This window comes from Sturnus vulgaris, unplaced genomic scaffold (genome assembly GCF_052056855.1).
Source record: "Sturnus vulgaris isolate bStuVul1 unplaced genomic scaffold, bStuVul1.hap1 Scaffold_194, whole genome shotgun sequence".
Lineage (NCBI taxonomy): Eukaryota > Metazoa > Chordata > Aves > Passeriformes > Sturnidae > Sturnus > Sturnus vulgaris.
In genome coordinates, this window is record NW_028276164.1 from 5,442,737 (window position 1) to 5,512,122 (window position 69,386).

The window sequence follows — 69,386 nt, forward strand, 5'->3', positions numbered from 1 at the left end:
GGGTGCTTGGGAAAAGACCAGAGCTCCGTGGGTCAGTCCTGGGAGAGCTTTGCCCTCCCGGCTCAGGGGCAATGATGCCTTTTCCCCCCCACCAGGGAGATGCGCTGTGTCTCCATGATCTGGTGTTGCAGCTTCATCTCCTGCCTCTTGGAGCTCCTCAGCCAAGACATTTCAGACTGGCAGCTGCCTGCCATGGCGTTCCTTGTGGAGGTGAGCCCCATGGGCAGCACAGCTGAGCTGCCTCCCACCTCTCTGCCCTCTCACAGCCGCAGCTGCCTGGGACAGTGCCCGTGACCTGTGCTGCTGCCTTGGCTCAGGCCTGTGCAGTTCTGAGCTCCTGCCAGCTGGGCACCCCGGTCACTGCTTTGTGCCTTTCAGGTCCTGGACTTCCTGGACATCAATGAATGGGGTGACAGCCTCCTGGAGATCATGGCAAGGCGCCTGCAGAGCACGTCCAGGGAGATGCGTCGCCTGGTGCTCAGAGGCCTCGTGCAGCTCAGCAAGGACCCCTCGATGGTGAGAAGACAGCAGCGGCTGAAGCTGTGCGGGCAGCGTGGGGCTGGGGAAAGCAGCCCCTTGGGCTTGGCTGGGCTTTGGGAGCTGTGGCAGCTGCTCCCAGCTCTCCTGCGTTGCTGTTCAGCTGCCCGAGTGCTTCAGGACAGCCCTTCGGCCCCTGGGCTCCACGGCAGCAGCAGCAGCAGCGTGGGCTTGCCCTGCCTTGTCTTCCGTGCAGAACATTAGAACGTACAGCCTGACAGAAAGCCTTGTGGACCTGTTGCGGGATGCAGATGAAGACATCGTTGAGATGACCGTCGCGGTGCTCAGCTTTCTGCTCTCGCACAGACACCTCGCAATACCCAGCCCCATCGCCCTGCGGCTGGCTGGCGCGCTCTGGCCACTGCTGGACAACGTAAGGCTCTGTGCCCCCAGCCACGGCCACTGGGTGCTGCCCCCAAGTGTGGTGCCCCATGGATTTTTGGGCCTGTGCACAGAGGGGCCTGGAGCAGCTGATGTGGAGGGCTTTTGCTTCCTTTCCAACAGGACAACCGCCATGTGCAGCTGCTCTCCATTCGCCTCTTCCAAGAGGTGATGAGGTTGGTAGCGGACAAGGGTAAAAAGCCCCTCAAGATGCTTGTGAGCAAGAGCCTGCTGCCACTCTTCTTCAACTGCCACGATGAGAACTTGCGTGTGGCAGAGGTGAGGACTCCTGGGCGCTGCTGTCTTCCTGGCAGGGGGCTCAGCTGTCTCCCTGCACCCGGGCACCTCATGGGCTCCAGCCTCCTCCTGGCCTTGGCACAGGGAGGCAGGTCCTGTGCCCTGGGCTGCGGTGCCATCTCTGGGTCTCTGCTGCTCTGCAGGCCTCTTGTGAAACGCTGCTTTCTGCACTAAGCTTCCTGAAGAGGAGAGATCTTGAGCAGCTGCTGATGGCGGATCAGATGTGGAGGTTTGGCGAGTGCTTGGTAAGAACGCTGCTCCCTTCCCTGGGCTGCCCACGCGGGCTCTTCTCCAGGCTCCTCTGGCCCCAGGGCCGGAGCTGATGGAGCCCCGAGCTCCATCAAGCCCGCGCCTTGCCGGGCCCTCTGCCCCGCTCAGGGCTGTGCGGGCAGGGCAGGCCGGGGCCAAGGGACAGAGCCCGCGCCAACCCTTCCCTCCGTGCCCTGCCGCTCTCTCCAGCTGGCACAGGACAGGAGCCGAGCGGCCGAGCTGCTGCGCCAGGCGCTGCCGTACCTGCGGAGCCCACAGGAGCCCCTGCGAGAGGCGGCCGTCAGGTTTCTTGGTGAGCCACAAGCCCGGCTCCCTCCCCGCCCCGCCGCAGCTCGGCCCCAGCCCCGCCTGCTGCCCCGGCAGCGCCATCCGGGCCGGGGCTCTGGAGCCCCGCCTGCCCTCGGCGCCGCTGCCGCCCTCTCGCAGCCGTGTCCTTGGGCGTCAGGATGCGGCGAGGGCCGAGCCTGAGCCCTGCAGGGGAAGGCGCTGCTGTGGCCGCAGGGCTGGCAGCGCCGCTGCGGGGCAGCTGTGCGGCTGGGGCCGTGACAGGCTCTGTGTTGGCAGGGATGGCCGGGCGGTTCCTGAGAGAGCAGCAGCGAGAGTTGCAGCTCATGTGCAGGGGTGAGTGAGGCCAGCGGGCTGTCAGCGGGGGCTGGCGCTGGCAGCTGCGTTCCCTGCCCCGGCTGGGAGGGCTCTGCTCCCTGCGCGCACGAGGGGCGGCGTGGGCAGAGCACAGAGACCTTCCAGGGGCCTGCGGGAGGGACATTCGTGGCCAGCGCCTTCCAGCTGATCCTTGCTGTCTCCTGCTTCCTTCAGGCCATGGCAAGAGCTGCCGTGTGGGAGGGATGGGGCAGGAGGGTCTCCCCAGGTCCCTGCAGATGCAGGCTCTGACTGTGGCTCTGTTCCTCTCTCTTTCAGCCCTTCAGGACATGACAGATGACACCAGCCCTGCCATCTCATGCCTGGCTCTTCAGACTCTGTACATCAACAGAGTTGTACAGAGCATTCCCTCCTCCCAACTCCAGCAGATGCGAGATGGATTCCGCCGCCTCTGGAAGTCACGGCCTTCCCTGTGTCGCAGGGGCTGGTTGTCCTGTGTGAGCACCGTGGAGAACTGATCTGGGAGGCTGCGTCTGCTGGGGCCACCTGAGCCTGCAGGGATCACCTCTGCTCTGCAAGGACTTTCTTTCACCCCACCGTAGGATAAGTAAATTGCTGTTGTCATACACAGAGGTCCAGGAGCTTTCTTCTGGTGCCCAGAGTCTTCAGGCCAATGGGGAAGAGGGCAAAAAGGGTGCTTGTGCTCGCCAAGTTGGCCAAGCGTGCGGAGTGGAAGGGAAAGTGGCCAAAAGGCCCTTGGCCTTTGGTGGTTCTGTGGAAGCCTTAAGGCTTCTGACAGAGCGGGCGGGCAGAGGCCGGAGCTGCGGCGGGGATCCCTGAGAGACCGGTCCCTGGAGATGGCCAGCACCCCTCTGCCAGCCTGGAAGCGCCATCTGTGTCCTGCCCGTGTGTTGCTGGCTGGATTGCTGAGGGCTCTGAGGTGCCTCTTGATGCGGCTCCTCTGGAGCTCCTTCAGCAGCCAGGCAGGCCTGGGGGAGGCGTGGAGGGCACGGGACAGTGGGAGGCCATGAAGGGCTGCGGTGCTGCCAAGGCCTGCCCGGAGAAGGCAGACCCCACTAAAAATTCTGTCCCATCTTTTTTACAAGTCCCCTTAAGGTACTGAAAGGCAGCCATCAGAACTCCCTGGAGCCTTCTCTCTTCCAGGATGAACACCCCCATCTTCCCAGCCTGTTTCCAAAGCAGAGAGGCTCCAGCCCTCAGATCATTTTGTCCCTCCTCTGGACTAGCTCCAACAGCACCATGTCCTTCCTGTGTTGGGACCCAGAGCTGGATGCAGTACTCCAGGTGGGGTCTCATCAGACCAGAGGGGTGAAATCACCTCCTTCAACATTCACTCCTTTGGATGTGTCATTGCTGGCTCATGTCCAGCCTCTCATCTAGCAGTACCCGCAAGCCCTTCCCGGCAGAGCTGCTCTCCATCCCTTCATCCCCCAGGATGTGAGATCAGCTGGGCTGGGACTGTGTCACAGCCCTTGGACAGAGCTGCTGGGCAGGATGAGCTCCCTCCCAAAGAACATAGATCCCACTCCCCACAAAATTCCACCCTGGCCATGAGGTCACAGCAGGCTCTGGGGTCACAGAGGTGCCAGAGCCCCGTGGTTGCACAGCACCACAGGCATCGAGCAGTCAGGCCTTGAGCACAACTGCTGCGGCAGCAGCGGCGGCGGCGGCAGTGGTGCTGACATTGGGACAGCGGTGTCAGGACAGCGGGGGCAGCAAGAGCTGCGGGACTGGCACAGGGCAAGGCACCATGGCCCTTGCTCTGCGCCTCTTCCTCCTGCTCCTCCTGGCACTGGCCCTGCCTGCCAGGGCTGCCCAGGCAGCTCCGTGGAGAGCACAGGGAGCAGGTGAGCTGGGGGCCTGGCTCCCCTTTCCTGGGACAGCGCTCCCTTCTCCCCAGGGAGCGTTGGGGATGGTTTTCCATAGGGCTTTAGGGAGGTTTTCCTCTGTGGGAGGGAGAGAGCCTGCAGGGGCCCTGGGCTGGCCTGGTTTCCCCTCCAGGGATGTTGAACAGGGCATGGAAAGAGTGTGCAGAGTGACCAGAGCCAGCCCAGAGCTCCCCAGGCCCCTCTGCAGCTTTGGCCATGTCCATTCACATCTGGCTCCCACAGCCTTACCCGATCCCCTTGCAGTGCCCAGTTCCCTAAGGCAGAAGGGGATCCCAGAACACCATGGAAATGGTTCTCATCTGTGCTTCCTTCTAGGCTGGGATCCTGAGATGGATTATTTTGAAAAACTGGCGAATGACAGGATGAAGGTTCTAGAGCATGGTGGAGGCAAGTTCTCAGTGTGCCTTTCCTGACAAAATAATCTCTGTCACTGTGGCAAGAGCTCATTCCTGTCATGTTTCCCTTTCCATAATCTCAGGGTGGAGGCATTGTGGAAACCTTGCCCTGCTCCCTTCCGGAGCCCTGACTGATCCCACAGGATCGCTGCCAGTGGGAGGAAGGAGCATTTAGCTGTCAATCCTCTTCCCATGTGCAATGCCAGTGTCTCCTTCCGTGTGCTCTGTGCAGCCACGGAGAAGAGCAGAGAGGGAAGGGAAGGCCCCAGGGCTGTGCCCCGGGGCTGTGCCTTGTGTGGCTCCTTTGCCGGCCCCAGGCAGCCTGAGCTGCTCCCGCTGCCCTGGCCAAGCCCTGGCCCTGGCTGGGGCTGGGTTCAGAGCTGCTGGCAGCTCCAGGGAGTCCTTTCTCCCCTGACTGCCCCACAAGGGGCTCCTTCCATCCCAGTGTGGGGCCACTGCAGGCATGTGATCCCTCTGCCCCTGCTCCTGAGTGGAAGGCACAGCTGGGGGAGTGCCTTGGAGCACTCTCTGCACTCACTGCCACTGCAGCCTGAAGAGAAATGGAACTACTTTCCCTTCAGGTCCTCCTAGATGGAAGAACCAAGGCGTAGGAGAAAAGAAATCCGTAGAAGCATCCAAACTGCTGGACCAGATGCTGAGTGATCTGCAGAGACGCCGTGGTGGGTGCATTTCCCTCAGCCTTCTCCTGACACTCAGCAGCCGGGGGCTTTCTCTGCACATCTGGACACGCCGTGCCCGGCACAGCGGGAAGGGATCCATGGCAGCCTCGCTGTCCCACTGCTGCTGTCACAGCCTGCAGGGCTGTTTCCCAGCCTGGCCTGGCTGCAGCTTCTCCCCAGCCTCTGCAGGAAGGCAAGGGAGCACAAAGTGTCCCACAGGCCATGCACACCCTGAGGATCCCTGAAATTTCCTGGTCTCAGGGTAGATCAGGAGGGGTGGCTGTTTGGAGGAGGGAGGGCCCAGTGGCAACCCCAAGAGCCTGGGCCTTTTCCAGATCCTTATCCATGTCTTGGACAAATATTACTTACTGAAGATGCCCCCTCCCCAATGGGGAATGGTTCCATCTGATCCAGCTGCGCCTCTTCCTTTCTCCAGAGGTGGACCAAAAGGCCTTGGTGAAGGCAGCGCTTCCTGGAGGAAGCAATGGCTCCGTGCCAGCCCCTGGTACACAAAGGGAGGAGATGCCAGGCAGAGCCACAGAAGGTGATTGCTGTGCCAGGCTCAGCCAGGCTGAGCAATCCTGCTGGGATCCCTCCGTGGGAGACACCGCCCAAAACCTGGGAGGGGCTGCAAGGGGTGACCATGGTGGGGAAAGGGCAGAGGGGGAGAGCAGGGCTCCAGTGTGTCCTGACAGGGCCTGGCTCTGTCCCCTTGGGCTGGGGGAGCTGTCACGGGGCAGGGAGGGTCGGGGCTGGCAGTGGCTGCTCAGGGATGGGTTGGGCGCGGCTCCCTGGAAGCAGCGACTGCCCAAGCAGCTGCGCTGGCCCCGGGCTCTCCTCCCGGCCTCCTGGGCTTTGTTGGGTGGCACAGCCTGTGCCAAGGGGTGCCAAGGTGCCTGCAGGCCCCAGCTCTGGGGCAAACAGAGAACGTCCTGGCCCTATGCAGCGAGCTGCCAGCTCAGCAGTGGAGCACAGCACGGGCTCACGCTCCCCATTGCTCCCACAGATGTTATCCCTGAAACAAGAATAGATGCTCAGGATCCAGAGCGCCTTACAAGAATTGTCTGCCCCCAGGATGTGCGCAGGACCTGCATGATCGGCACAGTAGTGACAATGTTCACTGTGCCACTTGTCCTGCTCTGCTGCTATTTTGGCATTCGGAAGCTCTATCAGATAGGACGGTAAGTTGCTGATTTTTCTCTGCAGTTTTATTAAAACTCTGCTCATTGCATTGGTAGCCTGGCTCATGGTCATGCTGCTGTGGAGCTGTGGCAAGTCCCTGTTGTCCAAATAACTCTGATAAGGGTTCTGGTGCTGCCCAGTGCTTTAATTGGCCTCTTAATTGCTGGGCCTTGTCCTGGGGAGCCCGCTGGGGCTGCAGCCAGTGCTGGCTCCCACTGAGGCTGCGTGGCCAAGAGCAGCCCCAGGAGCAGCGGCAGAGGCAGAGCAAGTTCACAACAATATTTGGGAATGCATTTCAGGATGGGAATGTGGTTATTTAGCAGCTCATGTAAAGTTTCATGGTAATAATGATGTTACAGGATGAGCAAATTTTCTACAATTCAGTGTTTAAACAAATCCAACCTGATGGAGGTTTGGCCTTGGCCTTGAGACTTTGCTCTGTGTGTGAGCCCTGTTCTGGACTGATTTTGGATTCACTTTTGGGTGAAGGCTCATCCCAGCCCTGATCCTTGGCAGTTCTGGGCTCAAAGGGACAGCTGAGGCTGCACTGCACATGACTGGGGTGCAGGGCTCCATTATCAAAGGGCTTTGAGAAGTTTAAATTACTGTATTTTTACTACATGGTTTTGTTTATGAAATTAATCCACTTTTGTTAAACCTAGCTTTAAAAAAATTTCTTTTCTATTGCTTTTACCAGTTATTTAATCCAGTGAATTATGGCATAATTATCCCATGGCTGAATTAGAAGATTGTAAGTACTAGAAAATGAACTATTTTTTACACTCTTCTTTCACAGACTTATGCTGGTTTGATGTGACCAACAGAAGAGGTTTTTGCTTGCTTTGAATTCAAACAGGGAGCAAAGCTGGAACCTGTTGAAATGAGTCTCTTGACTTCACAGCTAAAGCAAACTGCCAGGGTTCTTTTTTTTCAGCTTTGGGTGGGGATATAAAAATATACCAGCAGCATATACTATAAATAAATATATACTAAATACATAGCAACAAATAGTCCAGTAAAGTAACTGATCTAAATGAGGGGTTTGGTGTGTTTGCTCACCAAGCGCTGAGTTCCTCAGAGCCGCAGCTCCCTGCTCTCTGTGCAGACAGAGGCTGGCTATGGGTGACAGTGCTGTGTCTGGCCTGGTGCACACCAGCTCCACACAGGAGCTAAGGGATTATCCTTGCACACTCCATCCTGGAAGAACCGAGTTCATTGATAAATCTGACACAATTTATTGGCATGGCAGCAAAAAAAAAAAAAAAAAAAAAAAAAAGGTTAGAATTTATTCCATTCCAAACATTTCACATTTTGCTGTGTGTAATGCAGATAGGAACTACAAGTTTCCTATTCGTGCACAATTTGCTGTCTGAGAGCCCACAGTCCTCAAACTCACAGGGGCTTGCAGAGCTGTGTGAGAGATGACTTTAAAAACAAAAACAACCTTTATGTGCAACACCTGTCTTCAAAACTTGACAATCCAAATCACAAGCTGATTCCTACTGGTAACTGGAAAAACTGCTTTGTTTTCATCTTAGACTTCTTTGTTTTCACAGGGGTGACTGCTGCTGGCTGTGAGTGCCCTTGTGGTACATTTGGAACCTGGACAGATGTAATGTCTGTGGGTTCCACTGCTGCACCATCAGACTCTCCCTCTTTAAGGCAGGGGGAGTTTCTCACCAGCTGGGGAAAGGTACTCCTTCAGCATCTGGCTCATCTCTTTCCCCTACCCACTCTGGGTAGTTCCTTTCTGAAGTGGGCTGTGGGGCAGGGTCAGGCTCTGGGGCAGCAGCTCGATTTCCTGGGGTAGGTATCAGGGTTGTTATCCAAATCAATCTCCCCTGATCTCTGACTGCTAAATAGAACAGGCATATCAGCAACACCAACCACTGTATGATATCATGAGCATTTAGAGTGGATCTGAACTCCTTCAAATCTGGTGGAGAGGACTTAAAAAACTGGGTGATGGGTTGGGAGTAAATTTCCCCTGCTGTCACTTCCTCACAGTAAGTACCATTATTGAAGTAAACCCCAAAACTACACACTTGGAGTGCAAAAGCTCTGAATCCATGTGGCTGTCTTCCAGAGAAAGTTAAAAATCCATGAATTTCTCTGCTGATCAACCCACAGAATGAACTGGATAATAGCCACAATAACCTCAGTGATAAGACCCATGTTCAAAAAAGGGCTTGCAAATGGGAAAGATATAGCAGTGACCACATGGAGCCCAAACCAGGGTAAGCTGGACAGCATGGTGTCACCTACCACAAAACTTAGGTAACTCAAGAGAGCTGTTATTCCTTTTTCACCCTCCTCTCAATGCCCTCAGGCCCAAATCTGTCTTGGCTTGGAAGACAGGTATTTGCCAAAAGAGACAGTAGCCTCTCTTTGAAATGGAGAGTATAAACCAACCTCCCTTCACTTTACTATAATTTTGAAATCAAGGGGCTCTCAGGCAAAGATATGGGGGGTAGGAATAGCAGTTCTTTACTAATATATCTAACAAGACAAACAAAACCAACAGCTATGAAATTAACAGCCAACAGAACAATAACTCAGTTCTAGTCCTTTTTTGGCCGCAGACACCCTCTCCTTGCCCTGCAGTTACCGGGGCTGTGGGCAGGTCCCGTCCCCGCAGCTGCGGGAGGACCGGGGCAATGGCTGCGGCCTCGTCCCGGGTGGGAGAGGGATGGGCAGAGACTTCTCTGCTCACGGTGTCGGTCACGGTGCCCAGCAGGGTGTCCGGAGCTGGGAGACCGAAAGCGGGAAAGGGAGCAGTGCGGTGTCCCACAGCAGAGAACGCGGCTCCCGGCGCTGGGATGGCGAGGGGGTGGCGGCAGCAGCACCGGCGTCTTTCCTCCGACTCCACGAGCGAGAGAGAGAGCGACTCCCAAACCTCTCCTTTACCTGCTGCCTGCACATCGCGGTGTTTCCCCCTCTTCCCTCCCCCTCCCCTCGAGGGAAAACCAGCCGTCTGAGCCAGGGGGTAGCCACAGCTTCTTAGCATAACAATGGGGAAAATTCCACAGAGAGAAAAAGGGGAACACCCAACCTCCAACAAACAGTCATATTCACTTCATAATATTTGTATGTGTTATAGGGAAACAAAAGTATTTTGTCCATAGTTTAAAAAAAGAGAAATTTTCGTTCATGACTTTTCTCCTTTCTTTATTTAGGATTTGACTTTTCTTTTTGTTTTATTTTGGTGTTTTTATATTGTTTCTGTGTGTATTACTATTTTGTCTTTGTTGTTGTTGTTGTTTTTTTCAATTTAGGAGCGAAAATAAAGTATCTGTAAAGTTTTATTCTGGGCATTGAAAGAGTTAATACCTTGCCCAGGCAGCAGAGGGTTTTGTGATTTTTCCCAGGTGGGGCAGTCGGAGTTATTTAGGATAAAGAGTCTTTCAAGGCCACGCTGGGGGCTGGGTGAGGACTGTAGGGTTTAGTCAGAGGAGCCGTGATGAGTTTCTGGTTTCATGGCTGTTCTCCAGCGCCCACTGCACTCAATTCCAGCCACGGGCCGGGGGTTCTTCCTCCACCCTGCCCAGCAGGGCACCACCAGAAGATAGGATTGAACACAGAAGATTTTCTGGGGTTAAAAGTCAACAAATCCACTCTCCCTAAGGAGTTCCCAATGTCAGTTTGGGTCCCAATGGACGTTCCTGCCCCAGCATTCATCCAGGTGCCCACAGGGAGACAGGATGATGCAGAGCCCCCCAGCCACGTGTCTTCCCAACACGGATCACCAGGACCACGGATCACCAGGGCTCTGCCCAACGGGGGTCACTGGGGATCATCCAACACCGATCCTCCCATGGGGGATGGAGCTGGAGCAGAGCACGAAGCTCTTCCCACACTCGGGGCACTCACAGGGCTTCCCTTAGTGGTGCCTACGTTGGTGTCAGGTCAAGTGAGAGCTCTGTGAGAAGCTCTTCCCACACTCAGGACACTAGTAGGGCCTCTCCCCAGTGTGGATGCGCCGGTGGCTGATGAGGTGGGAGTTGCGTCTGAATCCCTTCCCGCAGTCGGGGCAGCGGAAGGGCCTCTCCTCTGTGTGAATCCGCTCATGTTGGAGGAGATTGGAGCTGGTCTGAAACCTCTTCCCACACTGGGGACACTCGTAGGGCCTCTCCCCAGTGTGGATGCGCTGGTGTTGTCTCAGACTGGAACTCCACCCAAAGCTCTTCCCACATTCCAAGCAGGTGTAGGGCCGTTCCCCTGTGTGGATCACCTGGTGCTGCATCAGATGAGAAATAGTCCTGAACCTCTTCCTGCATTTCCCACACTCATAGGGCCGTTCCCCAGTGTGGATCCTCTGGTGCCGGATCAGGTGGGAGCTCCACCTGAAACCCTTCCCACATTCCGAGCACTTGTGGGGCTTCTCCCCTCCAGGAGGCTTCTCCACCAGCTCTGAGCTCTGCCTGGATCTCCAGCCGCCTTCCTGGCTCAGGGAGGGTCTTTCCTCCTCACAGCTCCCTGGGCTGGGTTTGCAGCCCCTCCTCCTGAGGGATCTCCGGGGCTTTTCCTCGTCCTCCATCTGCCAACGCCTTGGGAATGAAAAATCCTGATTTGGAGAGAGAACAAGAGAAAACAGCTCCTAGGACTGGGAGTTCCTCCTTTCCAAAGTGCAAATCACGAAGTCACTGTGCATCTTGTGTCTGTAAGAACCTCCAAAACATCAAGATTCAGCACAAAATCTCCAAACATCATGACAAAGATCAAAAACTCTCCAAACATCAAGACTCAGCCAAAACTCACTGCAAAATATAAGGATTCAGGCACAGCAAAAAAAACAAAGAATCAACTTTTAGGCCAAAAAAGCTCAGAAACACCAAAGTTCACCCCTCTGAAAATCGTGGATCCTCCTCTCCGGTCACCTGCTGAATGCGTGTGTGGGGTGGGGGGCAATGCCCTGGGACTGGAGGGACGCTGTAGATACAGGGAGGTTTGGAATCTTGTGCTGCTTCCCGTTTCAACTTCTCCTCCTGTGAACCTGCTCTTCCTCCCATTCCTCTCCCTCCTATTCTTCTTCGACCTCCTGCACAATCCCACCTTCTCCTCCCTCGGGCATCGTTTGACCATTTGGTTCTTCAACCCTGCTTCTCCTTCCCTTCTCCTGCTGCCCCCAGGCCCAGCACCCACTGCCGGCTCCCTCTTCCCCCCAAACCCACAGCATCCCAGCGCAGGGGCAGCGATGGAGCTGGGGCAGCTCGGGCTGGGGCAGCGCTGGGCTCTCGGCCGCTCCCGCCCGCACTCGCTCCCCACTGCAGCCGCTGCCGCCACCACAGCGCGGGGGGGCCCGGCCTTGGCGCTCCCCCCCTCCCACCTCCCCAAATTTCCCTGCCGGGGGGCGCTGGGGCCAGGAGACAGACGAGTGACAGATCAGGGGGCTGGGAAGAGTCGGCAGCCAGAGAGCACTGAAAATCTCAGCAGTGACTACAGTGGCATCTTCGGGGACTAAACATGGCAGGGCACCCGTGGATGGTAGAAAGGGAAAGCCAGGAAGGGCTCCGGGCCAAAGGGATGATGATCCCAAAATATCTCTGAAGGGTCCCTTGGCAGCATGTGGAGGGAGTTTGCACATTCTCCCAGAGGTAATCAAGGACATGGACACCCAGGGGGGCAATAAGGGAAGTCGAGAAGGGATTTAGACAACAGGGGATGGATGCTGTTGGTGTGCTGAGAAGGGATTGGGTGAAGGAGAGCGTGCAGGAATATGGTTCAGGCAAGAAGCAGCAGGAGCAATGTATGTGGGAAGAAAAAGTATGATGGAAGAGAGAAGGAAGAGAAAAATACTGAGGATGGGGATGTTTTTCAGCAGGCTCTCATCCTCAAGAGTTGCCAGCTGCTGCAGATCCTTTGTATCCCCGGTTGCCAGGACAGGCACACAAGGAGGTCAGGATTGCAGGGGGTTTCTCTGTGCTGGGCAGCGGCAGGAGCGGGCGCAGAGGGGCGGCACCGGGAGCACGGGCTGGGGGCCTGTGGGGAGCTGCGGGGCCGGGCCGGGGCTGTGGGGCAGCCGGGGCTCAGCGCCGGGCGCTGCCTGAGCCCAGCACCCCCCGGCAATTGCAGGCCCGGCAGTGGCCCCCGGCCCCCAGGAGGCTGCGGGACGCCCCGGCCGCTGCCCGGCCCCGTGGAGCTGCCGGCCCTGCCCGCCGGGGGGGCCGCGTTTGGACACTGCGGCAGGACAGGCACCGGCTCTGGGATACGGGCTGGCCACGGCAGCCACAGCACAAGGAGCAGCACGAAGGAACAGCTGGGAAATGGGCATTGGACGTGCAAGCATCCAGATTAGCTTTTAAGCATTTTCCTTGGGTCAGTGCAGAAAGGAATGATTTAGCAGAAAGCTCAGCAGCTGTCAGAGGATGAGCACCCCCAGGCACTGAGGGGGCTGCAGGAGGGGCAGAGGAAGCCCCTGGAGCAGTTGGTCACAAAGGCACAGCAGGGGAATGCAAGAAGGGAGGAGGAAAAGGCCAAGGGGAAGGCAAAGGCCATGGCAGAGTTTCTACAGCCCCTGAGGGATGAACCCCAGGGCCCAAGGGGGCCCCAGCACCCAGGGGCTCTCACATCCTTACACCATCTTCAACCAGGTGCCCTCCTCACACTGACACCATTCAGTCCTTGATGGCAAAGATGCTTTCTGGGGATGCCCACTGACACAGGATGGTAAACTGGATTTTGCCTTTGAGTGGGAACAAGAGGTAGAAGGGAAAATCAGGAAGACACGGACGGTCCTTCTGCAGGGATGCACGGAAGCACCAGCCTTATTGGGGCAAGCCTTGCAGAAAATATCACAAGAATTTACCCCACCCCCAGGGACTGGGTTAATGCAGGATGTGGATGACTTGCTGCAATCAGGAGGACAAGAAGTGGTAGAAGAAGCCTCTGTGAAATGGCTGAATGTTCAGGCTAAAAAGCATCTTTGAGTATTTGAAATAAAAGACCAAATGATGGAGAAAATAGTTAGACATATTTTGTCTGAAGGTTTGTGGTGTATTGACCCAGAAAGGGTCTGGAGAAGCTCAGAAGTAATCCAGGAATGAAAATGAGCTGCAAGTATTCTGAGCATTAATAGGAAAAATGCAGGACCTGAATTGAGAGTTGTCTGTTCTTCCCATAACATTGTATCTCTTTCTAAACCCCAATAGCGTCAATGTTGTGGTATGGACAGAAGAAAAGCAACAAATAAAATGAAAATGAAATATAACAAAATGATTGGTGCCACAGCTATGGCTCTTCCATACTCAGAAAAAAAATTGAATCCTAGTTGTGTTATAAGTACATATTATATTATTGACTTTTTGCAAATATTACAATGAGTGCTATATGTTGGAAAACTTTGCTGTATGAGTATAGTTTATTTTAGCTCTGTGATTAACAGAACTTAGAAATAGTTGCGGTAAATATATTTTTTTGAACTACAACATTTTGATGTAAAAAGCTTTTGTTCATGTAACTAACTCAGAGAATGGTAAAAAAGATAATCAGGAAATTCTTCACATTCTTGGATTATGGAACACCAAAACCCCAGGGAAGGCAAAAATAGTGATTTACAGGTTGGGGAGAATGATTCTGAATAATGCATGAAGGTCTATGAATATGCAACATGTTGCTGCATTTAGGAAGTGTTTTCTGAGTCAGTGTGTGCCCTTGGCTGAAGGCCAAGCATCCGGCCATTATAACCTTTGGCCAGAGCCAGGGCAGATATTCAATTATCTCCCTTGGAATGGATCTTTGCAATTCCTTACCCTGGGAATTCTCCACCTAGTGCGGGCTGGAGATAAGGGATGTATATTTCAAGCAGTCTGTGGCCAGAATCCTGTCTCTTGTGAAATCTCTGCCACAGGAAGCTGGGCTGGCACAGAGCCTGCCTTGGCACTTTGCTGTTCACAGCATCCACCCAGGACTCTGCCTATCAATTACACTCACACACTGGGCTGCCTGCGATTCCACTGTTGGAAAATATACAAGCTTTACATTTTTTTTTACCTTTCATTTTACTAGTCAGGCTCGGTTTGCCCTTGTTCCGGGAAAGAAATTTTAAAAGGTTTTTTTTAAGAGATGTTGCACCACTCAACAGAGATGAGTTGAACATCTCAACAGACTGGGAATAGCCCAAAACATATCCACAAAGATAACAACATTCAACAAAACATCAAGGAAACATCAGCAAACATCAAGGAACACCCACCCCAGACACTGCCCCTGGCCCCGATGGAGACACCTGGTCTGGGAAAGACTGAGAAGGAAATCCAGGAGTGGGACCTCATTAACATCATAGGAGGAGAAATCCAGGTCCAATAGGAAACCAAACACTAAGAACTACACAACTTTAAAGCAATGAACATTAAACCAATGGATTTCAATGTGTTCAGACTGTAAAATTTCAGGAAAAATCTAGTAAAATTCACATCTCATGGAATGAATTTCTCTGCACACCCGGGCTATGTGTGGATGAAATTTTTTCTGTTGCACATCCTGACCAGGATCAAGTAATGCCTTGACTCTCTAACACTAAAGATATTGTTGGAGAGTTTTTTATTGTCCCTGCAGTTTCAGTGACAAGATTACACCATGAGAAAAATTTTTCACATTAATCCTACTTTTAGATTGTCAGTTAGGTTTGGGCCAGGGGTGTGACAAGCAATTTTACTCCTAGGAGAAGAGGCAGAAAAGACTTGATTGCATTGGAATATTTTTCTATATATTTGTGGTGGCTCTTAATGACAGCAGAATTTCGGAATGGATCTTTAGAAGCTCACCTTTTGGATGCATTTTGCAAACCTAGAAGAGTATTAATGGTGAGGCTTTAACGCATAAACTGTTAATAAAAAATCGTTTAAAAAAATAGAAAATAAAAATAAAGCAGGTTGTGAGGGTGGACGTGTGAATCACCTAAAGGCTGCTCTGGAAGAAAATCCTAGTTCCAGGCAGCCAGGAGAGGAGTTTTAGAAATGCAAATTAACATTGCTCTGGAGAAGTGTGGACAATGCCCAAGGGCCTTCTTGCCAGGGGGAGGAATTTCCCTGAGTCCATCTGCCCCTCACCCCCAGCTCTGCCTGCTTGAACAGATGGAATTTGCACAACTAAAGGCAGAGCCCATAGTGAGGATATCTGACTGCAACAGAAATTGGTTAAGCTGCAAAGGGAAACAGCAAACGGAGAATATTGAGCAAATTTCATGAAAAAAAGTGTGTGGGGGATCATCCCTCTCCCCAAAGCAATGAGGTGTTTTTGCTAGTCCAGAGAAATCAGTTGGGAATCCAAACATTTTGTAATTTCATAAGATAGAAGTGGTCAATTGATGCAGCCCTGGATGGAGGGAGCACCCAAAAAAGGGAAAAAGATGAACGGCCACCAGAACAAATGCTACAACACCATGGACCAGCCCCTGGGATCCCCAACGAATTCATATCAGGACACAGAAAATCCATCCGTAATTTGAGTGGCATAATTAGGTTTAAAAGTATCCTTGAAATAATAACCAAGCAGACAGCTCCAGCTCCTGACCTTCCTGCTGACCAAGCCGCTGAAATGAGGAACGAGACATTTCACCATGGGATGGAATCAGATTATCTACTTACAGAAGAAGGAGGAGTTTGTGGAAAATTAAATGACGCAAACGGCTGTTTGCAAACAAATGATAACCGAAAAGTGGTTAAACAGATAGCAAAGGAAATATGAAAATATCTCGTATTCCGGAGAAAGGATGGGAATGGGACACGTTTTCGTGGTTCTCTGGCAGACCATGGCTTAAACGAATGCTGCTGCTCCTCTGACGTGCTGCAGCAACTCTCAGCTTTTTACCATGCACGACACCTTGCGCCAAAGAGGATGCAGGAAAAGAGATTGAGTCAATGGAAATTAAAAGTTTGTAAAGGCAATTCTTGAGAAAATGAGAAAAGGAGGGATTGAAAGCAGTAAGATTAATATCGTAGTAGGAGTGCATATTAAGAGGGACATGCAGTAGGCGATCGGGAACTCTGAACCTCCAGGTACCTCAGCCTCAGTGGGGAAAGGGAGAGGGAGATGCCAAGGGAAAATGAGGATAAAAAGGAGGCGGCGCTTTAGAGACCGCATGGCAAATGCCGCATGGCCTCTCTCTTTGTTCATCAATAAAGTCACTTTTACAGGACTCCTCTGTCTCCTGCGGGCACACAAACCTCTGGCCACAGGAATTTTCCCGCACAGCCCCGGGCACAGGGCAGACACCTCTGTGCCACCCACAGCAACCGGGACGAGCCAGCGCTGCTCCGGCACCGGCTCCTGCCGAGGCCCCAGCGGGAAGGAGACCGCGGGCAGCCGCTCCCGCAGCGCCCTCAGCCCAGCGCCAACACGGGCCGGCACCGGCACAACCAACCCGCCAGAGCCCCCTGCCGCCCCCTCGGCCCGCAGCGAGCCCCGAGCCCCCGCACAACCGAGCGCGGCTCCCACCTGCGCTGGGGCCGCCTCCGAGCTCCGCCGCCGCCTGTGGCTGAGGAATTCGATGGGATGTGTTGCCTTAACCTTTCTGACCACTCCCAGCCCATCTATGCCAGCATTCAAGCCCTGAAAGAAGGTGTCAATAAACTTCGGGTAGATAATGGGTACGACTGGCTGAACTGGCTCTTAGGGCACTGGGGACTCACTGGCTGGGTCAGGAATTTAGTTCAAATAGGTTTGTATGTATTAGGCATCATATTCTGCATCGTAGTAGTTATTCCTTGTATTTTACAGTGTGTTAAGAATTTAATAGACAAATCGCATAAGAGTGTATTTTCAGTTAAAAGAAACGGGGGAGGTGTGGATATGGGTAATGCAAATGAGACTGATAGTACTGCAGATTTAATCAGCAAATGCAGCCTGACAACGAGGATGCCTGGCAAGAGCAAACAGAGACCTGACTGCAAGAGGACTGGATCAAGTCTGGGTTATGGGAAATAAGATTTTACTAAGTCCAAATGTAAAGTTTGTCTGTGTGAGAGTTTGTCTATGTAAGATTTGTCTATGTGATTGCAGTAAAATATTACCAGCCTTCCTGTAAATGGTATATAAGCACATGTAGTGCTCAGTAAAAATTGGATTCCATTCACTGTCCCCTTCTCTCTCTCATCGTCGATAGTTCAAGTCCTCCCAGTGGGGTCCTGGAAAGAGAATGGTGGCACATCTACTGCCTGCTACCCCCCTCTAGGCAATATTCAACTGTTTAGTTCACAGACTCATCTTCTAGCACTCTTAGTGGGGTCAGCAGAGCCACTTCCCACTGGTGGGGGCAAAGAGCACCCTCTGTGCCTTTGTGCTGGGAGCAGACAGTGTTGTCTCAAAGGAAAGGTCAGAGAGAGACCAAGCTGGACCTCTGCCTCCTGCCCCTCACCCCACAAGGGAAGAAGGGCACAAAACTGAGCACCTTTTTATTTTTTTCTGTCCTGTTATTTCCAGGAGCATGACTAGTTCAACGGAGAGGATTCATAGGATTTCTTGAGGATCACTGCCAGTGCACAGCACACATGGCATCCCTCACCCCTTACATCATCATGGGATGGAGGGGTAGGAACCAACAACAGCCCTACCCCACTGCTCCAGAAGCCAAAACCCCCATGCAAGCATTTAGTTATGGCCTTCTTAGAGAACCACATTCCCACCCAAATCTTCCCCTCTGCAGCAGCTCATTCCCACAGGAACTGGCAGAGCAGATGGGGTTTGGACATTGGCTGGCTTCCATTGCACTCCTTGCCCTGGAGCTGGCACGGCAGGAGAAGGGCTCTGGTGAACCTTCTCCTCCTCCCATGTAGGCTCTAACCCAGCTGCCACAACTTCAAGTTCTCAGAGCACTTCTGGGCTCTGAGCAGCGGCCACGGGAGGAGGAGATGCAACTCCAAAGGCAGCAGTTCCCAGGCCCAGCTCCTGCCATCCCAGTGGGGCTGTTCGGTGGTTCAGGAGAGGAAGGGAAGGGCAAGTGCAGGTGGCAGTAGCTCATTTCCGACTGAAAGAGGGAAAGGTAATTTATTCACTTGGAAATCACTGCATTCAAGCTCTGATCTTTACCTGAAAGAGAAGTAGCACCTGCTCGTGTTAAATTTGGGTGAAGAACAACTGTTACATTTGATATGGTAAGCAGTTCAATTATCTGAGGGAAAGTGTACAGCAAAAATTAGCATTCACAGGAAGACAGAAAACAGCAGACGTTGACAAAAGGGAGGAGGAAAAGAAAGCACACCCCAAGCCAGTGTTTCACCCAAATCCAGGATTTTCTGTTTGTAAGGAGTGGGGTCCCCCCAGGTCCCTCCCCAGTCCCGCCCCCCAATAAACGGGACCGGGTGAACTGGGAAGCTTTATTGGGAACACTGGAGCAGCTGTGCTTGGGCAGAATGACAGCGGGGCTGTGTGTGGGACACACGACTCCTCTAAAATCAATGTGGGGATGTGTTGGAGTCAGTAAGTCAAGAGTTTCTCTGAATCCTTCAGAGAGAAATCAGAGTGCAGGGATTGAATTGAAGTCTTGAGATGGACTGAAATGTGTTAAGCCTCTCACACATAAAGCAGAGGTGAAGGTTTAGGTTGTAGCACGAGGGAACAATAAGTAAGTAAATGGAATATGTTTTAAGTGCTTTTAGTGAGTAAAAGGTCTTAGACGCCAGAGAAGTAGTACATGTTCTAGTGAAGGTTGAAAGACATGCTAGTGTTTCCTCCGAGGCTCCAAGAACCTCGCTTCAGACATAATAGAGTTAGAGTTAAGAATATTGCTTACATTTTTCAGTTAGAACAAGACAGGCCATGTACATAGTTTATATGTAGCACCGCACCACTCTGTGGATCCCAATGGAATTAGGCTCTCTGATGGAGAGCATCTACAGACCTCTTGGAGATGGATCCCAGTAGTGTCCTGTGGATGCTCTACATCTCTGTCTTCTTGGTGCTCAGGGTCCCCCACAAACACGGAGTTCAGGGGGTCCATACACACTTGGGGCAGGTGGGAAGGCCCAGGTTCCTCCCCTGGCAGGGACAAGTCTGACACAGGCTCTGGCAGCAGCCTCTGGCTCTGCTGCATCCCTTTGCATCAGGAGCAGTGCTCTGCTGCAAGGCCTCAGCAGTGAGTCTGGGCAGCGCTTTGGGGCTCTTGGATGGATTCTGGCACCTCCTCAGCTGCCCCTCACGGCAATGTGCCGTGGATGTGGCCTTCCCGGGCTGGGGATTTTCCAGCGGAGCCAGTTTGTGTGAGGGAGGATGGGTGTTCAGTGCCTGTGGGCAGAGGTTCCTCCACAGCCCCAGAACTCTCCTCCTCCCTGGCTGGCTGTGGGCAGTGTGTGCAAACGTGGCCTCAGCAGATGAGCCTGTGGGCTACGGCCTCCCCCAGCCCCAGCCTGGCCCAAGCTGATTTTCAGGACAGCTGCTGGCTTTGCCTTGCTTTGGATACATTCTCCTGCCTCAGTTTTGTGTCCTTGTCCCTAGACCAGAGGCAATTGATCAATGGTGTCACCTTGATGGTACCTCAGGTGCTGTTAGGCCGCTCAAGTCCCAGGCCAAAGCTGCAGTCAGGTGAAGGAGGGCTGGGCTGGGGTGGTCTCAGCCTCTTTATTCAGTTTAGCCATAATGTGCAAATCTCCTTCCTGGCAGCGTTTAAGCCATTCCCCATAACATTTCAGTGTGTGACACCGCTGCTGTGCCCAGAGCCCTGTGAGGCCCAGTGGCCCAGGACAGACCCCCCCGAGCCCCACAGTGCCAGGCCTGGCTTTGCAGGCTGGGCTGTGCGGGGCCAGAGGAATTGGCCGGATGGACGCAGGCAGGGAGTTGTGGTCAGCGACTCCATGGGCGGCTGCAGGCCGGGGATGAGGGGTGTCCCTCAGGGAGGGCTCTGCCTCGGCCCCGGGGGGGCCCAATGCGAGGGCGAGGGGCTGGGGGGGCCATGGGGGCGTTCGATCAATGGGGAGGGCCCGGGGAGTGCTGAGAAGGGGGTGGTGAGTGGGGGGGAGGGAGGGGTCCCATGGATTTGGGGAGAGCCTTGATGAGTGTGGGGGGAGTCCCATGGATTTTGGGGTCCTGGTGACGGGGGGGGGGAGCGGTGAGTGGGGGGGGTCCCATGGATGGGGAGGGGAGGTGAGTGAGGGGGGGGTCCCAGCGCTTTGGGGCAGTCGGTGAAGGGGAGGCAGTGAATAGGGGGAGCCCCGGTAAATTAGGGGGGGTCCCTGGTGATAACCGGAGGAGGGGGGGATAAGTCCCAAGGGACTCCCCCCGGTGCTGGGGACACCCCGGTGTCCCCCCAGCGCACGGCCCCCCCCATTCCCGCTCCTGTTCCCGGGAGAAGTCAAAGGGGAGGGGCGGAATCCCCGGGATGGGCAGGGGAGGCACAAAGGGGGGTCCGGGCCCTGTGCACCGGAGGGTGGTCGGTACACGAGGGGGGGTCCAGTCCCGGTGCCCGAGGGGGCGTCCCGGTGCCCGGTGATTCGTGAGGGGGTGTCCGGTGATTCCTGGGGAGGTCTCCGGTGGTCCTCATGCGTGACGGGGGGGGGTCCCGTGACTCATGGAGGGGTCTCCTGTGATCTCGGTGCCCGAGGCTGGCGATGTTTGAGGGGGGATCCAGCGGTCCCGGTGCACGGTGACGGTGCTGATTGATGGGGGAGGTCCTCTGGTGGTGCCGGTGCCCGGTGATTGATGGAGGGGGTCTCCGGCGATTCCTCGGGAAAGGGGGGGGCGGTCCGGTGATGCCGGTGCACGAGGAGGGGAGAGAGGAAACTCGAGGGTCCTGAGGGGGTCCCGGTGCACGAGGACGGTTAAATTCGGGGGTCCTGGTGCTCGGAGGGGGTTCTGGTGTGTGACACAGAGAGAGACCCCGGTGACACTGGGGACCCTGGCACGGGGCCGGTGACACTCAGGGGCTCCGGGTGGCACAGAGACTCTGCCCAAATTCTCTGGCACGAGGTCCTGGTGGCACGAGGGGCTCTCGGTGATACGAGGAGCTGGTGGCACTCCAGGGGCTCTGGTGGCACAAAGAGCTGGGGGCATTTGAGGGGCTCTTGGTGACACAGGGCTCTCAGTGTCACTCGCAGGGCTCTCAGTGACACGAGGAACCCCCAGAATCCTCTGGGTGACACAAAGAGCTCCCCAAACTGGTCTGGGTGACACGACGAGACGGTGGCACGAGAGGAGCCCTATGCACGAGGATCCGTCGCACGAGGACCCCCAAAATTCCTCGAGCGAACCCCCCCCGAAATCCTCGCGCGGGACCCCCCACCTAGCTCGAGCCCAATCCCCCTCCTCCTACTCCTCACCCCGGGGGTCTCCGGGTGATCCCGCCCCAGGTCCTCCCCTTTCCCCCTTTTCCCCCAGGACTGGGAAGGTCGGAGGGACTGAAGGGGGGTGCAGGTGCGGGTTTTTTCGGGGGGGTCCCGGCGGCCCCCGGGGCGGGGTCAGTGCTCAGCAGCGGGGCCGCGCCGCTCGCACCCGTTGGCCGAGATCGGGGGAGGCGGGGGTAGCCCGGGGACCCCCCCGGAACCCCAAATCACACCCGGGTCTGCTGCTTTAGTCCTGTGCTACCAGCGCTGATTTTTCTCCTTATTCAGTCTTTTGGCGTATTTTTATGCTAAAGTTTAATAAACCTATGAGACTTAAAAAAAACCCCAAAACAACAGCGTCGTTTGTCATAAGACCTGTATTATATTTTTTTAAGGTTTCATAAACCATTAAAATTTTAAAAAGTGAGAGTCGTTTCTGCACTGCCGGGGTAGGAGGTACAGCTGGAAGGAAGGATGGGTGGCGGAAAGCTGGTTTAAAGGGTCTTCATTTATTCTCATTACACTGCTCTGAGTTTTTGGAGTTTTCTGCCAGAAATCTTTCCCCTCCCCCACTCGTCCATAGGGATTTGGGGCAGTTTTCCCTTTTTGTGCGGGAAATCAAAGCCATGCACTGATGCTCCTAATTAGGGGTAGCGGCAGTGAGGCTCCAGGGCTTCCCGCTGAGCAGGAGCCAGCGAACACGCGGGGCTGGGAAAGGCGTGCCGGGAGCTGCGGAGAACTTTGTTTGTGTTTCCAGGCCAATGGCGGCTCGGGCCCGGGCCCGTTCCAGGGCTGTTCCTCATCTCCGCCTTTGCCCTCCCACAGCCCGGGGGGCCCTGAGAGCGCGGGCCGAGGCTGGGCCGTGTGCAGAGCCCGGCCCTCGCTGCCATTGGCTGATTGTGCCAATGTCACTCCTGGTTCTGGCGCGCTGATTGGGCAGAGCAGCAAAGGCGCCATTGTGGCAGCGTCTGTGCGGGCCCGGCAGCGGCGGCAGCGGCCGGAGCCCGGGGAGGCGGCGGCGGAGCTCGGAGGCGGCCCCAGCGCAGGTGGGAGCCGCGCTCGGTTGTGCGGGGGCTCGGGGCTCGCTGCGGGCCGAGGGGGCGGCAGGGGGCTCTGGCGGGTTGGTTGTGCCGGTGCCGGCCCGTGTTGGCGCTGGGCTGAGGGCGCTGCGGGAGCGGCTGCCCGCGGTCTCCTTCCCGCTGGGGCCTCGGCAGGAGCCGGTGCCGGAGCAGCGCTGGCTCGTTCCGGTTGCTGTGGGTGGCACAGAGGTGTCTGCCCTGTGCCCGGGGCTGTGCGGGAAAATTCCCGTGGCCAGAGCTTTGTGTGCCCGCAGGAGACGGAGGAGTCCTGTAAAAGTGACTTTATTGATGAACAAAGAGAGAGGCCATGCGGCATTTGCCATGCGGTCTCCCCGATTGTTGTAGTACGCAGCCTCCTTTTTATTCTCATTTTCCCGTCTGCATTCCCCCTCTCCCTTTCCCCTCTGGCTGACGTTTTTGGAAGGTTCAGACTTCCCGATCCGCCTACTGCATGTTAATATGCACCCCTCTTTTTGTATAACATGCGATATTCATGGCTTTGTTAAGTGTTTCTCCTTCTCGAAGGTCAGGCACTGAGCAGGATCTTGGCTGAGCAGCTGTCTCTGGAAATTAGTAACTTTTTCTGAAGATGATGGTTTCTCCCGTTACTTCCTTTTATACAAATCCCTGGCCCTATCTCCAGGCATATTCATCTTACTCCTCTCAAATCCCGTTCTCATTTTCTCAGTAATTATCTTTACGAAATTTAATTACCACTGGTTCACTCTCATTTCCTGGATCCTCTTTGATTTGGGATTATTCTCAGTGACCTCATTCCCTGTCCTTTTGTAGCCGTTTCAGGATCAGGAGGCCTGGCTGCCACCTGCATCCCCTTGCTCACCTGCTGAATGAGCTGCACTCAGCAAGGTGTCGTGCATGGTAAAAAGATGAGAGTTGCTGCAGCACATCAGAGGAGGAACTGCATTCGTTTAACCCATGGAACCCCAAAAACTTGTCTAATTCTCATCCTTTCTGCTTTTCTACCAGAATATGAGCTACTTTCTACTTTCCTTTGTTATCTGTTTCACCAGTTTTCGATTATCATCTGTTTGCAAATAGTAGTTTGAATAATTTAATTTTCCACAAATGTGGCCTTCATCTTTGGCGTGGTTTGGTTGTCATGAAGGTCAGGAGCTGGGTCTGTCTGCTTCATTATTATTTCGAGGACATCTTGTCATCTAGTCCTGTAGTTCGAATGATAAATGGGTATTTTCCCCAGCAGTGTTAATCTGCGTTTCTAAAGCTCTTCTGACTGCCTGGAACCAAAGGTTCTCTTCCAGAGCAGGCATTGCGTGACTCACATGTGGCCCCCCCACAATCTGCTTTTTACTTGATATCTTTAGTGTTAGAGAGTCAAGGCATTATTTGATTCTGGGCAGGATGTGCAACAGAAATCATTTCATCCACACATAATTGCCTGAGTGTGCAGAGAAAATCATTCCATGACATGTGAGTTTTACTAGATTTTTCCTGAACTTTATACAGTCTCAAACCCTTTGGAATCCATTGGTTTAGTGTTCGTTGCTTCTAAGTTGGGTAGTTCTTAATATTTGGTCCTTGATTACCTCTGGGAGAATGTGCAAACTCCCTCAACATGCTCTCAAGGGACCCTTCAGAGATATTTTGGGATCATCATCCCTTTTGCTGGGAGCCCTTCGTGGCTTTCCCTTTCTACCCTCCATGGGTACCCTGCCATGTTTAGTCCCCGAAGATCCCACTGTAGTCACTGCTGAGATTTTCAGTGCTCTCTGGCTGCCGACTGTTCCCAGCCCCCCTGATCTGTCACTCGTCTGTCTCCTGGCCCCAGCGCCCCCCGGCAGGGGAATTTGGGGAGGTGGGAGGGGGGGAGCGCCAAGGCCGGGCCCCCCCGCGCTGTGGTGGCGGCAGCGGCTGCAGTGGGGAGCGAGTGCGGGCGGGAGCGGCCGAGAGCCCAGCGCTGCCCCAGCCCGAGCTGCCCCAGCTCCATCGCTGCCCCTGCGCTGGGATGCTGTGGGTTTGGGGGGAAGAGGGAGCCGGCAGTGGGTGCTTGGCCTGGGGGCAGCAGGAGAAGGGAAGGTGAAGCAGAATTGAAGAACAAAATGGTCAAAGCATGACCTTGGGAGGAGAAGGTGGGATTGTGCAGGAGAAAGAGGAATAATGGGAGGAAGAGGAGTGTGAGGAAGAGTAGGGACACCAGAGGAGGAGCAGAAATGGGAAGCAGCACAATGTTCAACTCCTCCCTGTATGTGCAGCCTCTGCCCCAGCCCCAGGAGCGTTGGTCCCCCCGCATGCAGCAGGTGACTGAAGAGGACCATCCATGATTTTCACAGGGGTGAATCTTGGTGTTTGTGCGGTTTATTGGATTAAATGTTGGTGCTTTGATTTTTTGCAGAGGCTCAATCTTTATATTTTGTAAGGGATTTGGGCTGAAACTTGCTTTTTGGGGAGTTTTTTATCTGTGTCATGATGTTTTGGAGGATTTTTAGGCTGATTCTTGGTATTTTGTAGGTTCTTCCAGGCATCATATGCTCAATAACTTCCTGGTTTCCATTTGGGCAAGGAGGGACCCGCAATTTAAGGCACTCCCCTCTTGTTTATTTCCCCAAACCAGAATTTTACGTTCCCAAGGTGTGAACAGATGGAGGAGGAAGAAAAGCCCCGGAGATCCCGTGGGACGAGGGGCTGCAAACCCAGCCTAGTGAGCTGTGAGGAGCAAAGACCCTCCTCGAGCCAGGAAGGAGGCTGGAGATGCAGGCGGAGCTCAGAGTTGTTGGAGAAGTCTCCTGGAGGAGAGAAGCCCCACAAGTGCTTGGAATGTGGGAAGGGTTTCAGCCGGAGCTCTGGGCTGATCCAGCACCAGATGATCCACACTGGGGAACGGCCCTACAAATGTGGGGAATGTGAGAAGGGATTCATGACGATCTCTAATCTGATGCAGCATGTGCTGGTCCACACTGGAAAAAAGCCCTATGAATGTGGGGAATGCGGGAAGAGCTTCCGCCAGCGCTCCAACCTGATCCGGCACCAGGTGATCCACACAGGGGAACGGCCCTACACCTGCTTGGAATGTGGGAAGAGCTTTGGGCATAACTCTGCCCTGAGAAGACACCAGCGCGTCCACACTGGGGAGAGGCCCTACGAGTGTCCCAAGTGTGGGAAGAGGTTTCAGACCACCTCCAATCTCCTCCTACATGAGCGGATTCACACAGAGGAGAGGCCCTTCCGCTGCCCCGACTGCGGGAAGGGATTCAACCGCAACTCCACCCTCACTGTCCACCAGCGCATCCACACTGGGGAGAGGCCCTACGAGTGTCCTGAGTGTGGGAAGAGCTTTTCTGACAGATCAACCTTTACCAGACACCAACGGAGTCATCACTAAGGGAAGCCTTGCGAGTGACCCGAGTGTGGGAAGAGCTTCGTGCTCTGCTCCAGCTCCATCCCCCATGGGAGGATCGGTGTTGGATGATCCCCAGTGACCCCCGTTGGGCAGAGCCCTGGTGATCCCTGTTGGGTGGGGGGAAGGGGTTGGAGAGATTTCTTTCCCTTCTCCCTGTGCTGCTGTGATTTGGTTGGTAATAAATTCCCTCGCTGTGCCCAGGCTGGCTCTGTTGTTCCCGTGCCGGTGCTCGGGCCGGGATCTCTCCTGTTCCTTCTCTCAACTCCCGGGCCTCTCCTCAGCCAATCAGAGAATGCGATGGAGAAGATTCAGCCAATCAGGGAGAGCAGCTGTGATGACTCACCGGTTGCCGGGCAGACCCGCAGCACCCAGTGTTCCCCACCTGGACTCCACCCTCCCCTCCAGCCACGATCCCCCCGCGGGGTCCCCCCGAGTCCCTCCCCAGTCTCACCCCACAATAAAGGGGACTGCGGAAACTGGGAAACTTTACTGGGAGCACTGGGCGCAGCCGGGCTCCCAGCGGGGCTGAGGAGAACACACGACACCCCCAAAATCAGTGTGGGATCGGAGCAGGGGGTCCTGGCTGCGTCGGAGGCCACAGGGCGGGGCTGAAGCCTCTGCTGGCTCAGTAGAGCAGAGAAAAGGGGGTGACACCCGGTTGGGGGCCTCAGGGGGAGCACATACGCTCCGGGACACCTCCCCCCCCATCTTCTTTCACAGGTCGAAGCCGAGCCCCAGCACCAGGAAGACGAAGCCAAACACGGAGCCCCCGATCCCCATCAGCACCTTGCTGCGGGCGGTGTCTGGTGGCATCTCTGGGGGTCTACAGGGGTCAGGACGCCCCAAAACCTCTCATGGACACCCCGAGACCCTCCAAGCACCCTCCCAATCCCCCCTAGCCCACCCAGGGCCCCCTTTAACCTCCTCCTAATCTCTTTCCAGCCTCTCCAGGACCCACCAAAGCCCCTCCTGTCCCTCTCAGGGTCTCACAGCCCCCTCCTACTTTCCCCCCACTACTCCGGGACCCCCAAAACCTTTTCCAGTCCCTTCCCAGCCCCTCCGGGACTCACCAAGCACCCTTCCACTCTCTTTCCAGCACAACTAACGTCATTCCAACTCCTGCTTTTCCATCCCCAGTCTCCTTTCATCCCCTGCAGACTCACTCAAGCACTCTCCCAGTTACACTCAGCATCCCCACACTCCTTCCCAGTTACATCCAGCACCCGCAAACTCCCTCCCAGTGCCCACCAGCACCTCCGGAACCCCATAACTCCCTCCCCAGCATCCTTCAAATCCCTTCCCAGCCCTTCCAGACCCCGAGGCCCTCTCCCCATTTAGACCAGGCTCTCTCCAACTCCCTCCCAGTTACTCCCAGCACATCCCAGTGCCTCCCCCGTACCGAAGTGCTGTCTCACCGGCTGCTCCAGGTTGACGTGCTCCACCTGGCGGGTGTAGTTGACCCCAAGCCAGGGGTGGTTTCCAGAAGCACCAGGAGCTGGTGGGTCCATTCGCCGTTGGCGACCACGTCGGTGGCTACCACGTGCTCCGGGAGCACCTGCTGGCCCTGGAACCATCTCATGGATGTGGGCAGAAGTCCATCACGGAGCAGAGCAGGCGGCCGGGACCGGGCTGGGAGTTCGAGGGCACCAGCGAGATGGAGACACTGAGGGGCACTGGGAGAGAGTGGGGACGCACTGGGATCAGCTTGGGGGAACTGGCAGAGAGAGGGGAGGGGTGGTGTGGAACTGAGAAGGACTGGGAATGGGCTAGGAGAGACTGGAAATAGACTGGGAGGGACTAGGAATGGACTGGGAATACACTGGGGGCGGACTGGGAGAGACAGGAATGGATTGAGAGGGAACTGGGAGAGTGGGTAGAGGTCTGAGTTTGAAATGAGAATGAACTGAGATCAGACTCGGAATGGACTGGGAATGGGCTGAGAAGGTGCGGGAGGGACTGGGGCCTCACTGGGGGGTACTGGGGCAGCACTGGGAGGATCTGGGGGAAAAGCGCCCGGCCCTGGGAGGCCGAGTCCAGCGCGGGGCACTCGGCGCTGCGGATCTGCCTGGCAACTGATGAGTCATCAGAGAGCCGCGCTCTGATTGGCTGAGAGGCGTCAGTTCCAACCATGCATGAGACAGACGCACGGGGGGGCACCAGGATGGACTGGGAGAGCCACGGGGGCCACTGGGAGGGATGGGAGGCCCCGGGAATCGGCACATGTACGCCAGGGGCTCTGGGGTGATTCCCAGAGAGGTTTTGAGGGGCTCCAGGGTCATTGCCAGGGCAGGGCCTGTGGGGACACGCTCTGCCCCACGCTCACGTCTGCGCTCCACGGGGAACGGGGCGTACAAGTCGTAGTTGTACCTGCAGGATGTGTCCACCCGAGCCCGATAATACTCCAGTAATTCCGGGTCGCTGTTTCGGTACTGGGCCAGTTGTTGCCCATGCGGGGTGTCCCCTACGTAAAGCCCCATATCGCTGCCGAAGTGTGCGAGCTGCTCCCGGTTGTAAATGTGCCTCAGCACGAACCTCACCTTCTCCGTGCCGTTAATGAAGTGACACTCGCACTTTCCCATCCTCTGGAACACCGCTGTGTGTGCAGGACACAGCTCAGGGGGTGCCTCCTCACCACCCCCAGAGGTCCGGGGGCCACCCCGGATCCCCACCCCGCACCCCCTGTGCCCCACGGCCGCCATGGGACCCTCCTGCCCGCGCTCCCACTTCCTCTTTCCCACCCTTCCCCCAATTTCCTTGTTCTCATCCTCTCCCCTCCCACCTCCAGCCGCTTCCCAAATCACTTTTGGGGTCCCATTCCTTCCCCTTTCCCACCCATTTCTTCCAATCCCCAACCCTCTCTCCCTCGATTTTGAGGTCCCACCCTCCCCTTTTCCCCACTTTCCGACCCTCTCCCACCCCTTCCTCACCTTCCCCCAATCCTCAGCCCCTCTCGCTCTTCCTTTGGGGGTCCCCTCCTCCTCCCCCTTCCATTTCGGGCTCCCACTGCCCCCTTTTCCCCCTTCTCCCCTCCCGCTCACCCGAGAGCTCCGCGCCCGCACCAGGGGGTGCTCCCAGCACCACCAGTAGGGCCCCAGCTGCCGCCACTCGCCCCGTGGCCAGCGCCCAGCAGGTGCCGCCAGCCCCACAGCAGCCGCTGGGGCTGCACTGGGAGCACCAGGCCGGAGCAGGGCCGGGCTCAGAAGTGCCGCGCGCTCTGATTGGCTGAGAGCACTTTTGGGGACCCGTTTTTCTGAGGCTCCCCCTGGCAACTGAGGAGTCATCAACTCTTCGCACTTTGATTTGCCGCAGCGCGCTCCGGCTGCTTTTGGATCGCAGCCCCGGGTGGGGTTTCTTTGCGGAGGGGGAACCTTGGGGCGCTGGGCAGGTGGGAGCTCAGGTGTGCCCAGAAATGTGTGCCCAGGTGGGTGCGGGATCTCAGGGTGCCCATGGCGAGGGCTGGCCCGATGCCAGGCACCCCCCAAAGTCGCTCTGTCCCTGCCCTCGGCAGCCGCACAGGGGACAAAATAATGGAACCGAGAATTCCTGGGTGGGGATAAGGACCGGGAGAGATCCCTCAGCAAACTCCGGCACGGGACAACAGACCCAGCCTGGGCACAGCGAGGGAATTTATTACCAACCAAATCGCAGCAACATGAAGAGGAGGGAAAGAAATCTCTCCAATAGCTTCCTCCCACCCAACGGGGATCACCAGGACCACGGATCACCAGGGCTCTGCCCAACGGGGGTCACTGGGGATCATCCAACACCGATCCTCCCGTGGGGGATGGAGCTGGAGCAGAGCACGAAGCTCTTCCCACACTCGGGGCACTCAAAGGGCTTCCCTTAGTGGAGCCTCCGTTGGTGTCGGGTCAAGTGAGAGCTCCGGGTCCCTTCGTGTCTCCATCATTCGATCTGGCCTCTCCTTGGAGTGGATGTGCTGATGGGTGATGAGCTCAGAATTCCACATTCCAGGTCTTCCCACATTCCAGGCCGTTCCCTGGTGTGGATCTAGCAGTGCTTGGTGAGGTTGGAGTTCCAGCTGAAGCTCTTCCCACATTTCCCACACCCATAGGGTCATTCCCCAGTGTGGATGTTCTGGTGTTTCCTCAGGTGGGAGCTGTAGTGGAAGCTCTTCTCACATTCCAAGCACTTGTGGGGATTATCTTCCTCCTCCATCCAGCCGTGGCTTGGGAATGACAAATCCTGGTTTGGGGGTAAAAACAAGGTGGGGGCTCCTCGGGCTGGGGGCTCCTCCTGCCCAAATCCATCTCTAGAATGTAGGAGGTGTCTTGCGTCCATGAAATTCTCCAAAATATCAAGATTCAGCCACAAAAAACCCTCCAAGGTGTTCCCCATCTCTGATCTCTCCACTTTGGGGTTCCAGAGGTTTCTCTTCCCTGGGATGATGGGGGTCCAATGGCTCCAGGGTTTCCCCCTTCTCCAGGGTCCTGCTTAGGGATGATCCAGGGGCTTTTGGGGGTCCATGGGGTCCCTTCTTCACTGATGCCTCACTTTGAGATCCCTGGGATCCCAGGGGTCCCTCCTCTCCAGACTCCCCCCTTTCCAGGCTGCCGGAGATCACCCCTCTCTGCTGTCCCTACTCTGGAGATCCCAGGGGTTCCTCTCCTCTGCTCTCCCGGGGTCCCCAGGACCAATGTCCTCCCCCCTGCCGACACTGGGCAATGGCCACATGGACCCCCAAAAGATTCCCCTAAGGGGCTCAGCTTTGGGGTCCTGCAAGATCCAAACATACACACAGAAAAAAACCTCCCAGGGATGCCAGGCGATATTTGGGGTTCAATTCCTCAATCTGCGAGCTCCAAACACACCCCAATAAAAAAAACCCTCTCAGGGACCCCCCGATAGATTTGGGACCAGCTTTCCCTCCCCGCTCACCTGCAGGATGCCGTGGGGGCGACGGGGGGCACAGGAACCTCCTGTTTCTCCTCTGCCTGCTCCTGCTCCTCCTCTTACTGCTCCTCCTTTTCCTATCTTCCTCTTCCTACTCCTCCTCCTTCCTAATCCCACCTCCTCCCCAGTTTCTCCATTCTGTAAATTGAGAGTGGAGAACTTTGCTTGTTTTTAGAACTAGAACAAAGATCCCAGATGGAACAAGCCTTGCTGGTTTTAGTCAGACGCATCAGTGACTAAAGGTCACGTTTCCTTTGGTTTTGTCCCTTCCTTGTTCCCACTCAGTGTTCAGGCTGGACTATGGGGTGTCCTTGTTTGCTGCATTTTCAGAGTTCCTCTTGGATCCTTCGGGCAGTAGGCTGTGCCCTGGAGGATTCTTTGTGCTCCTTTGGGACACAGAGAACCTTCCAAGCGTTCTTTCCGTGAGCTGCTGCTGTGATGTCACAGGAGCGTTGCCACATCCCAGTGGTGCTCCCGTTGCTGTGGGACACAGAGGCCTCAGTGCCCAGAGGCTCTGGGTGCCTGCTGACTGCCGGAGGATCCTCCTGCCCGAGGCATTCTCGGCAGCCAGCCCAGCCCTGACCCGTGTCCGTGTGTGCCTGCAGGGGTGCAGCCTGCAGACGTGTGCAGCGCGGCCACAATGATCCAGCAAGTGGTTGCTGCAGTTTGCACTCTGTACTCTGTGGCTTATTCGGGGTATTTTTTAACTCACTTGGCAAGTAAGTTGAGGTTTTATCTCGGTGCAGCATCTGTGGCTTTGGGCTTGCTGTGTGCTTTCTGTTCTTCCTCTGGACCTTTGAGTTGACTTTGTAACCAAATTGCCATGAAGACACCGTTGGTTTGGGAGAGTTCCTGCCAGCAGCTGCAGCTGGAAAAGGGGGTGTCTGCAGCCAGCGAGGCGTTTGCAATGAGGCCTGGGGGGGTTCTGTTCCCTCGAGCAGGGCGTCTGTGGCAGTGGAGCCTGGAACTCCCTTTGTTTGCTGACACAGCCCAGGATTTTGTGCTGTTCTCTTGCTTGCTCTGTGAAGGGACTGTGGCTCCTGGAGGGATGCTGTGAAAGCAAAATATTCTCTTGGGGTTGCCTTGCTCCGTGGCATTTCCCACAACAGGCAATTTTTTTCCTACCAGCATCTGGTTCATGTTCCCTCTCCCATTCCAGGGCACCTCATGCGTGGATCCCAAGCAGCTCCTCCTTCGGTGAGTGGGAAGAAACCTCTGGTGTTCAGAATTGTGCAGCAAGTTGTGAGCTCTGTGTGTGGCAGCCGAGTGCCATCCTGGGAGGCTGAAGGAAAGTCCCTGTCAGGGTCTTTGCAGCAGCAGCAGCAAAAGGATCCCTGTCAGTTTTCTCCTTTTCTGCTGAAGAGTTTTAGAAGAGCTGCAGGTCTGGTTTTGCAGGCAGAGGATTTGCCTTAGCCATGGTGAAATATCGAATTCCCAACAATAAGTGGCAATGTCACTTTTAGCCCATTGTGTGAACAACTCTGAACTCTGTTTGTGCTCCGTGCAGCTGGATGTGTAGCTGAGGATAAATAAGGTGATAACTGAGACAGAACTTCCTGTCCCTCACGCTACTGTCTGTCCTCAGGGCACCAAAGCTGCATCAGCACCTCCTCTGGCTCCCTCTGCTTCCAAAGAGGAAGAAGACAGCAGTGAGCTTCCCGCTGTTCTGGGGGACGAGGGCGAACACGCCGTGGTTTGGGAATACAACAGCAAGGCTCCCGCAGTGTGGGACAAGGACAGTGGACATCTCCCGGCACGGGAGGAGGATGGTGGATGTCCCCTGGCATGGGACAAGGATAGAAAAGCTCCCATGGCGTGGGATGAGGGCGATGGACATCTCCCGGTGTGGGATGAGGACAGAGGACATCCTGTGGCTCGGGAAGAGGAGGGTGAACATATCCCAGCACGGGATGTGGATGGTGAACGTCTCGTGGCTTGGGAAGAGGATGGAGAACCTGCAGCATCTCGGGAAGAGGATGGAGAACCTGCAGCATTTTGGGAAGAGGACGAGGAACCTCCCTCTGCTTGGGAAGAGGACACTGAACCTCCCTCCGCTGCGGGATCCTGGGCTGAACATTCTGACAGCAGCACAGCCCTGCAGCCAGAGGGGACAGGGGAGCGGTGCCTGATGCAGCTGAGTACGTCTGTTCTGTTCCTGTGTGCCAGAGCAGGGTGCTGTGTGTGTGTCTCAGCATGAGCTGCACCCAGTGCTGCTCTGCAGCTGAATGTCACCGAGTCATTCATTGTCCTTCCCCAGCTGACACCAAGGGGCTCATGGCCCCAGGGAGTGGGGCTGCATTCTGGCTCTGCTGCAAGGCGGGGGGTCTCCATCTGGGAGGGAGCATCTTCCACGTGGTTTCTTTCAGGGAACATCGTGAGCGTGGGGGAGCCTGCTGAGAAATACCTGGGACTGGAGCAGATTGGCCAAGGGTAAGTGCATGGCAGGTCCTTCTGCACAAGCAGGGCCCAGGTATTTTGCTGGAGTCAGGAGAGCTCCAAACACCTTCAGACACTGGGGTATGATCCTGCTGTCTCTCAGTCCTGGTCAGAATTGATAACTGTGGTCAGAAGGCAAAGGCCCCTGAGGCTGGCAGTGTCCTGCCTGCAGCAAGGAGCAGGACCTGCAAGATCTTCTGTGCCTGGAATTTGATTGCCCTAAAGAGCAACTCACCATCTGGTGACTCTCAGAAAACAGTTCTCAAGAAGAACTAATAAGTGCTTTTTTCAGCACAAGTAATAAACCCCATACATTCAGTAACAGACACAGAGCTGCTGCACTCGAGGGGAAAATGCATCACCTGCCTGATGGCAGGGCCCTTGTGGATCCTGCAAGTCTTAGGCAGGAAATGCAAAAGGATGAAATACATTCTTTTCCAGTTCTTTAGACACACACCCCCCACCTCAGGTTTTGAACTAAAGGAATTCAGTGTGGACATTCGCTCCAGCCCTTTTCCTTCGTGTTGGGCTCAGTTTTCTCTTGCACACCTTGCCTGGCAGACGGCTGGTGGCTGCTGCACTGCTGTTTGAAGGGTCGATGTACTCAGGTGTTTTGTGAATGCTGCAGGCAGCAGAGATCTCCTGTCTGGGCTGCCTTTCACTCCCAGGGCCTAAAGCTCTGATTCTTTCTTCTCTGCTGTTTTGTCTCCAGGGCTTTTGGAACTGTTTATAAAGGACTCGACAGGGCCACTGGAGGAGAGGTCAGTGCCACCACGTCCAGCACGTCTGGCAGCTCTCGAGGGCTTTCCCCTCTGCTGGGGGCTGTGGCTGCAGCTTTGGGGGCCCAGCAGAGCTTTCCTGCACAGGCTGCTCCTCTGAAGGCAGAGCAGTGTCAGCCTTCAGAACACAGCTGGGACAGCCTTGGTGCTTCTGAAGTGCCCAGAGGAATGCAAGGAGGGCAGTGGTGTCTGTCAGAGCCGGACACCATGGCTTGGTCTTCATATCTAAAACCATGAATGCATCAGCAGGTGGAATTGAGGCTCAATTTATCTTCATCCCAGCCTTGGACAGGAACGCTATTTAGCAGTTTTTCCTTCCTGCTTTTCATCTTCAAAGGCCTAATTAGGCCTAATTAGGGAGAGATCATGCTTGGGCTCAGTTTGGGGTTTTAGTCCTACTGCAGCTGTTCACAGAGAGAGAGGGAGAGAAATGAGAAGATGGATGTCCAGAGCAAAGCTCTCTCCTAAACGCTGCAGTTTAAACACAACTGGGTCTGGTGTTAGTGACAGCCTGTGACAGTGGATGTCTGTGTTTGCTTTATTGTGCAATCCCAAACAGAGCAGTGGCATTTGAAATCCTGACCAAGTCCCATAGAGTTGCTAAAGGGTTCTGGGCTGTTTTGCTCTGTTTCACAGCACCAGAATTACCTCCTGCTTGCAAAATGTGTTTAAATCATAATAATGATCATCATCATCGGAGTGGTGATAAACTAAGGCCATTTGAGAAGATGCAGATTCTGTAGGTGCAGAAAATGTTGTTAAGAGCTTTGAGGCTGACAGCTGAGGGACCATTTCTGCAGAGCTTACAAGGCCAAATGTCTCTGGCCACGTGTCCTGTAAGCAGCCCCCAGCCAGCAGAGGAATGCGCTGTGGGAATGGCACTTGCTGAGCTCTGGTGTCCCATGCCAGGGCAGTTTGGCACAGCCTGGCTCTGTCGCTCCAAAAAGATTCACTCTATGTTTGCTGTGGTCTCCTGCCACAGACCCCTCCAGCTAAAGGTCTGCAATGTCACTTCAGGTGGCCATAAAGAAAATGAGTCTCAGAGAGCAGAACAGGGAACGAGCTGTGAATGAGATCCTGGTCCTGAAAGGCAAGAACCACCCCAACATTGTCAACTCTTTGGACAGGTGAGTGCTTCAGGTCTTATCCCGTGCAAGAGCCCTGTGTTAATCTTTCATCCATAGTCTGTAACCTCTTCTGAAAAAGCCTGACCCGGCCATATCTTCAACAACAGCCTGGCAGTTCACTCCCTCCATGCTTTTGTTTGGTTTTTTCTTCAAGCTGAACCCCTTTGCTGTGCCTTATGACAAGTGCTGATAAACCATGGCAGAAATTATTTCCCTTGGCTTCTTCTTCCCAACTCTTTTCCATTGCTGCAGATGCCAGGAAGTCCAGGTTTCCAGAAATGCCTCATTTGCCCATTTTTCAATGGCCTTGCCTGTTTCTGAAGGGACTTTGTGCATGGTTTCCCAAACAGTTGATAACTTTTGTCCCAACTTTTGACCTCCTTGCCTGGATAACTCTGGAAGTTGCATTGCCTTGTTCTGGAGGGAATGGTGGAACTGATGAGTTCAGATGCTGAACCAGCCGGGGGCAAGTGTTGTGGTTCCACACTGATCTGGGCTGTTGCTAAACTGCGTTTTTCACTTGTTGCCATCTAAGGCATCTCCTTTCTCACAGGTGTCTCCTTCTCCTTCAGCCTGTGCAGATTCCAAGGCCTGTGCAGGAATGTCTCTCCATCTGCTCGTGTTCTCATGGACAAGTGACCTGGAAACAAAACTCCACTCGAGGCTTTTCCATGGGGGAATTGAGCAGTGCACATTCATCTCCATGCTGTTGTTTTCCTGTTCCAGCTTCCTCGTTGATGAAGATCTCTGGCTGGTGATGGAATACATGGATGGAGGAACTTTGCAGGACGTTGTCAGACAGACACGCATGGCTGAAGGAGAGATGGCAGCTGTCAGTCGGGAGGTGAGGGATCCTGCTTGTGCTTCCCATGGCTTGGACACGATGGTCCTTCCAAACAGGCTGTGAGAGCAGGAGGGGCTCCATGCTCAGGGCTTTGTTTCTGTGTTGTTTTTAAGAATTGGAGAAGGAAGAGCCTCTGGAGTCAGTGGCCTGCCAGTATCACTACACTTCTACTCTGTTCTTGTCCTCTTTCCTGCTGCTGTGGTACTCTCTCTGTCTTTCTTTGATTTGATTTGATTTGCTGTTCTCAGCTTTGCCTTGAACCATTTTCCTGGAGCTTGTCTGCACTGTCTCCTGGCCTGTCACAGCAAAGTTGTTGCTGGGAGAATTCCAAACTGTCCTTTCTTGTCTGATGTGTTCTGGCCACTGATTTTTACCCTTGTGTTTCTTGTTGTCTCTCAGTGTCTGCAGGGCCTGGATTTCCTCCATTCCAACCGGGTGATCCACAGCGATCTGAAGAGCTCCAACATCCTTCTGGGAATGGCTGGCTCTGTCAAGCTGGGTGGGTGTTCGTGGCCAGGCACGGTGCCCCCGGGGTGTGAGTGTGAGGCTGTTTCCAGTGATGGTCAGAGCCCCACAAGTGCTGCTGCTGGCACTGCCCGGCCCCTGCTGCCAGCTGAGAGCGGCTGCCCCGTGCAGAGAGCTCAGGAGAGGAGCAGAGTGTCAGGAGTGGCTTTGCTCTGGGTATGGCCCTTCCAGAGGGACGGGAGTTGGAATCTAAACTGCAAGGGAATCAGTAAAAGCCACTGCATGAACGCTGAGGGTTTATTGAAGGGTCCAGTTCCATCATTCCTTGGCCACAGCCCTGAGGACTTTTCCAGCTGACTTCACTACTGCATTCTCACACTGAGAGTGGGGAATCTTTGTGCTTGGTTTCCTCATTGCAGCTGTCTTTGACAGTGTTTGTTTCTGTCCTCAGCTGATTTTGGCCTCTGTGCTCAGCTCAGCCCTGAGCAGGACCAGTGCAGCTCCATGGTGGGCACTGCTCACTGGATGGCCCCAGAAGTTGTGACCAGGTCTCCTTATGGCCCCAAGGTGGACATTTGGTCCTTCGGCATTGTGGCCATTGAGATGGTGGAAGGAGAACCTCCTTACTTCAAGGAAACAGGGGCTGTGGTAAGAGGCAAATTCTCCAGGGTTTGCAGAGGCCTGTGAGCACAGGCTGACCCTGCACTGGGAGGAGCTGCTGGAGGTTTCTGCATATTGGGAAGGGAATTCCCAGAAGACTCGAGCCTGAACACAGATGAATATTCTGCAGTCTCCAGCAACAATTTGCTTTGGGTTTCAAATTGTTACAGCTCTTCTGTCTATGAGGATGACCTGAAAATGTGAAGCCAGTGTATCAGCTCTAATGTTATCTTGCAAAAAACCACAAACCAACCCCAAAACCCTTCCCCAAACCCAACAAGTTTTCTGAAGGAGTTTCTAAAAGAGGTTTTTAAGAGAGGTTTAAGTTGAACTTCCCCGTGACTTTTCTCACTGGGAAGCTTGTCTAAAACATGAAGATGATTGCTTAACATCCCCATAGTCCAGCATATTTCCTTCCTAGTCCAAGCTACTTTCTCTGTCATCAAGCCTGAGCTTCTAGCAACCCCAACCTCCTGTTCCTTGCCTGGCAATTTCTGGGATGGGGCATCAGGAATTCATTTACTTCAGTGTCAGTGGCACTGCAGACGTGTTTGATGCAAGAATCCTTTGAAATAACACACACAGACCACATTGACTCTTGAAAATGGCCTGTAAAGCTGGTGTCCGTATTTGGAGGAGCAAAATGTGCTGTTTCTGATGGAGGTTCCTACTAACAAAGTCAGACAACGAAATTGCCTCTCAAGGCAAGATCATTTGGGTGTTGCAATGGCTGTGGCTGCATCAGGGTTTGGGGATTTTGGCTGGCATAGAAAAATGAGCCGTGAGCAGCATTTCTGCCAGGGAGGAAACTGCCCCCGGAGCTGGGGCTGAGTTACCGGGGTCGATGTGAGCAGCTGTGGGTGTGAAGGAAGCTGGCACAGCGCTGCCTTTGCTTTTCCTGCAGGCTCGGGCTCTGATCCGGCAGAACGGGACCCCGCAGCTGCAGGAGCCGCGGCGCCTGTCGGCTCTGCTGCGGGACTTCCTCGAGTGCAGCCTGGACTCGGACGACGAGCGGCGCTTCTCTGCCCAGGAGCTGCTGCAGGTGAGCGCGAAGCGGCTGCAGGGGAAACAGCAGCGCCAGGGAGGGCTTTTCTTGGGGGGGGACCTCCGATAATCTCCAGCCTCTCTGCTTTTCACACGCAAAGCAAGCAGAATCCTCGCCTGGTTGGGGTTGGCTGGGTCCGTTCGAGGTCATCTGGACCTGGTGACCCACAACGAGCAGGGACATCTTCAAGTGGGTCAGAGCCCTGCCTGACCTGAGCTTGGATGCTTCCAGGGAGGAGGCACCTCCCACATCTCCAGGCACCCTCTGTCAGTGTTTCCTCTGGTAAAAAAAATTCTTCCTTAGACCTAATCTGAGCTCGCTTCCGTCTCTTGAGTTTCAAACCATTCCCCTTCGTCCAGGAACTTGACTCTGGAAAGTAATGGTTCATTTCTTTCTTTTTTATCCTTTGGGCAGCACCCATTTTTATCATCAGCCAAGCCTCTCTCCAGCCTGACCCCTCTGATCGCTGCAGCAAAGCAACCACGGGTGCAGCAGAGGAGACGAAGCACTTGAGAACAGCTCTTTGTTACAGTAGTTAGGACTAGTTAGTTATGGTAGTTAGCACTGCTAGTTACTTAGGGTCGTTAGGACTGTTTGTTATGGCAGTTTTTTGAATAAAAACTCTCTTAAAACCTCAACACCCTTGTGTGCCTGCCTTCTCCCCCTGTGACTCAGCTGCCCCGAGCAGTGCGAGGGGAGAGCGGGCCCAGCCTCGCCCAGAGCTGAGCCCCGGCAGAGCCCAGAGCAGCCTCGGCATCTGCAGAGTCAGCCTGAAAGGAGGCGCTTGGAGCCTCCTCGGCTGCAGCCGCCTCTTGGTTACAAACTGTGCGTGGTGGGAAATGCCACTGGTTCTGCAAGAGGGCAGAAGGGGCCCGGGGAAGGCCCAAGTGCTCCATGCAAGGGAAAAACCCACCCAGTGTTGGAGAAAAAACACGCTTTTATCCCCTCCAAAAATGTAATCCTAAACCAAGTGGAACAGGGGAAAGGGAGGAACCCCGGACCTTCGGGCCCTGCGAACCAAAGCGTCCCGCGGGTGTTGGTTTCTGCCGGGCTCGCTGCCCCCAGCCCAGCCCAGCCCGGCCCAGCCCAGCCCAGCCCGGCTCAGCCCAGCTCAGCTCAGCCCAGCCCGCGGGCAGGGACACGCGTTTGGAGGAACCTGCGAGGGCGAGCAGGCGAAGGGGCTCCGGCAGTGACGGGTGAAAGGAACAGGGTGAATGTGACTTAAACAAACCCTGGGAATCTGCTTGGAAACAGGGCCAGGGACTTGTAGGTAAGAAGGAACAAAAGAGATTGTCACTTCTAGAAAATGGTGCTAATTGGCATGGACTGTTGTTCAGCCAAGGCTGTGTTAAATTCTTGAACTAGAGAAGAACAGACAAAAGAATTATGAATATTGTTTTACTAAAAAAAAAAAAAAAAAAAAAAAAAAGCAGGTGTGTGTGCACATTGGAGGGGGAGATGGAGTGGACAGATCGAGAAGTCTGAACCTTCCAAGGTACAGTCCCGGGGACAGGGCAGCCACCTCTGTACTGCAGACAGGAACCGGGAACAGTGACGATCTGACTGTGACCCCCATCCCCTGTGTGGGGACAGGGGAGGGAATGGAGAATAACAGGAAACCCGGGAAGGAGGGAAGGGTGAGGGGAAGATGTTTTCCTAGGAATTATTTTCTCATTCTCTTGCTCTGAGTTGTTTGATAATGTTATGAATGACGTTCTATTTTTCCAGTTTATCAAGCAACAAGACTAAATGTAGCAGCAAATTTTTAATAGTAACAATTATAAATGGATACAATTAAAGTATTGGAGAAGAATACAATCAAAATGCATATATTTGAGAATATAATTTAGTATAATTGAGGTTCGTATAAAGCATAAGCAAAACCGACCGGGGATACGGGGAGTGGCTCCCATTCCTCACGTACCAAAGCATCAAGGCCAAAAATCCTATTTATATACTATATGCTACAGAAGTTTCTAGAAAACTCCTCCTAGTTTCTGTTCCTAAAATCTACATCACTATGTTGTATGGTGTATGTTCTACTAATGGGTTAGGGGGTCTCTCAGCCTTTTGAGGGTCTTATTTCCGATGAAGGCTCATCATCTTCATCAGTGTCCGCTGTGTGACCTGCAGGTAGTGCATGCCCACTGTGTGACTGAGCAGATGTTTTCCATAACAAGACTTGAATTAAATCCCATGCTTGGAATCGTCCCATTTTGGCCCATTTCCAGGTCAAAACTCTATTTCTAAATGCTACTTATCAGACCTACGTCCTTCTACTATTCGCTTCCAACATCCTCCTTCGACTCCCAACATCTGGAAGATGTCCTTTGTCCTGTCTCACCCATCTCCCCCCTCACTCTGTAACAATTATCTTCTATTGATCTAAATACAATTTTGCTAATATAACTACAATTAGCACGAATCACATTTATCACAATAATAAATTCAATTAATTTCCCCAAGTCAGGTGTATTGACCAGTGATTAAACTCTCCCCGCCCTTATCAAGACCCTCGAGCCTTTCCTTATGTGTTCTGTTCCCTGCGCAGTGTGAGGAGGGAAGTGACAGAGAGGTTTTGGCCTCTCTCAGGCATCCCCTTCTCCGGCCCAGGCTCCTACAGAGGCTGCAGGTGAATCCCGGCTCCATCCCGGACTCACCCCGAGCTCCCGGCGGCGCCAGGGCCCCGCCTCAGGTGACGTTTCCGAGAAATGGCGGAGCTCGGGGAAAGGCAGGGGGAGTCCGTGCCGTGTGTAGAGCCCGCCCCTCGCTGCGATTGGCTGATTCTGCCGTCATTCCTCGTTCTCGCGCTCTGATTGGGCAGAGCGGGGACAAGCCCCACCCCAGTGCCGCAGGCGAGGCGCCCCTGGCGCAGCAAAGGCGCCATTTCCGCAGCGTCTGTGCGGGTCCGGCAGCGGCCGCGGCGGAGCGCGGAGGCGGCCCCAGCGCAGCGTCCCTAGGACGGGGCAGACACCTGTGTACTACCCTCAGGAACCGGGACGAGCCAGCGCTGCTCCGGCACCGGCTCCTGCCGAGGCCCCAGCGGGAAGGAGACCGCGGGCAGCCGCTCCCGCAGCGCCCTCAGCCCAGCGCCAACACGGGCCGGCACCGGCACAACCAACCCGCCAGAGCCCCCTGCCGCCCCCTCGGCCCGCAGCGAGCCCCGAGCCCCCGCACAACCGAGCGCGGCTCCCACCTGCGCTGGGGCCGCCTCCGAGCTCCGCCGCCGCCTCCCCGGGGGTTCCCAGTCACCCCCTATATGATCCCGATCATTGCCAGTATGTTCCAAATCACTCCAGGTAGGATCCCAATTGCCCCAAACATAGCCCAAGTGGCTCCCAGTCATTCCCAGTATGGTTCCTTTCACTCTCAGTCCCTCTCAGTAAGAGTTCAGTGTGGCCCCAGTCATTTTCAGTATGAACCCAGTCACACCTTCTGTGATGCCATTTGCCCCCGCTGTGGCCCCAGTGGTATCCAGTATAAATCCAGTCACCCCAGTATGATCCCAGTAACTCCCAGATACTCCCACTATGAGTCCGATTTGATCCCTGTCACTTCCAGTATGATCCCAGTTACTCCCAGTACTATGCTAGTCACTGGCAGTATGACACTGTCAGTCCCAGTATGACCCCAGCCTGGGACAGCTGCTCTCAGTATGATCCCAGTTACAACTGCATTATTCCAGTTTGTCTTATTCACCCCTACTACAGATCTGATCATTCCCAGCATGATTCCAGTAAATTCCAAGATGATTCAAACCACTAGTAGTCTCTCCCAGTGTATCTCACTTGTCCCCTGCATGCTCCCAGTAGCCCTCAGTGTGGTCCCAGTATATCCCAGTGTGATCCCTAGTGCCCCAGTTCTGCTCCCAGTGAGTTCTTGTCCCAGTCCTGGTGTACCTCGGTGTCCCAGTCTGTCCCAGTCCCTTCCCAGCAGCCGCCCTGCCCCATTCCTGGGCACTGGGACTCCCCTGCACCCCCTTTCCCGGGAATCTTTCTCTGCCAGCCCCTGGATCTCCTGTTTCCGTCACCCCGGGGACCCCCAGACCCCCATTCCCGGCCAGCCCAGGGCACCTCACCCCCAGGCCTCCTTTTCCTGGGAAACCCGAACTGGGCACGGGGCTCTCCAGCTGCTCTGGGATGTATGATCACCCAAAGGAAAGGGAGAGAACAGGAGAGGGAGAGAAAGAAGGAGATTGGGAATCAGAGATCGGGGTCACAGCGCCCAGTCCTGCTCCGCCAGGGGTGGGATCAGCACCCGCAGGAAAAATTGGATCGCGGTGCTCCCCCCGCTCCGGGCCGAACCCGGCGGGTTCCGGGCAGAGTTCGAGCGCAGGGTCCGGGAGCGCAGCACAGCCCGGCCCGGGGGTCCCGCAGTGCGGGGCTGTGAAGGGTCCCAGGTGGATCTCTGAGGGATCCAGATGTGTCCCAGGAGCGGATCCGGGTGAATTTGCTCGAATTCCCCCTTTTCCCCTCCCCCCCGCGCTCCCTCGGGCACTTTCACTTTCGCATCTCTCGAGCTGCGCCACAGCTGCGACCGGGGACGGCAGCGATGGCTCCAGCGCTGGGTCTGGGGCTGCTCTTGGGGCTTCTGGGGGGCCCGGGAGGCGCGACAAAAGGTGAGTGAGACCCTCCGAAACCGGGACCCCCCTGAATCGCAATTCCTGGGCACCAGGATCCCCCTAAATTTCCATTTTCGGGCACCGGGAGCCCCCTAAAACTCCGTTCCCGGGCACGAGATCCCCCGGAATCCCCATTTTAGGTCGTGTGACCCCCAAAAATCCCCTTCCCCAGCACCGGGACCCACCTGTACCTCCTTCCCCAGGACAGGGACACCCCGTAGCCCCTCTTCTGGCACGGAGATCCCCTTGAACCCCAATTTCTGGTCACCGGCACCCCTTGAACCCCCATTTTCGGTAACCAGAACCCCCTTGAGCCCTGAATTCCGGGAAGGAAACTCCCCCTTAACACGCAGCACGGGAACCCCTGAACCCTCGGTTTTGGGTACGGGGACTCCGCCGTACTCCCTTCCCCAACACCGGGACCCCCCTGCACCCCTATACCCGGGACTGGGATCCCCCCCGCACCCCCTGCAGTGCCCTGGGAGCCCCCTGCACTCCCATTCCCAGATCCGCCCTTTTCCTCGGCTTTTGGACCCCCAGATCTCCCAAATTTCTGCGTCTCCCCATTTCTCCATTCCCGGCGTTTCCTGGAACGGGGTTCCAGGGGGTCCCCCGGGGTCCTAGGGGGTCTCAGCGGGGATCCAGTGGGATCCAGATGAATTCCCTGGAATTCCCCTTTACTCCCATCTCGTTTTCGCATCTCCCAAATTGCGTCCCCAGGATCCGCCCGCCTCTCCCTGCCCCAGCTCACCCTTTTCCGTGACCCAAGGACCCCCTGGACCCCCATTCTTGTGCACAGGGACTCCTGGATCCCCCATCCCGCCTCTCCCAGTCCCTTCTTTGAAACTTGGACCCTTCCTGAATCTACCAGTTCTGCTCCTGACCCTTGGACGCCCCCAGACCCCCCAGTCTCTGCGTCCACCCCAGTTCTCCATCCCCTGCTCGTCCTGCGGGGGGTCCTGGGAGGTCCCAGGGGGAATTCAGGGGAATTCCCAAGGTTTTCTTTGTCCCCTCCTCGCGTTCCCCCAATCACTTTCGCGTCTCCCAAGCTGCGGCTTCGGGATCCGCCCGGGGACCGGTGACCGCCCCCGGCACCGGGACCCTCCTGAACCCCCGTTGCTGGGAACGGGGACCCCCCTGCACTTCCATTTCCTGACAAACCTGCCCTTCCTGGGCACAGAGACCCCCCTTGAACGTTCTTTTCGGGGCACCAGGAACCCCCTGTACTCCCTTCCAAGTCCTGAAAACCCCTGCACCCCCTTGTCTTGCACCTGGAACCCCCCTGAACCCCCATTCCCGGGCACGGAAACCTCCCTGAACCCCCATTTCTGGGAACCAGGACCCCTCTGAACCTCCATTTTCAGGCACCAGGACCTCTTGAACCCCAGAAGCCGGGAAGGGAACCCCCTGAACCCCATTTCCTGGGAACCCGCACCCCCTGAACCCCCATTCCGCTGCACCAGGACCCTTCCAGCCCTCTATTCCTGTGAACGGGAACCCCCGTGCACCCCCTTCCCCAGCACCAGATCCCCCCACGCCCTTATTTGGCACCAGGACCACCCTGAACCCCGATTTACCGGCACGGGAACTCCCCTGAACCCCCATTCCTGCGCACGGGGACGGCCCTGAATCTTCATTTCGGAGGAACCGGGACCACCTTCCCCAGTTCCGGGACCCCCTGAACCCCCATATTCAGGACCGGAACCCCTCTGAACCCCCAGTTCTGGTGCATCGGGACCCCCATGTATCCCCTTATCCAGCACTGGCACCCAGCTGAGCCCCCTTATCCGGCACCAATGCCCCCCGCACCCCCTTTCCAGACCCTCTCCCTCTCGGAGACCCCAGCCCCCCTTTTCCTTGTCCTCGGGACCCCCTGGACCCCCATTCCTGCCTTTCCCAGCTCCCGCCCTCCACTTTCCTCAACCCGTGCAACCCCTTTCCTGGGCACAGGGACCCCCTGGACCCCCCATTGCCTTCACCCCTCTTTCCTTCACCCCAGGACCCCCTAAACCCCTATTCCTGGGCATGGGGACCCTTCCTGCAGCCCTTTATTCGGTACTGAGACCCCCTCCTGAACCTCCTTCACGTCTACTGGGACCCCCTGCATCCCCTTCTCGGGCATCCCGCCCCTCCCAGACTCCAGACCCGCGTTTTTCCTTCACCTTTGCACCCCCAGATCTCCCAAATTTCTGTGTCTCCCCTGTTCTGGGGGGGTTTCAGGGGGTCCCAGGTGGGTCTCAGAGGGCTCCAGGGGGGTCGCAGCGGAGATCCAGAGGAATTCTCTGGAATTCCCCCGTCCCCTCCCCCCGCCGCGCTCCCTCGGTCTCTTTCGCTTCCGCGTCCCAACCTGAGAGACCGGGATCTACCCGGCGACCGATGATGTCACAGAACAATCGCGTTACCATTGGTGGAAAGGAAATAGCAGCGCCAATGGCGGGGCCGGAGGCGGCTCTGGGGGCGGGGCCGGGCGGGCCTGCGGCGGAACAGCGCGATGGGTCCAGTGCTGGGTCTGGGGCTGCTCCTGGGGCTCCTGGGGGATCTGGGGGGTGCGACGAAAGGTGAGTGAGACCCCCCGAAACCGCGACCCCCCTGAACATTCATTTCCAGGCACCGGGAACCCCCTAAACCTTCATTCCCAGGCATGGGGAGCCCTCCATAGCCCCATTTTGAGTCCTGTGACCCTCCCATCCCCTTCCCTATCACCAGGACCCCCCTAGACCCCCATTCCTGGGCACTGGGACCCCCTTGAGCGCCAATTACCGGGCACCAGGACCTCCCTGTATCCCCTTCCCCAGCACCGCAAAACCCCTGCACCCCCTTATCTGCCATTGGGACCCCACTCATTTCCCGTTCTTTGACATCCAGATCCCTTTGAACCTCGAATCGCAGCACGGGAACCCCCCTGAACCCCCATTCCTGGGCACTGGGACACCCGTGAATCTCCATTTCCGGGCCTGGGACCCCCCTGCACCCCCTTTTCGTGCATCCCGCTTTTCCCAGACCCCAGTCCCGCCCTTTGGACCCCCCGGACTTCCCAACTTTCTGTGTCCCCCCCGTTTTCCACTCCCGCCGCTTCCCGAAACGGGGTCCCAGAGAGTCCCGGGCGTCCCAGGGGTCTCAGGGGGGTCGCAGCTGGGATCCAATGGGATCCAGATGAACTCCCTGGAATTTTCCCTTTCCCCTCGTCCCCTCCCCAACCGCATCCCCTCGGTCTCTTTCCCGTCTCCCAGGCTGATCCTTCGGGATCCACTCGCCTCTCCCAGCCCCAGACCCCTTTTCCAATGACCCTGCGACCCCATGGACCCCCATTCCTGCTTTTCTCAGCCCCCCTTTTCCTCTGCATCAAGGGCCCCCGAGCCCCCCATTCCAGTTATCCTGGGTCTCCCCACCTTGTGACCCCTCTTTCCTGGGCACCTTTCCTGGAACCCCCATCCCACCTCTCCCACTCCTTGTATCCCCCTTTCCTTGGCACTGGGAGTCCCCTGAGCCCCCATTGCTGGACATTGGGACCCCATGCACCCCCTTTCCATCTCTCCCAGTTCCCCTTTCATTGATCCATAACTCTCTCAACGCCCCCAAATCTCCGTGTCCCCCCAGTTCTCTACTCCCTGCATTTCCTGCACGTGGCCGTGTCGGAGCCCAGCCCGGGGATCCCCCAGTACATGGTCACGGGGTTTGTGGATGGGATCCCCTTCGAGCGCTACGACAGCGAGCGGGGCCGGGCGGTGCCACTGGCACAGTGGATGGAGGATGGAGCCGAGCCGGGATATTGGGATAGGAAGACCCAGAACTACGTGAAGGACCAGGATGTGGATGCCTGGAACCTGGATACACTACGGGACCGGTACAACCAGAGCAGAGGTGAGTGGGGGGATCCACGGGGCTGGAATAGGATCGCTGGGGCTTGATTGTGGATTCACAGGGCGCCAAGGGGATGAGATGGGGATCCATTAGGCTGGTATGGATATCTTGTGATCCATGGGTTGGGATGTGGATCCATGGGGCTGGGATGAGGCTCTGTGGGTCTCCATCAGATTCTGGGGCTTCATCGGGCTGGAATGGGGCTCTGGGACTGGGACATAATTCCATGGGTCTCTGTGGGTACAATCCCCTCAGGTCTCCACACCGTACAGTGGCTTTATGGCTGTGAACTTGTATCCGATGGGAGTGTCCGTGGATTCTATCGGAGTGGCTATGACGGGGGGGAATTTGTCTCCTTTGACCTGGGATCCAGGAGATTCGTGGCGGCCGACAGCGCTGCTGAGATCACCAGGAGGCGCTGGGAACGTGAAGAGAACGAGGCTGAGGAGTGGACAAATTACCTGGGGCAAGAATGCCCAGAATGGCTCCAGAAATACGTCAGATACGGGCAGAAGGAGCTGGACCACAAAGGTGGGAGCAGAATTCCTGTGGGAATGTGGGATTTGGGAACAGAGGACTTGGGAATGCAGTAATTCCAGTGGGAATTCCATGGGCAGATCTCACCCCTGTCCCATTCAAGTGGCAATTCCATGGGCAGATCTCACCCCCATCCCATTCCCATGGAATTCCATGGTCAGATCTCACCCCCATCCCATTCCCATGGAATCCCATGGATGTCTCTCACCGTTATCCCATTCCAGAGCCCCCTGATGTCCATGTGTCTGGAAAAGAGGAACACGGGACGCTGATCTTGTCCTGCCACGCGTACGGATTCTACCCCAGCTCCATCGCAGTCAACTGGATGAAGGGGGATGAAATCTGGGATCAGGAGACAGAGTGGGGCGGGATCGTTCCCAACAGCGACGGCACCTTCCACACCTGGGCCAGGATCGAGGCGTGGCCGGAGGAGCGGGAGCAGTACCGGTGCCGGGTGGAGCATCCTGGAATGTCAGAGCCCGGGATCTACGCTTGGGGTGAGGCTGGGAATGTGGAATGTGGGAATTGGGAATTTGGAATGCCCAAATGGGGATTCCCCCCCCCTGCTCACCATCCCTCGTTTCCCAGAGCCGACAGCTGGCAGGAATCTCACTGTGGTGGTCGCTGTGTCCATCATCACTGCCATCATCATCCTCATTGTCCTCATTGGATTCGTTGTCTGGAAGCGCCAATCCGGTAACACAGGATGGGGGTCGGGAAGGGGCATGGATCCACCTGGCACTGTTCTGGGAATCCTGTGCCACCAACGCTGATCCTTCTGTTTCTCCACAGGGAGGAGGGACAGGAATGAATACAGCATGGCAGCCAGTGAGTACCAGTGGTGGATCCAGCTCTGGATCCCCTCTGTGCAGATCTCAGGATGGATCCTGGGGTTAATCCTGGTGTGTGATCAGTGCTAGAATCTCATGGATCTTCTCTTTCTGCAGGAAATGATGTGGGAACAACAGCTTGACCACAGGTATGGAGCGGGATGAGGGTGGGATTCCAGAGAGGGATAGGGGCAGGATTGGACTGATTGGGATCAGGGAGGGATTCTGGATCAGAGCAGGGGTCCAGGGCAGGATCAGATGGAATTGTGGAGTGGGATCACAGCTGGATTCTGGAGCGGGATCAGCTGGGATGGATGGGGCAGGATTGGTGCAGGGTGGATGGGGCAGGATTTGTGTGAGATGGATGGGGCAGGATTGGTTGGAATTCCAGAGAGGGATTGGGACAGGATGGGTGGGGCGGGATTACGTGGAATGGATGGAACAGGATTGGTGTGGGATGGATGAAGTGGGATCAGGGAGGTGTTCCAGAGCAGGATCAGTTGGATGGATGGAGCAAGTTTGAGGCAGGATCAGGTGGAATTCCGGAGCAGCTCCCGCTCTCCATGGGCTCCAGCAAGGTCCATCCTGCGGGATGGGGACAGGGACAGGGTGACACCATGACCCTCTCTCATCTCGGCAGGAATCACTGCCTGAGCAATCCCCAGAGCTGGATCCAGCCCCTTCCTGTGGTAGTCGATTTGGCTGAGATGGACTGGGATTTAGCCCAAATTCCCTATAAAGAAAGCACAAATTTAAGACCTTGGGAGGCAGGCTGTTAAAAAGCAAGGCCTTAGAAATTAGGTCTGGTCCCTGCCCTGCAGATGCAGAGGCTTTAGCCTAAAACCATGGGATTTGTAAGGACATGTCAGGCATGCCTAGGCACGTCCCTAACTCTCATTTGTCTTTGGACCTTTGCCCTCGGGTATCCCTGTGTATATCCCTCCCCCTGGTCTTTGGATGCAGCCTCTCAGATCACATGTTCACAGATGGATTAAAAGGATATCACAGGCACCATCATTCCCATCCCGCTTATTATCATTATTATTATTATTATTATTATTATTAGCCACGCTGTAACCCGGTCAGGCTGGTGAAGTTGCCACAAAGGGAAGAACCCCCATTGCATTACAACAGGCAGCCATATCAGATTCCACGTGTTCCAGGTTAAATTCACATGAAGGGGAAACTGGATTTACAGAGATATCTAATGGCTTTAGGTTCCACGTTGCAGAAGCTCCAGAATTACATCCTGCTATCCAGACCCATAGGACTGGACACACCTGCACATCCCTTCCAGCCTGGACACTGGGTCTATGCGAAGTGGTGGGACAGTGATCCTCTACAAGCCAAGTGGGGAGGACCATTTCAAGTCCTGCTGACCACCCTCACCTCAGTCAAAGCTGCTGGCAAAGGACCCTGGACTCACTGCTCCAAAGTTAAGGGTTCTGCTCCTGAAACAACTGAAAATACAGAGACTGATGCAGATGAAAACATATTTTAAATTATTCCTCTTCTGTGCCTAAAGAACTGTTCATAATAATCTTGATTCTTTTTTACATGATAGCCGACTATTCAAGACATTACTACTGTTAGATATTTATCTAATTGTTAAGATATTTATCTATTGTTAAGGGTTAGCTTTCTTTCCTTTTGTTTCTTCTTACCTATAGAATTTTTCCCATTAATTGCTAGATAATTCTAACTGCAGCTACTTGTTGGTGCTTGAGAAAACAAAAGGTTGGCCTGGCCCAGGTAAAAAGGAGGGCGGGGGTGGGCAGCTACTCAAGGCTTTGGGTTTTGGAAGACACGTTTGGAGCTGCTCTTGCTCAAGGAGAGGAAGTCCCCGTGACCCAGCACAGAGCTGCTGCTCCTTCTCCTCTGGGGTGAGCCTCTGCTCGTAAGAGCAGCCACTGACCTAAGGCCTTATTAACCCCTTCCTCACTAAAAGAGGCACCGATCACCCTCTGCTCACACCCAGCTGCCGCTGCCCGCTGCTCCTTCAGCGCTGCTCTGAGTTTCTCTGCGCTGAAGCCCCGCCCTGCCCTGCTGGGACGTCCTGAGGTTCCAACTCCTGCCGAAAAACTCTGATACATCTCGTCCACCAGCCCAACATCTTTTGTTCATTCCTGCTGTTCTAGCTTAGTGATTTTCAGAGTCCTGCAGGGGCACTGGGATTGACTGCCCCAGGGCTTTGAGAAGCAAATCCTCTCCTCCATCCTTTCCCATCTCGGCCAGAAATGCTGTCACAGGCTCCCTGGTTCTGTTTGTTATTAATTCCACAGTTGTTTTCTTGCCTTGTTATACATACCAGTAAGAAACTGTTATTCCTCTCTCGTATCTTCGATTAAAACCCCCTTAATTTCAAAATTATAATAATTCAGAGGGAGGGGGTTTACATTCTCCAGTCCGAGGGAGAGTCCTGCCTTCCCTAACAAACACATGTCTTTCAAACTGAAAGAAATTTTGGTGCCCAACATTCTCTGCGGAGAACTTTGTTTGTGTTTCCAGGCCAATGGCGGCTCGGGCCCGGGCCCGTTCCAGGGCTGTTCCTCATCTCCGCCTTTGCCCTCCCACAGCCCGGGGGGCCCTGAGAGCGCGGGCCGAGGCTGGGCCGTGTGCAGAGCCCGGCCCTCGCTGCCATTGGCTGATTGTGCCAATGTCACTCCTGGTTGTCGCGCGCTGATTGGGCAGAGCGGGGACAAGCCCCGCCCATTAGGCGGGGTGCAGCAAAGGCGCCGTTGTCGGACAGTTTGTGCGGGCCCGGCAGCGGCGGCAGCTGCCCAAGGCCGGTGAAGCCGCGGCGGAGCTCGGAGGCGGCCCCAGGGCAGGTGGGAGCCGCGCTCGGTTGTGCGGGGGCTCGGGGCTCGCTGCGGGCCTCGGGGGCGGCAGGGGGCTCTGGCGGGTTGGTTGTGCCGGTGCCGGCCCGTGTTGGCGCTGGGCTGAGGGCGCTGCGGGAGCGGCTGCCCGCGGTCTCCTTCCCGCTGGGGCCTCGGCAGGAGCCGGTGCCGGAGCAGCGCTGGCTCGTCCCGGTTGCTGTGGGTGGCACAGAGGTGTCTGCCCTGTGCCCGGGGCTGTGCGGGAAAATTCCCGTGGCCAGAGGTTTGTGTGCCCAAAGGAGACAGAGGAGTCCTGTAAAAGTGACTTCGTTCATGAACAAAGGGAGAGGTCATGCGGCATTTGCCATGCGGTCTCTCCAGTTGTTGTAGTACGCAGTCTCCTCTTTATCCTCATTTTCCCGGCTGCTTTCCGCCTCTCCCTTTCGCCACCGACTGAGGTACTTTGAAGGCTCAGACTTCCCGATCCGACTACTGCACGTCCTCGTTAATATGTACCTCTCCTTTTGTATAACATCCGATATTCATGGCTCTGTTAAGTGTTTCTCCTTCTCGAAGGTCAGGCACTGAGCAGGATCTTGGCTGAGCAGCTGTCTCTGGAAATTAGTAACAGTTTCTGAAAACGATGGTTTCTCCCATTACTTCCTTTTATACAAATCCCTGGCCCTATCTCCAGGCATATTCATCTTACTCTACTCAAATCCTCTTCTTATTTTCTCAGTAATTATCTTTACTGACTTTAATGTCCATTGGCTTAGTCTCTTTTCCTGGGTCCTCTTTGGTTTGGGATTATTCTCAGTGACCTCACTGCCTGTCCTTTTGTAGCCGTTTCTGGATCAGGAGGCCTGGCTGCCACCTGCATCCCCTTGCTCACCTGCTGAATGAGCTGCACTCGGCAAGGTGTCGTGCATGGTAAAAAGATGAGAGTTGCTGCAGCACATCAGAGGAGGAACTGCATTCGTTTAACCCATGGCGCCCCAAAAACTTGTCTAATTCTCATCCTTTCTACATTTCTACCAGAATATGAGCTACTTTCTACTTTCATTTGTTATCTATTTCACCAGTTTTCCGTTATTATCTGTTTGCAAATAGCAGTTTGAATAATCTAATTTTCCACAAATGTCGCCTTCATCTTGGCGTGGTTTGGTTGTCATGAAGGTCAGGAGCTGGATCTGTCTGCTTCATTATTATTTCGAGGACATCTTGTCATCTAGTCCTGTAGTTCGAATGATAAATGGGTATTTTCCCCAGCAGTGTTAATCTGCGTTTCTAAAGCTCTTTTGACTGCCTGGAACCAAAGGCTCTCTTCCAGAGCAGGAATTGCATGACTCACATGTGGTCCCCCCACAATCTGCTTTTTACTTGATATCTTTAGTGTTAGAGAGTCAAGGCATTACTTGATTCTGGGCAGGATGTGCAACAGAAATAATTTCATCCACACATAAGTGCCCGGGTGTGCAGCGAAAATCATTCCATGACATGTGAGTTTTACTGGATTTTTCCTGAACTTTTTACAGTCTAAACCCTTTGGAATCCGTTGGTTTAGTGTTCATTGCTTCTACGTTGGATAGTTCTTAATATCTGGTATCCTATTGGCCCCGTATTACTTTTCCTCTGATGTTAATTAGGTCCACATTCCTGGATTTCCTTCTCAGCCTTTTCCAGACCAGGTGCCTCCATGTATGCCGGGGGCAGTGTCTGGGGTGGGTGTTCCTTGATGTTTGCTGATGTTTCCTTCATGTTTGTTAGCCTTGTGGGTATCTTTTGGGCTATTCCCAGTCTGTTGAGATGTTAAACTCACGTTCATTTAGTGTAGCATCCCTTTAAAAACACACTTAATAATTCCTTTCTCCAAGACAAATGCAAATCAAGCCTGCCTAGAGAAATAATTCTGAAAACATTTTTCAACTTGGTATATTTTCCGACCATGGAATCCCCGTCAGCCCAGTGTGTGAGTGTAACTGAGGGGCAGAGTGGAATTGTGCCGTTGTCTTCCCCAGCAGCTGTGGCAGTGCAGGCACAGAAAGCAGCGAAGCTCCAGCAGTGGCAGCAAGGATTGGCCCCAGTGTGTGGAGATGCCAAAGGAGGGTGCCCAGGCAGAGGATTTCAGCAGAGGATCTGTGGGCAGGCCCAGGGGCTTGGCCCGATGTGGAGCCCTGGCTGCTGCTGCGTTGCCTTCAGTGCAGGGTCAGTGGTTCCCTCCCATGCTGCTCCTGCAGCCGGGAATTCCAAATCTCCGGGGCTTGAGAGCCCCTGAGCCCAGGGTGAGGGGTCCCCCCGTGTTGAGCTGTGCTGGCGGCTGTTTCTGTGCTCAGGGACTCTTGGAATGGGCCACGGCACTTGGCCACCAGTGGTGCTTCTTTGCACTCCTTAGGCAGGACCCGATGGCCTGGGTGGATGCTGTGAACAGCAAAGTGCCAAGGCAGGCTCTGTGCCAGCCCAGCTTCCTGTGGCAGAGATTTCACAAGAGACAGGATTCTGGCCACAGACTGCTTGAAATATACATCCCTTATCTCCAGCCCGCACTAGGTGGAGAATTACCAGGGCAATGAATTGCAAAGATCACTTCCAAGGGAGATAATTGAATATCTGCCCTGGGTCTGGCTCTTATTCTTGCCCAAGCCAATGGCAAAAGCTGTATCCATTGCATCTTGGTTTCTATCACCAGCTTCCAAAGGAGTTTGTTTATTTCCCCATTCATTCTTTCTACCTGCCCAGAGCTCTGGGGGTGCAAGGGCTTGTGGAGGTCCCATTGTATTCCTAAAGCAGCCATAACCCCCTGAAGGATCTTTGCTGTAAAAAGAGTTCCCCATCTGAGAGTCTGTTTTTTCCACAATCCTTTATCTTGGAGTTGTTTTAGAAATACCTTAATAAACGATCCAGTGATTGCTGAACAATGTCACAGTGTTAGCTGGCTTACACTGGGCAGTGAATTTGGCCTCTGCTAAGAGAAGTGGCCTGGCCTAACAGACAGGCCCCCAGAGAGCAGAGATAGGCTGGAACTCATTGGGTTACATCCTTGTCTGTCTTCAATTCTGCCCTAAGCTGCAGGGGCTATTGCTCAGAGGGTTGAGCAGCCTAAACTTGGAACCAATCACAGGCGCTTACCTGGGAACATTAAGAAAGATATTTAAGAAAAAGTCAGAAAAATAAAGAGGACTTTTTCATAAGGATCAGAGAGTGCTGTGTTTTCTCTCTCAAGTACAGCAGCAGTCGACTCAACAGAAGAAGTCAGAATTGCTTTTTTCACCCTGTTAGCTGCCATGCTGTCACCAGAAGATATTTGAGCCTTCCTGCTCAGGGCATTTCAGTACCAGGCTCTTCCAAGCACACCCAGCTCTGCCGGTTGAGCTGACCACGCAGGCGGTAACCTGAGCTTGGTCTAATTCCCTTTCCTTCATCAGAGCGTGTCTTGGGGCTCTTTTCCCTTCTCCTGCCCTTGCAGACCCATCCATAAACACATTTTGTCCCTCAGGCCAGGAAATGTCTCCTAAATCTCTCCCAGCCTGGCTCTGGAGCTCTGTCACTCGAATGCAGTCATGGGTTTGTTCCCAGCCCCCTGTGCAGGCTGTTCAAACAGGAGCCTGGGTTAAACCCTTCCCCTGTCCTCAATTCTAAATCCTCCTGTGCCACTGAACAAGTTTCATTCTGTAATCACCGAGCACTGCTCATCCATGTAGAGGCTCCTTTGGTTATCAAAGCTTTCACTTGGTGCCAGACTTGAACAACAGGAGATCTCCTGCCATCAGTTTTTGGGCCTCAGGTCCCATTAAAGCTGTGGCTGCACAATTCTGCAGACAATGAGACCACTCTGGCCACTGGGCTAAACATTTTAGCACAAGAATTCCTTTGGCATGGCCCTGTTTAACATCCACATCCAATTCAAATTTTTTTTCTGAGTCTGGTAGAGCCATGGCTGCAGCATCAATCATTTGTTTATTTCATTATCTTAAGTTTTGTTCCATTTCTTGTATCCATACCACAGCATTGAGACTATCTGGTGTTTAAAAGTCACAAAGTGTTCTGGCTAGAACAGAGAATCCTCAATCCAGATCCTGCAATTTCCTATTAATCGTCATACTTCTTGCAACTCCTTTTTAATCCTGGGTTATTTCTGAGCTTCCCTGGTCTCTCTCTGGGTCAATACACCAGAAGCCTGCAGTCAAAATATGTCCCAAATATTTTATCTTTTTCTCCACCATTTGCCCTTTTTTTTTATCAAATATTTAAAGATGCTGTTTAGCCTGAACATTCAGCCATTTCACGGAGGCTTCTTCTACCACTTCTTGTCCTCCTGATTGCAGCAAGTCATCCACATCCTGCATTAACCCAATCCCTGGGCGTGGGGTAAATTCTTGTGATATTTTCTGCAAGGCTTGCCCCAATAAGGCTGGTGCTTCCGTGCATCCCTGCAGAAGGACCGTCCATGTCTTTCCCATTTTCCCTTCTATCTCTTGTTCCCACTCAAAGGCAAAATACAGTTTACCACCCTGTGTAACTGGCCTCCCTAGAAAGCATCTTGGCCATCAAGGACTGAATGGTGTCAGTGTGAGGAGGGCACCTGGTTCAAGATGGTGTAAGGATGTGAGAGCCCCTGGGTACTTGGGTCTTAATATGCACTCCACTTTTGTACAGCTAGTGATATTCTTGGCTCTGTTAAGTCTTTGTTCTTCTGGGAGTTCATGAACTGAGCAGGACCTTGGCTGAGCAGCAGTCTGTGTGGTCAATTAATAACATTTTCTGACCCTGATGGCTTCTGCTGTCACTTCCTTATGTCCACGTCCCCGGCCCTGTGTCCAAGCGGATTCGCAGCCTGTGTTTGTAGAGACCCTTTGCTGTTGTTCCTTGCATGGGGGTCCCCCGTTTTGGGGCCATCCCCCCTGGAGCAGGGTGTCCCGGCTTGGTGCAGCCCCGCCCCTCGGGCAGCGCTGAGCCAATGAGAGCGCGCGGCGGTGATGACGCAGCAGTGTCCAGGCAGAGCCGCAGCTCCCAGCGTTGCCCACCTGGAGCCACCTGCGCCCGGCCCGGGCCCCAGCGCCCCCCGGCAGGGGAATTTGGGGAGGTGGGAGGGGGGGAGCGCCAAAGCCGGGCCCCCCCCGCGCTGTGGTGGCGGCAGCGGCTGCAGTGGGGAGCGAGTGCGGGCGGGAGCGGCCGAGAGCCCAGCGCTGCCCCAGCCCGAGCTGCCCCAGCTCCATCGCTGCCCCTGCGCTGGGATGCTGTGGGTTTGGGGGGAAGAGGGAGCCGGCAGTGGGTGCTGGGCCTGGGGGCAGCAGGAGGAGGGAGGGACAAGCAGAGTTGAAGAACAAAATGATCAAACGATGCATATAGGAGGAGAAGGTGGGATTGTGCAGGAGAAGGAGGAATAGTAGGAGGAAGAGGAATGTGAGGAAAAGCAGAGACACAGGAGGATCAGAAATGGGAAGCAGCACAAGATTCCAAACCTACAGCGTCCCTCCAGTCCCAGTGTGTTGGCCCCCCCCTCCACATTCAGCAGGTGACTGGAGAGGGGGATCCACCATTTTCAGAGGGGTGAACCTTGTTGTTTCTGAGCTTTATTGGGCTAAGACGTGGTGCTTTGTTTTTTTGCTGGGCCTGAATCTTTGTATTTTGCAGGGGATTTGGCTGAGTCTTGCTTTTTTGGGAGTTTTTGATCTGTGTCTTGATATTTGGAAGATTTTTGGGATGAATCTTGGTGTTTGGGAGGTCCTTACAAACACAGGATGCCCAGTGTCTTCCTCAGCTGCACATCGGTTGGAAGAACCTCTAGCTCAAGGCAGTCCCCTCTTGTTTTTTCCCCAAACCAGGATTCTTCATTCCCATGGGGTGGGCAGATGGCGGAGGAGGAAAATTTCCTGGGATCCCTCAGGAGGAGGGGCTGCAAACCCAGCCCAGGGAGCTGTGAGGAGGAAAGACCCTCCCTGAGCCGGGAATGCAGCCGGAAATCCAGGCAGAGCTCAGAGCTGGTGGAGAAGTCTCCTGGAAGGCAGAAGCCCCACAAGTGCTTGGAATGTGGGAAGGGTTTCAGCTACAGCTCCCATCTGATCCAGCACCAGATGATCCACACTGGGGAAAAGCCCTATGAGTGTGAGGAATGTGGGAAGGGATTCAGAGACAGCTTCCATCTGATCCGGCACCAGATGATCCACACTGGGGAAAAGCCCTACGAGTGTGGGGAATGTGGGAAGAGCTTCAGAGACATCTCTGGTCTAATGCAGCACCAGGTGATCCACACAGGAGAACGGCCCTACACCTGCTTGGAATGTAGGAAGAGCTTTGGACACATCTCCAACCTGAGAAAACACCAGCGCATCCACACCGGGGAGAGGCTCTACGAGTGTCCCAAGTGTGGGAAGATGTTTCAGAGAAGCTCCAATCTCCTTGTACATGAGCGGATTCACACAGAGGAGAGGCCCTTCCGCTGCCCCGACTGCAGGAAGGGATTCAGGCACAACTCCCATCTCATGAGGCACGGGCGCATCCACACTGGGGAGAGGCCCTACGAGTGTCCTGAGTGTGGGAAGAGCTTCTCAGACAACTCTAACTTGACCCGACACCAACGGAGTCACCACTGAGGGAAGCCCTGTGAGTGCCCCGAGTGTGGGAAGAGCTTCGTGCTCTGCTCCAGCTCCATCCCCCATGGGAGGATCGGTGTTGGATGATCCCCAGTGACCCCCGTTGGGCAGGGCCCTGGTGATCCGTGGTCCTGGTGATCCGTGTTGGGAAGACACCTGGCTGGGGGGGCTGTGCATCATCCTGTCTCCCTGGATGAATGCAGGGACAGGAATGTCCATCGGGATGGAAACCAACATTGGGAATTCCTTGGGGAGAGTGAATTTGTTGATGTTCAACCCCAGAAAATCTTCTGTTTTCAGTCCTATCTTGGTGGTCTTTTCCATCCTCAGAGATTCCAGGATTTTGATTTTGATTTTTGATTTTTTGATTGTCCAAGGGTGTTTTCCACAGAAAAATGGTGATGAACTGGGGCAAAGACCAAGATTTTGGAGACAGTGGGGTGGTAACCCCTCCAGAAAAGGTTCTTCCCTCCCACCCAAGCATATGAATCGTCAGCCAGCACGGACACAGAAATCCTTTTCCTTTGGCCTTGATTTCCTTTTCATTTCTCTTAATCCCTTTAAAACATCCAACACTGGGTTGAAAATAAAGACACTGAACTGTGACATGGGTGGGGACAGGGGGACAATGACATGGTGGGGACACAGACATGGAGAGTGACATGGGGACACATGGACGTGGAGGGGGACATGGCCATACGTGGTGACATGGGGGGACACGGGCATGGATGGAGATGTGGGGGACAGTGACAGGGATGGAAACATGGTGGGGACACAGCCATGGGTGAGGACATGGTGGGACATGGCCAGTGACATGTGGGGACACGGCCACGGCCGGTGCCATGGGGGGAACTTGCAGGGGCTGTGGGGGATGCTGGCTTGGAGGGAGTTGAGGGTTCCTGGCAGGGACTTGGGGCTCGCTGAGGCCTTTGGGGACCCCAGGCCGAGCGGCTCCGGCTGCGCTGGGAGACCCTGGCGGAGGTTCTGGGGCAGCTGCTCAAGGACCCCCTGCCCTGGAGCCCCAGCCGGGCATTGGGCTCCTGGAAGGGAATGAACGTCCTTGTCCCCAGCAGGGAAATCCCAGCACCCCCAGGCTGTCAGGGGCAGGTGAGAGGCCACAACAGGGAGGGGAAAGCCAGACAGAGCTGTCCCAAAACTGAGCACCGAAAATTCCAAAACTGGGATTCCACTAGAAAGAATCTTTGAGGAGCTGCCCGTATTGAGGAAAAGAGGGATAGGATCCCGAGAGTGAGCAGGAGGGACCTGGAAACCTCTTTCAAAAAGAAGCATGAGGTCAGGGGTGGTTGACTGGGGGACAGTGGAAAAGGACTGGAAGAGCATGGGAAAAGAGGCGGCTGGTACCCCTAAAGAATTGGTCAGGGCCCTGGGACTGCCAAATTGCATTTAGAGATGTCCCACTCCTCCTCCTTTCTAGTCCTGCCTCCTCTCCAGTCCTTCTCCCAATCCTTCCTGAGCCCTCCTCTGCCTCCATCCCTTTTCCTGCTCCCCCTGTGCCCAGCACCCACCCTTCATCCCCCTGTTTTCCCAACACCGTCACATCCTGTGGTAGGAGCTGGGATGGAGCCAGGGCAGGTCGGGCTGGGGCAGCGCTGGGCTCTTGGGCCAGCCTGGGCACCCCCCCATGCACCCCCTCCCCAAATTCCCCTGTTTGTTTATCGGGATCCTGGCACCTTTGGGGTTGGGGCGGTGCCATGTTGGGGTTCAGGGTCTTCCCAAGGTCCCCTAGAGCAGGGTGAGAAGGGGGGGACACGACCATTCCTGGGGGTCCCCATTTCCCCATTCCATGCTGGGGCCAGTTCTGCGACCACCCCCCCCCCCAATCATGGCTCCCCCTGCGGGGTCCCTCCAAGTCCTACCCCACTGGCCCCCAATAAAAAGGACCAGGCAAACTGGGAAGCTTTATTGGGAATACTGGGAGCAGCCGTTCGGGGGCAGAGTGACACGGGGCTGGGGGTCCCCGGGGGGAGCACACACGTTCACCCGAGTCCCGCTGGCCCCCAGACAGGTGAGCTCCCAGCAGCACCAGTAGCACCAGTAGGGCCCCAGCTCCCCCGACACGCCCCATGCCCAGCGCCGGGCGGTGCCGCCAGCCCCAAAGCAGCCGCGCTGTGCCCTGGGGGGGTCCCCGCGGCCCCGCCCCACGCGGCACTGGGAGCACCAGTCCGGACCAGTTGGAAGCGTGGGCGGGCGGCACCAGAACCCACGGAAGTGAGTCCACCACAAGGCGTTTAGAACCCCCAAAATTGGCGGAAAGCATCAACACCAAAATAGGGGTCACACCTGCCCATAAACTAACCGGGAAATCCCCCAAAGCGTTTATGACCCTCTAAAACTGGTGGAAAGCACCAGGATCTTCCCTAATATCAACTTCTATGCTAGTAGCACCTGGGGAGAAGAAACTCAAGAGAGAAATTCTCTCAATGAGAACTCCCTCTGGGAGTTGATGGGACCAATTGGAGGCTGGTTTGGTTATTGACAGCCTGAACAACCAATTGCAGAAAGTTAGTTCGCTCGGTGAGCACACATTTTGAAGACGGTAACCCAGGTAAAAACTCTCTTTTTGGCTGAGCAGGTAACAACGGCCCAGCCCGGGCTCCCTCCCATGTGGGGGGAGCTCGGGAGGCCGCTGGGCCCCGTTTGCAAACCAGGGAACCCGATGGCCGGGGGGAGGAAAGGCTCATTGATGAGACCTTAGCCCGGCTTCCTCCCCTACGAGCCCGCGGCTCTGGGGGGGCCCGGCTCCTGCTGCTGGCTCGGAGCAGCTTTGGAGGGGCCGAGCCCGCCCAGCCCCCGCACGGCCTGGGGGAGGCAGCCGGGCCCTGTCTGGAAGCAGGGGTGGCCATGGGCAGTGCGGGGCTGCAGCAAGCTCCAGAAAAGCTGATTAACATCTCAGCCGCCCCCACACCCAGCGCCGTGACTTCTGTGTGAAACTTTAGTGCTCAGGTAAGATTTTTCAGACCTCCGGCTTTCCTTTGAATATGAGAGGGGAAAAGGGAGATGCTCCAAAGTCAGTGAAGCAAGAGCTAAATTTCTTTAGATGGAAGGAGAATGAGGAGATGCTGTGAAGATGGCTGAAAATCCTTTTGTAAGATTGTAGGGATGAACTGATGTACTGAATATTCCTATAAACCATGGAGAAAGACACGGGGAGGTTAGAGATGTTCCATTTGATAGATTGTTAATCAAAATGCATCTGTGTTGAGAATCCTTCACCCCGAGGAGAAAGGGGGATCTCTTTTTCTGGAGATGGAGCATGAGCAGAGAGAAAGAGAGATGAAGAAAATGTTTGGTTTGGAACAGTTAATTCTTAAAAGTAAATACCCCATGAGTATGGCCCATAAGCACAGCTTTGGGAAAGCTGTGAAGATGGGAGGAACTTCACGACTTGGCAAGTTTTTTCCCGGGCAGATGCAAATCGTGAAAGTGAAGCCACGAGAGGACTGGTTTTTTCACTTCTTGTGGTGAAGTCCCTATGGCCTGACAAGAGGAAACTTCTCTCTCCAAAGTGAACTGAAAAGGACTATTTACCTTGGGAACTGGCTGAAGTAGTTTTTTGTATGTTTGTTTTGTTGTTATGAAGGTTGGGAGAGGGAAGGAATGCGTGCTCTAGAGATCTTACTCTGAATTTGCTTTTCATTCTCTTTCTTTGTGTAGTTAATAAAGTTTTTTATACCCTTTTTAAGTTTTAGTCCTGCCTTGCACTTTTGCTCCTGGTTCTGTCTCACAACAGAAAAATGAGTATATTTAAATTGCAAGTCAAAACTATAACAATGGAGGAGAGTGTCAGCAGCTGCAGCTAAGGGCTCGTGTCCCATCAGAGTCTCTAACGATGGCACCAAAGCTGCTGCCTTGCAACAGCCGACTCTGGAAGGCGAGTGTGCCCTCGAGCAGAGCCGCTGAGGTCAGTCAGGGGGACAGGCTGCAGCTGAAGCTGCCAAGCGTTGCTGTGATTCTGGCAAGTCAAGAGAAAACCATGGTGACCACTTTGCCTTACACCCTTTGCCAAGCCACGAAAAATTGTGCCCATAGCATCCCCTCTTTTGGCATCCTGTCTGGTGTGCATGTCTTCCTGAGGAGGTACAAGCCTTCTGGGTGCTGCTGTTCCTGTGCACACTCTGGTCATTTTTCTCTGGTGTCCAGAGCCACGTTGACAGCAGGAGCTCCACAGGCCAGCTCCAGGAGACATCGTTCTTGCCATGGTGGCAGCAGCTCTGTGGGTCCCGAGCTCAGTGTCAGGGGAGTCTTGGCCACACAGCACAGTGGCCTGGACAGCTCTGGGGACCCGGGCTGATCGCCAGTGCTGCCACTTTCCACTGCTCCTCGCCTGCAGCAGCCAGTGGCCGTGCTCCAGCAGGGCCTCCTTGTCCCTCCCTGCCCCTCCTTGTCCCTGGCCAAAGCAGCCTGGCCACCTCGGGGCTGTCCCCACCGTCCTGCTGAGGCCAGGCCTCGAGGGCTTCTGCCACGGGCACCAGAGACACGTCAGGGAAGCGCCAGAGCAGCCGGCTGGCAGGAAGAAGGTGGCTGTCTGGGGGCTGCTTATGGCCTCTGCCACCCAGTTCCTCAGGGCTTCCCACCAACCCATCCACACAAGTCCTCCTGGCCCATCACAGCCTCCCGCCACCCAGCGCCACACGCATCCCCCTCACGCCTTCCCACTGCCTTCTCCGGGCAGGCCTTGGCAGCACCGCAGCCCTTCATGGCCTCCCACTGTCCCGTGCCCTCCACGCCTCCCCCAGGCCTGCCTGGCTGCTGAAGGAGCTCCAGAGGAGCCGCATCAAGAGGCACCTCAGAACCCTCAGCAATCCAGCCAGCAACACACGGGCAGGACACAGATGGCGCTTCCAGGCTGGCAGAGGGGTGCTGGCCATCTCCAGGGACCGGTCTCTCAGGGATCCCCGCCGCAGCTCCGGCCTCTGCCCGCCCGCTCTGTCAGAAGCCTTAAGGCTTCCACAGAACCCCCAAAGGCCAAGGGCCTTTTGGCCACTTTCCCTTCCACTCCGCACGCTTGGCCAACTTGGCGAGCACAAGCACCCTTTTTGCCCTCTTCCCCATGGGCCTGAAGACTCTGGGCACCAAAAGAAAGCTCCTGGACCTCTGTGTATGACAACAGCAATTTACTAATCCTACAATGGGGTGAAAGAACGTCCTTGAAGTGCAGAGGTGTTCCCTGCAGGCTCAGGTGGCCCCAGCAGACGCAGCCTCCCAGATCAGTTCTCCACAGTGCTCACACAGGACAACCAGCCCCTGCGACACAGGGAAGGCCGTGACTTCCAGAGCCGGCGGAATCCATCTCGCATCTGCTGGAGTCGGGAGGAGGGAATGCTCTGTACAGCTCTGTTGATGTACAGAGTCTGAAGAGCCAGGCATGAGATGGCAGGGCTGGTGTCATCTGTCATGTCCTGAAGAGCTGGAAGAGAGAGGAACAGAGCCACAGTCAGAGCCTACATCTGCAGGGACCTGGGGAGACCCTCCTGCCCCATCCCTCCCACACGGCAGCTCTTGCCATGGCCTGGAGGAAGCAGGAGACAGCAAGGATCAGCTGGAAGGCGCTGGCCACGAATGTCCCTCCCGCAGGCCCCTGGAAGGTCTCTGTGCTCTGCCCACGCCGCCCCTCGTGCGCGCAGGGAGCAGAGCCCTCCCAGCCGGGGCAGGGAACGCAGCTGCCAGCGCCAGCCCCCGCTGACAGCCCGCTGGCCTCACTCACCCCTGCACATGAGCTGCAACTCTCGCTGCTGCTCTCTCAGGAACCGCCCGGCCATCCCTGCCAACACAGAGCCTGTCACGGCCCCAGCCGCACAGCTGCCCCGCAGCGGCGCTGCCAGCCCTGCGGCCACAGCAGCGCCTTCCCCTGCAGGGCTCAGGCCCGGCCCTCGCCGCATCCTGACGCCCAAGGACACGGCTGCGAGAGGGCGGCAGCGGCGCCGAGGGCAGGCGGGGCTCCAGAGCCCCGGCCCGGATGGCGCTGCCGGGGCAGCAGGCGGGGCTGGGGCCGAGCTGCGGCGGGGCGGGGAGGGAGCCGGGCTTGTGGCTCACCAAGAAACCTGACGGCCGCCTCTCGCAGGGGCTCCTGTGGGCTCCGCAGGTACGGCAGCGCCTGGCGCAGCAGCTCGGCCGCTCGGCTCCTGTCCTGTGCCAGCTGGAGAGAGCGGCAGGGCACGGAGGGAAGGGTTGGCGCGGGCTCTGTCCCTTGGCCCCGGCCTGCCCTGCCCGCACAGCCCTGAGCGGGGCCAGAGGAGCCTGGAGAAGAGCCCGCGTGGGCAGCCCAGGGAAGGGAGCAGCGTTCTTACCAAGCACTCGCCAAACCTCCATATCTGATCCGCCATCAGCAGGTGCTCAAGATCTCTCCTCTTCAGGAAGCTTAGTGCTGAAAGCAGCGTTTCACAAGAGGCCTGCAGAGCAGCAGAGACGCAGAGATGGCACCGCAGCCCAGGGCACAGGAGCTGCCTCCCTGTGCCAAGGCCAGGAGGAGGCTGGAGCCCATGAGGTGCCCGGGTGCAGGGAGACAGCTGAGCCCCCTGCCAGGAGGACAGCAGCGCCCAGGAGTCCTCACCTCTGCCACACGCATGTTCTCATCGTGGCAGTTGAAGAAGAGTGGCAGCAGGCTCTTGCTCACAAGCATCTTGAGGGGCTTTTTACCCTTGGCCGCTACCAACCTCATCACCTCTTGGAAGAGGCGAATGGAGAGCAGCTGCACATGGCGGTTGTCCTGTTGGAAAGGAAGCAAAAGCCCTCCTCATCAGCTGCTCCAGACCCCTCTGTGCACAGGCCCAAAAATCCACGGGGCCCCACACTTGGGGGCAGCACCCAGTGGCCGTGGCTGGGGGCACAGAGCCTTACGTTGTCCAGCAGTGGCCAGAGCGCGCCAGCCAGCCGCAGGGCGATGGGGCTGGGTATTGCGAGGTGTCTGTGCGAGAGCAGAAAGCTGAGCACCGCGACGGTCATCTCAACGATGTCTTCATCTGCATCCCACAACAGGTCCGCAAGGCTTTCTGTCAGGCTGTACATTCTAATGTTCTGCACGGAAGACAAGGCAGGGCAAGCCCACGCTGCTGCTGCTGCTGCCGTGGAGCCCAGGGGCCGAAGGGCTGTCCTGAAGCACTCGGGCAGCTGAACAGCAACGCAGGAGAGCTGGGAGCAGCTGCCACAGCTCCCAAAGCCCAGCCAAGCCCAAGGGGCTGCTTTCCCCAGCCCCACGCTGCCAGCACAGCTTCAGCCGCTGCTGTCTTCTCACCATCGAGGGGTCCTTGCTGAGCTGCACGAGGCCTCTGAGCACCAGGCGACGCATCTCCCTGGACGTGCTCTGCAGGCGCCTTGCCATGATCTCCAGGAGGCTGTCACCCCATTCTTTGATGTCCAGGAGGTCCAGGACCTGAAAGGCACAAAGCAGTGACCGGGGTGCCCAGCTGGCAGGAGCTCAGAACTGCACAGGGCTGAGCCAAGGCAGCAGCACAGGGCACGGGCACCGTCCCAGGCAGCTGCGGCTGTGAGAGGGCAGAGAGGTGGGAGGCAGCTCAGCTGTGCTGCCCATGGGGCTCACCTCCACAAGGAACGCCATGGCGGGCAGCTGCCAGTCTGAAATGTCTTGGCTGAGGAGCTCCAAGAGGCAGGAGATGAAGCTGCAACACCAGATCATGGAGACACAGCGCATCTCCCTGGTGGGGGGAAAAGGCATCATTGCCCCTGAGCCGAGAGGACAAAGCTCTCCCAGGAGTGACCCACGGAGCTCTGGTCTTTTCCCAAGCACCCCGTGGGCGCTTTGGGAGGCGGCTGTTCCCGGGCACCCTCCTGTGCCAGCCTTTTCCAGTCTGCTCGTCCATCTCTTTGTGACAAAGCCCTCTCACCCATGCCCATGGGAACTGTGTGGGGCACCCTGGGCACAAGTGCCGGGGGCAGCAGGGAGAAGGGGGTCTCACCTGGCCAGGAGTCCCACTGCATAGTGGTGGGTGTCAGTACAGAGCAGCGTGTCCCAGCCAGCCTTGCCTTCCATGGCTACCACAACACGCTCACACTGCACTCGGCAGAGCAGGACCTTCAGGGTCTGCACCGCAAACCTGTGTGCAGAGCAAAGCCCAGGTCATGCTGGCAGCCCTGGCTCCTGCCTTGGAAGGGATGGGGAGACTGGGAGGACTGGGATGGAGCACCTTTGGGGGTTGGTGGCAAGGCCCAGTTGCTCCTGGCACCCCTTCCAGAAGGTATCAACCTCCTCTGGCGTATCCAGTGCGCTGATGTAAACTTGGAAGAGCAGACACAGAAAGAGACGGGGAAAATACTCCAACACTATAGGTGGGCACCAGGTCAGGTTGAAGACCCTCCACAGTGTCACGGTTGCCTGCAAAAAATGAACCACCCAGAGACAACACTCAGTGCCAAGACATCCGTGTGGCAGGGCCCGAGCATGCCAGGGAGAGGCCGGGGGAGACACTGCGGGGTCACCCAGCCTAGTGTCCCTGAACCTTGCCCCTAAGGCAGGTTTCAGCCCAGTGCCTGAGGCAGAGAGATGCAGCTGGGGGGAGGACAGAGAGCTAGCTGCTGGAGAGGTGGCCTAGGGGCAAGCCAAGGTCAGTTGCAGGAACTCACAGCCAGGGCAAAGACTCCTGTGCTGTCCCCATCGGAGGTGTACACACTGTCCACTGGCCAGGCGTTCAGCACATTGAGGAGTATCTGCAGCGCCGGCTCCGCAGTCCCAGTGGAGGACATGATCACTCCCCACATGGCCGTAGCAGCTCTGTGGGGTCAGAGCTCTGTGTCAGGGGGGTCTGGGCCACAGCACTGTGGCCTGGGCTGCTGCAGGGGCCCGCGCTGGCCGTCAGCCCTGCCTCTGCCCACCGGCCCTCGCTGGCAGCACCCAGCCAGCCCACGGGGGTGCAGGCATCTTGAGGGGCAGGGAGGGAGCGTGGCAGCACGCTCAGGGGCTGACATGGCAGCACTGGCAAACGGAGGAGCCAGAGGCTCCTGGAACTGTCCCCCTGTCTGGCAGTCACCAGGAACAGGCTCTACAGGGTAACGGGCCGGGGAACCCTAAACCCTCAAGGCAGGTGGGGCTGCCGTACCTGTCACCCGATGGGGCCCAGCGCAAGAGAGTCATCAGCACATCGCAGGGGTATTCCCTGGTCAGCTCCAGAAGGGCCTTGTCCAGCCTGTGCCCAGCAGACTCATTGGCCGTGAGCCACTTGTGGATGTACCTCACCATGGCTGGCACCTGCAGAAGGCCCGGGGAGACTTGGACACCTGCCCGAGCAGCAGGTTCCCCAGCTCCCCCTGAGAAGTGCTGCCCTTCCCACCCTATTGGTCTGGGCCTCAAAGACTGAAGGAACCCAGCAGAGCTGGCTTGAGGCGCCACACAATTCCTGGCCACAGGCTGCTTACTTGCTTTGGATTGGAGACACCCTTCTCCACAAGCAAATCCAGCATGGCTGCCCCGGTCTCAGCAGTGAAGAGGGGAAAGTTTGCCAAGAGCCCAGTGCCCACACTGGTGGTCTCTTCCCGCCAAATGCACATGATGAATTCATAGATCATCTGCAGGAGAAGGGCAGGAAGAGAGGGAGAATCCATGGAGTGCTCCAAGCACGGTGCTGGGCTGAGCAGTGACAGCAGGCCCAGCCCAGGTGGGGATGGTTGCAGTACCTGCGCTGTTCTGCGGAAGCGGCCACGGGCAGGGTCCTGCTCTTGTGTCGGGTCCATGGCGGCACCTGGCAAAGAGCGAGCGCAGCCAGGGCTGAGGGGCTGTGGGAGAGGCCGGAGAACACAGGCCAGCCCTGCATTCCCAGGCAGGAACAGCCCTGGGATGCTCCAGGGATGGGGTGTGGCTGCCTGGGGGTTCAGCCCCAGCTCCTCTTCTGTCCTATCCATGGGCATGTTGGGATGGGATGGGATGGGATGGGATGGGATGGGATGGGATGGGATGGGATGGGATGGGATGGGATGGGATGGGATGGGGCTAAGCTGGCTGCAAGCACCAGCCCTGTGGCCCAGCTCTGCTACTCACCCTCCTGCAGCAACTGGATCTGCTCCAGCTCTTCAGGCTGCTGTGCTGAGGGAGCTGCAGCCTCCTCCTCCTCCTTCACCCAGGCCAGCTTGGGCACTATGGGTGGTGTCTGCTCCATGTCACTGTTTGGAGTTGGGACTGCTTGCAGGAGAGATGTCTTGGAAAAGCTCCAGATGAGCAAGTGCTGCAGTTGTGCTTTGTGGGCACCTGCAACAGAGAAGCCTTGGGAAGGCTACAGGACACCGTGTCCTGCAGTCTGTCCTCGAGGTCACCTGCAGAGGAAACGCTTTGGAAAAGCTCCGGGTCAGTATGGAACAAGCTGGCTGTGTGGGGGCTCCTCACAGCACCGCTCTCTCCGTCCTGTCCCGACGAGTGCACCGAGCACTGTGGTGTGGCCGTGTCACCGCCAGCACCTATGTCACGACGTGTCACAAAGGATCACCCTTGTACGCTCTGTCCCTTTCCTATTGCACGGTGACCACGGTGCACGTGTCACAAAGAGCCCTAGGACACACCTCCACGTGCCCTGGGGAAACCCCCAGCCCCCCACAAAGTGGCCCAGCTTGCAAGGAAGACGTTCCCCCAAGGTTCGAGGACAGCCCAACAGGAATTTTAGGAATGGCTCAAACAACAAGCAGATGCTCCTCTGCTCTGCCTGCTCAGGGCAGCAGAAGGAGCCCCCACGGTTGCCGATGCAGCTGCAGCAGGAAGGGCATCGGGGCCTTCCACAGCAGCTGCCGGGGCCTCTCTGGGACAAGACCCGGTGCTGGGTGGCCGTCACACACACAGGAGTGTGACACAGACACGGGACGTATGGCCCAGGGCACGAATGCTGCTCTGAGTCCTGGGAGCAGTGAAATCAGCAGGTGTGGCAGAGTCCCTGCCAAAGGAGACCTGCCGCCCCCAAGGCCTGCCAATGCTGGTGCCTGCTCCTGCCACAGAGACCTGTGTCCCCTGGGGACTTCTCTGCCTGAGGACAGCCAAAGCCCACGTGCGTTGGTGTGTGTGCTCCTTTCTGCAGGCGGCTGTTGGCAGGAGCACCTGGGGGCAACACTTGGTCTCTGTCAGAAGCTGTTGCTCCTTCCTGGAATGATTTTAGCTTGGAAGTGATTATGTGCAGTGTCCACGCATCTCCCCAGCCCATCACTGCCTCACACACGAGGTGACCACCAAGCCACTCTCCGGCCATCTGACCCGCAGCTGAGCCCTTCCCAGAGTGCCCGCACCCGCAGGGAGCGCAGGGCTGGATTTGGCCGCCAGAGAGTTGGTGACCCTCGTGAGATCCTCGGTGCATTTAGCTCCTACAGGAGTGTGGGCACCGCTGGGAAATGATCTGCATGCCTTGTTAATTGGATGTTCTTCCACCGCTAGCCTGGGGCAGGATCTCTCCCGGTCCTCCTCTCAACTCCCGGGCCTCTCCTCAGCCAATCAGAGAAGGCACCAAAATAATTGAGCCAATCAGAGCGCGCGGCGCTGATGACTCCTCAGGCAGTCCCAGAGCGCCCAGAGCTCCTCACCTGGACTCCACCCGCGCCCCGCCCCCAGCGCCCCCCGCCAGGAGAATTTGGGGAGGGGGGTATTGCGTTTTATCTTCTTTTTTTGTTTTTCTAGAGTCGGGATTAAATGCTCGAGAGACGGAATTTCGTGTTTGGCCTCAGATATTTATTAATTCTTATCAATATTACAGTGAGTTCTACAGCACTTACAGCTAACAGGCTAAAAATGGCGACGGACCTCTCTCTACAAGGCCATTTAAGGGCCAATCTGTCCAATTAAAAAAAGACACCATAATAGCCCAAGAACCAATCACCCATGACCTGCAATGTGGAATTTTCTATCTAATTACAAAAGTACCACCTATACCCGTGAAGAAGGTGAAAAAGAAAGGAAACTCCACCCTAAA

At 55.7% G+C, this 69,386-nt stretch overlaps 1 protein-coding gene and 1 pseudogene across 7 annotated transcripts; one reads left to right on the plus strand and one right to left on the minus strand.

Annotated features, from left to right (window-relative positions):
* Positions 1 to 26,441: 26,441 nt before the first annotated feature.
* Positions 26,442 to 29,072, minus strand: LOC148218208 (class II histocompatibility antigen, B-L beta chain-like; annotated as a pseudogene).
* A 12,789-nt stretch (positions 29,073 to 41,861) lies between these two features.
* On the plus strand, positions 41,862 to 49,702 carry LOC148218209 (class I histocompatibility antigen, F10 alpha chain-like). Of its 7 annotated transcripts, none has more exons than XM_088157952.1 (8): positions 41,863 to 42,840; positions 46,441 to 46,704; positions 46,960 to 47,235; positions 47,466 to 47,738; positions 47,830 to 47,937; positions 48,034 to 48,069; positions 48,189 to 48,220; positions 49,289 to 49,702. In XM_088157952.1, exons 1-7 carry the CDS (start codon positions 42,774 to 42,776, stop codon positions 48,212 to 48,214), a joined length of 1,050 nt encoding a protein of 349 aa, XP_088014078.1. In that variant the 5' UTR covers positions 41,863 to 42,773; the 3' UTR covers positions 48,215 to 48,220; positions 49,289 to 49,702. The 7 variants fall into 7 exon arrangements, 4 of the variants coding, with proteins under 4 accessions (XP_088014078.1, XP_088014079.1, XP_088014080.1 ...); XM_088157953.1 differs by having other exon boundaries at positions 49,303 to 49,702; XR_015800549.1 differs by having other exon boundaries at positions 41,862 to 42,840; positions 47,830 to 48,069.
* Positions 49,703 to 69,386: the final 19,684 nt, after the last annotated feature.

Excerpts from the sequence above, each read along its gene's own strand:
- LOC148218209 (XM_088157952.1), top strand. The coding sequence starts at position 42,774 with ATGGCTCCAGCGCTGGGTCTGGGGCTGCTCTTGGGGCTTCTGGGGGGC. Across the intron at positions 47,236-47,465 it reads GAAGGAGCTGGACCACAAAG|AGCCCCCTGATGTCCATGTG; the intron begins GTGGGAGCAGAA and ends ATCCCATTCCAG. Across the intron at positions 47,739-47,829 it reads GCCCGGGATCTACGCTTGGG|AGCCGACAGCTGGCAGGAAT; the intron begins GTGAGGCTGGGA and ends CTCGTTTCCCAG.